The sequence below is a fragment of the Pleurodeles waltl genome, chromosome 6 (assembly GCF_031143425.1).
Source record: "Pleurodeles waltl isolate 20211129_DDA chromosome 6, aPleWal1.hap1.20221129, whole genome shotgun sequence".
NCBI classification, from domain to species: Eukaryota; Metazoa; Chordata; class Amphibia; order Caudata; family Salamandridae; genus Pleurodeles; species Pleurodeles waltl.
In genome coordinates, this window is record NC_090445.1 from 413067797 (window position 1) to 413128744 (window position 60948).

The 60948-nt window shown below is 47.6% G+C and overlaps 1 protein-coding gene across 3 annotated transcripts; it reads right to left on the reverse strand.

The window, feature by feature from the left end:
- Positions 1-3279: 3279 nt before the first annotated feature.
- GPR61 (G protein-coupled receptor 61) lies at positions 3280-55355 on the reverse strand. 3 transcript variants are annotated; one of them, XM_069238360.1, is made up of 2 exons: positions 53511-55355; positions 3280-5522 (listed from the first exon to the last, which is right to left on the reverse strand). In XM_069238360.1, exon 2 carries the CDS (start codon positions 5124-5126, stop codon positions 3756-3758), a length of 1371 nt encoding a protein of 456 aa, XP_069094461.1. In that variant the 5' UTR covers positions 5127-5522; positions 53511-55355; the 3' UTR covers positions 3280-3755. The 3 variants fall into 3 exon arrangements, with proteins under 3 accessions (XP_069094461.1, XP_069094462.1, XP_069094463.1); XM_069238361.1 differs by having other exon boundaries at positions 3641-5522; positions 54814-55332; XM_069238362.1 differs by lacking the exon at positions 53511-55355 and adding an exon at positions 30348-31359 and having other exon boundaries at positions 3641-5522.
- Between the last annotated feature and the right edge of the window lie 5593 nt (positions 55356-60948).

Here is a 60948-nt window from a genome sequence, read left to right on the forward strand (position 1 = left end):
GTTGCTCCACCTTCACCGCCACGCCAACAGAACACCGCCCACCGAATCACGTCCTGTGATTCGGCGTGGCGTTGTTCTGTTGGCGGTGTGGTGTCGGCGGAGCAGCCCCCATGGCTCCCGTCCCCTCCTGGAGGATCGATGGAACAGGTAAGTCGATCGTCCGTTAGGGGAGGGGTTTGGGGGCGGTGTTGTGTGGGTGCATGTGGGTGTGCATCTGTGTATGTAGAGGGGGTGTGTGAGTGCGTGTATGCTTGCGGGGGTGTTGCCTGTTTTGGGAATGAGTGCGTGTATGTCTGTGGGTATGTCTGTATGGATGGGTGCGTGTATGTTTGTATGTGGGTGTGCGTGTCTGACTGTGTGTGTGGATGTAGGCATGTATGTCGGTGTGTGTGCGTGTGTGTGTTGGTGGTGCCTGCGTGTGTGTCGTGTGTGTGTGAGTTCTGTGATGTTGGGGGTCGGGGTGGGGTGGCAGGGGTGGTGGGGGGTGTAGGGGAGGGAGTCGGGTGGGGGTGGGAGGTGGGGGAGACCCTATCAGTGCCAGGGAAGGAGTTCCCTGGCACTGATAGTACTTACTGCCATGGATTTCATGGCGGTTCCAACCGCAGGAAATCCACGGCGGTAAGCCGGGTCAAAATACCGCCGGCGGTATATTGACGGCCGCCGGGCTGGAGACCCAGGTCTTCAGCCCGGCGGGCGGAACGGAGAACCGGCGGATGACCATGGCGGTAACCGCCATGGTCATAATACAAAAAAAAAGACCGCCAGCCTGTTGGCGGTCTTACCGCCACTTCTCCGCCTTCTGCCAGGGTCATAATGACCCCCTTAATGTTTTTTTCCTCCTTTCCTTGGATGTTATCCCTCACTGGGTACCTTTCTTCTTCTCCCAGGATGCTGGCTCTTACCGAGTGCCTTCCCTTAATCTCCAGGGATACTAGTCCACAAAAGGGTGCTTGATCTCTGTCTGTCACTGTCATCTTCTCCCTGTCTCTCTCTCCCAGAATTCTGGCCTACCATTGCCATAACCTCCTTTGATTTTTCTAGGATGCTGGCCCTCAGAACGTGCCTTTTCTGTCTCTTAGAGGAGGCTGACTTACTCTCACGAGAAACTTCTCTGACTTTTCTAGGATGCTATATCTTTTGTCCTTTTCTTTCTTCCTCTAGGAAACTAATCCTCCCCAGGTAAGGATTCTCCTACTATGCTAGTCCTTAGTAAGGTGCTTCCTTTGCCTCCCTTGATACTAACCTTCACTACATACCTTTTTGCCTCTACTAGAATGCTGTCACTGACCAGGTGCTTTTTCAATGACTCCCAGAGGCATGAGAGGGGTTGTCTCTGTCTCACTCTCTCTCAAAATGCTGACCTACCATCACCATAACCTTCGACCTTTTAGGATGCTGGCCCTGAGTGAGTGCCTGTTCTGCTTTACCCACAATATCACTTACCAGGTGCCTTTTCTGATTTCCCTACAAGGCTGGCTATCACCAAGTGCTTTTTCCATCTCTCTCAGGATACTAGCCTTCACTGGGTGCCCTTTCTGATTCTCCTGTGAGCCGGACTCCCATACATGTCTTTTCCACCTCTTTGAGGACTCTAGCACTTTCTGGGTGCCTTTCATGCCTCTCCCCGCAAACGGTCCTTCGCTAGGTTCCTGTTCATCATGCTGTGGGCCCTATTTGCAGGGGCGTAACAGAGGTCCCCACAGCCCCAGTGGTGCGGGGGCCCCCAAAGTTCCTTGTTTTGGAGGGCACCACCTCCCCCTCTAAGCCATGCCATTGCATACCTTGCAAAATGTGTGTAGTGGCATGGAATAAGAAATAGTTAAACACTCAGGAAAGCTACTCCGTTTCCTCAAGCAGTCCCCTGTAATGTAGGGAGAGGGGGCCACCATTCAGATGGCCCCTATTTAGCCCAAGACCAATGAATATCTGTGCAGTCTGGGAGATGCTGGGGTCCCTCATCACTTTCTGCTGGGGGGGCCTATCATTTTGTGTTATGCCACTGCCTCATTGGCTGCCTTCCATGCCTTTTTCAGAATGCTAGCCTTCACCAAGATTCTTTACGGCCTCTTTTAGATTGCTTCCATTGAGGGCGTCCCCTATTTTTACAAGTATGCCCATCACATCAACGAGCATACTATCTCTCTCAGAAGACTGGACTGCCATCTGCCTCATCTTTCCCCTCCAATGATAACACATGATACAATACTTGAGTATTTCTTGCCTGTGTCAGAATGTTGGTCACCTCAGGAAGCTCACCGAGCACCTTATATGTTTCTTTCAAGTCCACATCAAGTATCTTACTGCCCTCTTCAAAAATGGTAGGCTACTCAGAGGGTGTTCCCATCTTTACTCAAGAGGCTAGACATCACAAAGGATACTCCATAACTCTTTCCGGACTAGGGACCTCATTAAGAAATTTCCTATCTTTTTATAGATATTGCCTTTTCTTAGAGTCCTCCCTGCTTCTCTCAGGAGACTGTCCCACATGAAGTCCTTCCTGAGCCTTCTTATGAGATTGGACCACACCCAATGCTCGCTCTCGCCAAGGTAATTTCTAGCATGTCTTCGAACATTTATGTCACTAGGCCCCTCATGACTTACCGCATTGCTACAAGAAAGGTTATGAAATGTAATCATCTATTCATCAATCCCACAATGTTTGATCTCATCCACATTCTTTGTGTCCTCTCTAGGTATGCTGGGCCTTGCTACGAGTCTTCCTTGCTACTCCTGGGATAACATTCCTGACAAAGAGCAATCCTGCATCTCCCAGGCAGTGGTCCACAATAAGATTCTTACTGAAATGTTGCAGGAGTTTGGTCTTAATGATGGCTTTCCCTGACACTTCTAGAAGGTTGTCTCTATGTCCCTGACTTTCTTTAAGTTTTGCCTTTGTGGATTTTCCTCCAAGGTTTGCTGTTAAAAATGGACTTCCTTGATTCTCCAAGCAGTGTATCCACCACTGTGATATTCTCTGACTTTCTTAGGAGTTTGGAACTGAGTGAGGGCCTTCCATGACTCTGTCCTTGCCTGACTGTTGTAGGATGCCATCACTCATAGACGACATCCTAGGCCTCCCCAAACAAACTCATTCATATTTACCCTTCCCTTACTTGACCATGATGCCAGTCATCACTGAGGCTCTTCCAAGCCTTCCTCATAAAGACTGTCTCTCTGATGAGGGTAGCCTCACCCCTGATCTTTCTCCCTTCTCCAAAGATGCTAGGCCTCACCAATTGCCTTTTGTTTACTCTCCTTGGATGTTAGGCACTAAGCAGGGCATTTTTAAATTCTTCCTAGTCTCTAGCCCACCTTCACAGAACACTTTCTTTGATTGTCCCAGAAGGCTGGCCTTCGCCTGGGCCTCTCTAATCTCTCCCCTCAAGAACTTCTCAAACTTCCTCGGAAGGTTGACTTTTACCTAAGGCTCTTTCAGTCTCTCACATGGTAATATCCCCCCTCAAAACCGTCTCAACCTCTTCTAGGATGCTGAACCTCACTCAGAGACTTCCCACTATCTCCCAGGACATTAACCATTATTTCTTCAGAATGTCAAACCTCTAAAGCATCAGAGACATAATTTTTCTAAACAAACCTGTGGAACAGAGAATAAGAAAGAGATTTTTCCTCCATTTGTGGGACAAATACTGTATTATGTTCAAGAAAGAGATTCCTAAGGAAAGAGTTGGACAGCGTAACTGCCACCTTCTGCATTATCACACATCAGTCTATGAGATTGTCGAGTGCAAGGATTGTCACCGTTCTGTTTTTGGGGAGCGCACTGTCCGTACGAAGTTCTGGGAGGCAGTTATGTTGTTATTCATCTGGTGATCAAGAAACTCAGAGGTTTCTTCTGCAATCTGCCCAGGGATTCGGAAGTCAATGGTAGGGTGATCCCTCTTCGGGCTGGGGTTGGTGTGAACATTCCTGGTGTCACTGTCACAGCCCGTACCTTGGAGGAACTGAAGGAAGTTCTCTTCGATGGAGCCATCCCGGCTAGGCAACCGTAGGTCTTCCTCCGGTGTCCTCTTGAAGAAGCAGCTTAGGTGCTTGCTAAGTTCTCCACGAATTTGTCGGTTTAAGCACCCATAGAAGAAAGGGTTGGAAGTGAAGCACAGATACCCAATCCACGTCACCACCACCTCCACCTGTCCTCCATGAAAGGACTGAGAGCTCAGTGCAGAGTAAAGATGGAATGAAAAATATGGCATCCAGCAAAAGAGGAATTGCCCACCCACAGCTACAAGGATGACGGCTGCTTTCCCACCACCAAACATCCTCTGAGGAGTAGTCCTCGGAGCCCCTGAGCTGGTCACCATAGTAGACCTGCTACTCAGAGACTCAGACCTACGGCGTGGGGTGTCCATCCACGTTGGGAGTGGCCCGTGATGTAGGGCAGCCACTCTAGCTACTTTAAACATGTTGCAGTAGACGACAAATATGATCATGATGGGAAGAATGAAGTAGAAGACAGAGAAGAAAATGATGAAGCTCTTGCGTGAGGTGCTCCTGCTCCACTGCAGTGAACAGTGGTGGCGGCCCTCATGCTCAGCTGAGGCAATGAGGAGTTCTTGGGAACTTAAAGTCAGAATGGGGATCAGAGACATGACAACAGATTTAATCCACACCCCGACTAAGACAGACACCACTAGTCCCACTGTCATCTTTACCTCGTACCTCATTGGATGGACCACATAGTAGTATCGCTCAATGTTAATAGCTGAAATAGACAGTATGGACATGCTGATGAAGCAAACACTCAGGAAGAGATACACCCTGCACATGGCATCCCCAAGTATGGTGTTGTCAAAAAGATTGCAGGTGGATAGCATGGCAAGCGGCATAAGGGTCAAGGCAGCCAACAGGTCCACCAAACATAGATGGAAAACAAAAACAAACTTCCGCAGTGCTGGGGTCCGGATGATGACTGCCATAACTGCTATGTTGCCAGCAATGGCCACCAAGTCAACCAGGAGCATGAAGAAGAGGCCAACAAACTCAGATGCCACATCCCTTTCCCCGGCCCCCAGGGTGGAGTTGGAGTGCATAGAACTTGAAGACTTTTGGTAAGACCTTGCAGGTCTAGAGGAGTTCCACATCCCTTGGGTGGGAAGTGAGGGCTCCATAGAAGCTTGATTGAGAACCCCACAGCTCGTCTCTTCACAGGCCCATCACCCATCCTATTCAGGTTCACAGAGGAGACTCAGAGAGAATTGTACAAACTATGAAGTAGAACAAGAGGTAAAGGAATTGGAATCGTAATCACTTTCATCACATCCTTTTAGCCAGGTCTGCCCCTCCAGTTACTTTTCAACAGGTTCTGTGTCAGCTCCTCCATGGTCACTTCTGCTAGTCTTTCTTGCTTTTGCTTTGGACTTCTGAGAAAGCATCCAGAGTGTTGTAAGAGATGTGCATTTGCTTGTGTTATTTTCATGTGTAGAAGACAAACTCTTAGTAGGTTGTCCTTTATTAGCAGCTAAAGATTTTCACGTGTTCACATATTCCAGATGAGGTATAGAACTCTAAAAAAAGAAAAGTGTGGTAGTTGTTAATCAGAGCATAGCCAAAGCCCTACATAACATTAACATGCTAATAGTTAGAGTCATTTATCACCCTTCAACCACCCACATAAATAACTAATCACTATCTATGTACTGCCAACATGTCAGATTCACTGGGAACACCTGTAGATGCAAGATACTTTTCCTGGAAGATCTATTGTAAATTATGTCATGAATGGGATCTGAAAACAAATCTCTGCCTGGTCTGAGTAGTTTTGGTTTTATACAGAGTCATTTAGCTGCTTAAGACCATACTAACACTCAGCAATGTGATGGAGCAACATAGACTCTGTATTCACTTAACCCCTTTCTGATGAGAAAACTATAGTCATCTTTAAAAAAATTGTAAAGGTTTGTTCACTTGCTTTCTTCACAGAGCATGTGCCAACTACCCTTCAGTATTCAAGCGAGATGACAGCAGGATCTCACTGAAATACTGCTTCATCGACTCCATCATTACCTCCATCTCTTTTCCTTAAGACCATAGAAAGTGGCCAAAGAAAGGCTTTCGCCAGAGGATCTGTTCTATGGGAAGAGAGGCACCCAGAGATGGGCATCCATCAGTTGCCAGTGATCCTTTGATCTCTTGATTTAAAGCTTGCTCAGAGTACAGATTCTTCCCCAACTCTAATGTGCCCCTCTTCAATCCTGATTTCATGGCGATTGTCGGCCTTTAATTCTTTTAGCGAGAGACAAAGGCCAGACAAAAGAGGGCAGGTATTGAGATCTGACCTAAGGCATTTATAGAGTTTATGATTTCTTGATTTCTTGTAAATGTGGCACTCAATCATGTACAAGTGAGTGTGACCAGCAAAGATATAATAACCCACGGCCCTTGATTTTTTGGTTCTGTGGATTTGTCAAAGTTTGACCCAGGTGATGTGTCTCCATCAGGAGTGCAGTGACAGAGCATAGGGAGATAATTTACATAGAAACACTTCCATCACCAAAGGACTATGTGTGACAACTGAGAGGACAGCATTGACCATAAAATGTAGATTAATGCATTGGTTCGAATGTGTAAAGCTATCCATACTTTTAGTTTATAATCTTACTTGTAATGACGTGAGACTATGTGAGCTAGGACTCTCGTGGCTCTAGGCAGACTCGATAGAAGAATTACGTAACTCGCTAGGAGGTGTTAAGGTGTGGATATTAACAGTTATGACGTAATGAGAAGGCAGTGTGTGATCATATGTTGAGGAATAAAGACATCTACTACAAGTCTCCGTGTGTGGCATGGTTCATTGCATGCTCCTGAGCTGGGGAGGATGCTACATTACTGTAAATTTAGATAACTAAAAATGGGGTATAAACATCACAAAAGGAGGTGATTTAAATGCACATTATTGTAGCAACTGAATGCTGAGGGCGGAAAAGATTCACATTTTTTCCAAGTAGCAGCAAAGTCACTGTGAAAACCTGAATCTTCAACTGACATTGACATGAGTGTGGAATAAAGTGCTTGGCATAACATATTCCCCCTGCTTTGAGCCTTTAAAATGATGTCAGCCATCCAGGTACTTTTTGGGTAATTATTAACAACACAAGCTCTAACTACAGACAGTTCAACACACAAACCCCCTAAGCAAGAAATGTATTTAATCAAAGTAAGCACCTGGGGCCAGATGTAGAAAGGGTTTTACGTGTCGCAAACAGCGAAAATTGCTGTTTACGATGTGCAAAACCCACACCGCGATGCCCATACCCAGTTTGCGGGTCGGTAACCTGGTTACTGACTCGCAAAATGGGACTGCGATTCACAAATAGGACATGGTGTTCCCCTTCCTATTTGCGAGTCGCAGCACGATGCAGGATTGCTTTGTGACAGCGAATGCGGTCGCAAAGCAATCGCAGTTACCACCAGTGTCACACTGGTGGTAACCCATTCGCAAAAGGGAAGGGGTCCCAAAGAGACCCCTTCCCCTTTGTGAATGGCCTTGAAAATATTTTTTCAGAGCAGGCAGTGGTCATTTTCTCTGAAAAAATGAAACTGACACGTTTCATTTTTTCATTTTGTAATGCATCTTGTTTTCCTTTAAGGAAAATGGGCTGCATTACAAAAAAACAAAACTGCTTTATTTAAAAGCAGTCACAGACATGGTGGTCTGCTGTCTCCAGCAGGCCGCCATCCCTGTGAGTGCTGCGACTCGCAAGGGGGTAGCAAATTGCGACCCACCTCATTAATAATAATGAGGTGGGCCTTTGCAACCCCCTTGCGACTCGCAGATGGTGTCAGGGACACCATCCTGCATTGCAACTCGCAAATTGCGAGTCGCAATGCAGGATTTTCTTACATCTGGCCCTTGGAATTCTCACAAGCGTAACAGGATTCTTCAGAGTTGACCACCGACCAACAACTTTATTTAAATTGTGGCTTTTCCTGAGGAAATCTCTAGCTTCCCTGGGGCACTTCTTCAGTCTATAAACCTCACAAATGAGAGCGTGACCAGCAAGCAGGGCCACTGGAATTATGTAATTGTGTGGCCACAACAATTTTTGCCTAATTACAGATTTGCCACATTTGCTACATAATTAATCAAATGATGTGAAATCTGAAGATTTTAACAAAAAAATCATTTTGTTTTTAGTACAAATGGTTCAAAAGTCACAAAAAATGCGGTGACTCGTGTTGCCGCACAGTGGAAGGCCCTTTGCAGAACTGGACTAATCACCTTTCTGTTGCTTCAATGCTGTATTTGGGTACTAAACTGGTACTAATTAGGTGCAACCAATGCCCAAGCCATGTTACTAAGTTTAAAAATGATGAAATAATAAAGTAACACTGTTAGGAATTGGGTCTCTAGTTGGCAGAGGTATACACTCTTGTCCAAGTGGGGACCACAATCCTAGTCAGGGTAGGTCACAACACAATCCAAATTATCCTGTGCCCGCCCTCTGGTAGCTTGGCACTGAGCAGTCAGGCTTAAAGTAGAAGGCAATGTGTAAAGTATTTGTGCAATAAATCATACAGTAACACAGTGAAAACACCACAAAAATACATCACACAGGTTTAGAAAAATAGGTAATATTTATCTGAATAAAATAAGGTCAAAACGACAAAGATCCAATAAGCACAAGTTAAAATATTACTTCTTTTTAAAAGGATTAAAAGAGTCTCAATCCTTAGAAATTAACAGTTGCTTCTTTGTTACACACAGTACCTGGGATGCGTCAAAAATAACGACGAACAGGGACCGCAGAGGACGACATGTATGGAAGAATAAGGTGTTATGTAGGATTTTTGGCACAGCACAGATGATGCATCATTTCTTTCCATGCTGCAAGGGGTTGCGTCATTTTTCAGGCATGCAGTCATGGTTCCTCACTGCAATGTAGTGTTATTTTGAAGCCCTGGGAACATGCTTTGAAAATCCTTGGAGCGCTGGTTGAAGGAGCAGGCGCTGTGCCTATCCGGTAGGCAGTGCATCAAATTTTCCAGCGTAAGGCAGGTGCTGCATCAATTCTCCGTTGGCAAGTTGGTGTGGCATCATTCTAGACAGCGTTGCAGCAATTTCCCAGTCGTGATGCAAGCTTTGTTTCGATTTCTGCAAGCGTTGCATCGATTTGTTGATGCACAAGAAGTTTCTTGAAGGGGTGAAGTGTTTGTTGACCCTGAGACTTCAGAAACAGGAGGCAAGCTCAATCCAAGCCCTTGAAGAGCACTTCAGGAGGAAGGCAGAGTCCTTCAAGCAGTCAGAGGCCAGCAGGGCAACAAGCAGGGCAGCAGTCCTTCTTAGAAAAGCAGCCCAAATGGGCAGCCAGGCAGTTCCTCTGACAGAGTGCAGGTGTAGGTCCAGAAGTGACTGATTTGGTGGGGTCAGAGACTCAGTTTATATACCCAAAATGCCTTTGGAGTGGGGAGAACTTCAAAGAGGGGTTTTGAAGTGCACAGGTTGCCCTTTCAGCCCGGTCCTGTCTGCCAGGATCGCTGTGGGGGGTTATCAATCCTTTGTGTGAGGGCAGGCCACTGGCCTTTGAAATGTAAGTGTGAGCCCCTCCACCACACCCTTCCTGCCCAGGAAGACCCACTCAGTATGCAGATTAATGTTGATGTGTCTGAGTATCCTGTGTTTGTGGTTGTCTGGGTGGATTGCACAAGGGAAGCTGTCAACCAGCACAGACCAGACGCAGTTTGGAGTCAGGCTGTAAGGTACAGATGGCAGTAAGTGCATAGAAATGCCTACTTTCTAAAAGTGGGATTTAAAAAATAGTAATATTAAATCCAATTTCACCAGTAAACAGGATTTTCTATTACCATTCTGGCAATACCAAACAAGACATGGATACTCCTTCCAGATCAGAATCTACCACTTAAGAGTATATGAAGGCAGATAACTAATGCTAGTCTATGAGAGGAAAGTAGTGGAAAATGAATTTCTGAGTTTTTCACTACCAGGACATGTAATACACATAAATACATGTCCCACCTTTCACCTATACAGCACCCTGCCCTATGGGTTACCCAGGGCCTACCGTAGGGGTGACTTATATGTGTAAAAAGAAGATTTTAAGGGTTGGCAAGTAGTTTTAAATGCCAAGTCGAAGTGGCAGTGAAACTGCATACACAGGCCTTGCAATAGCAGGCCTGAGATACGGTTAAGGGGCAATGCATGTGGGTGGCACAATCAGTGCTGCAGGCCCACTAGTACCATTTAATTGACAGGCCCTGGGCACATGTAGTGCAGTTTGGGAGAGAGCATATGGACTCTAGCACTGGACAGCAGTGGTAAAACCAGCAAAAACAGTGTCAGAAAAATGGAGGGAGGCAGGCAAAAAGTTGGGGGATGACCACCATAAGGCTGTAATGTTTAACAAATACTATTGCAAAATGTGTGGCATTGTGCCGCATAATTTGCCTTTCCTGGCTGCAAATTTCTTCAACCCTGCCACATGATTTGGTCCCCTCCTGCTTCATAATTCCAGTGGCCCTGCTAGCAAGCCTAGGAACCAGTGACACAAAAGCTTGATTCTGCACAACCCTTTGTGGGACTCTTAGCCACTCATTACACAGTCACCCAAAGAAGGAGAATAGGGAACTACCACTCATCCAAAATGTACTCGGGCCCCTTAACTGCTTGCTTCTGAGAAATAATCTCTCCCTGTCCCACTGTAACATGTGAGTATGGCAGGGTAGGGGTGCATTAGAAACGCTATGCATCATGATGGTTAGGAGCTGGCAGGGCAGATCTTGTCTTATAATGGATCATTGGAAATATTGCTGGCTGGTCTTTGCACTTTGTTACTTCCACCAAGGCACTATTGCCTAAATACTACCTGACATTTCACTGAAGTGTTTCAATAAGGAGCAGGACATGAGGTCTGGGGATCTCCTGGACTGGCAGTGATTGTATTCCCAAAAGAATTAAAAGCCAAGTGTTGGAATCACTTAACCTGCAATACCTTAAACCACATTCTCTCAAAGCAACTTCTTTGGGGAAATATATCCTGTTTCTCTGAAACCTATGCTTCTATTCAAAGACATATATACAGGGAAATGGAGAGAAAGCACAAGAGAGGCAAATACATATATGCCTCTTACCAGTATAAATAGGTCATGGAGGATAAGGGCCACACAGTTTTTCCCACATCCTGATTTACAATGTGATTCAGGAATCAGGGCCTTTGCTCTGGTTCCCTGTGTTCAGCAACCCTAAATTAGCTTCTATATCCTTATGTCTAAGGGTCAATACACTCCACCTGTTTCTCTGCGCTGGTAACAAGGGTCAGCAACCATCCACCAGCCCAAGTACTCTGATAACCAAGAGCCAATGATTTGTCAACAGCTCTATTGTGCTTCCCCCAACCCTACTCATGAGCAACACTCCCCAGAACCTTCTGCTGTTCAGCCACCAGGCCATCTGTCTATAACATTGGTTAGACTCTCCATCTTGGCCTGGGAAGATGCCATATCTTGCATCACTTTTCATATTGAACTGGACAGCTATGGATCTCTCGCTGGCTGGTTGCTGGAGTTCTGATGGGATTAGCAATGTTCTTCTGTGACTGCAACGTGCCACAGCTTTTTTGTGGGGTGGCCTGGCAGGAAGGCCTTTTCCTGGGTCACATGACCGGGTGTAGTTGACAGTTGGGGTTTCTGTATTCCTCCTACAGAACCACACACAATAGAGAGCTTGGGTGTACCTGAATGGGCCATCACTGGCAGGACGGAAGGGTGGACCTGGGCATAGCCCTATTTACACTTAAATAGGCTGCATCCTGCCTCCACACAAAGGGCTGCATATCCCATGTAGTTCGTCTGGAGCCAGGGCAAGGAATGCTGTGGACTTCAAAGGGAAACCTCTAGAAAATGCTCCCACTTAAAAGGCGGAACCAGGTATAAATATTGGACCTCAGATACCAACTCTTCAGTACACTTCTCGAACTGTAAATATTCTGACAGAAAGAAGGACTCCTGGGCTGCTGAAAGGACAGTCACTTTTCCTAGACTGCTGCCCTGTGGGACTGCGCTTTGCTGGACTGTTACCTTGCTGCGCTGACCTCCTGCCTGCTGCCTTCTTGCCTGGGTGACAATCACTGGGCCTGCATCTGTTGAACCCAGGACTCCAAAGTGACTCCAAGGGCTAGTTGGTTGGCCTCCTAACCATAGCCTCAGGGACAGAAGGCTCCAACTACCTTGAACCCAACATCTGGACTCTGCCATCTGTGAGTCCCACTCTGCCAAATGCTACCACCCCAGTCGTGGACCCTGTACTGCCATTTGATAAAGTTTGTTTTGACCAATGACTTTGTGTTTCACCACTGCGCATATTAGTTGCTCAATGTTCACCAGTAGCACATGGTATGTTTTGTTCAGTTGAGCCGCCTATGGGCTTTGACATGGCATTAGCCATTACTTTCTGTATTCAGTTTAGCCGCCTATGGGCTTTGACATTGCATTAGTCCTATTGGCTTTGACATAGCATTAGCCATTACTTTCTGTATTCAGTTGAGCCGCCTATGGGCTTTGACATTGCATTAGCCATTACATTCTGTATTCTGCCTATTGGCTTTGACATGCTGTATCCAGTCTAGCCGCCTATTGGCTTTGACATTGCATTCCTATTGGCTTTGACATGATGTATTCAATTTAGCTGCCTATTGACTTTGACATGCTATTAGATATTCTGCCTATTGGCTTTGACATGATATCATATATTACATTTTATATTCAGCTCCGCTGCCTATTGGCTTTGACATGATATTACATTTTGTATTCAGCTCCGCTGCCTATTGGCTTTGACATGATATTCAGCTCCGCTGCCTAATGGCTTTGACATGATATTATACGTTGCATTTTATATTCAGCTCAGCTGCCTATGGGCTTTGACATGACATAAGACATTGCATTTTGTATTCAGCTTAGATGCTTATTGGCTTTGACATGACACTAGACATTGCATTTGATATTTAGGTTAGCTGCCTATTGCCTTTAACATGACATTGTATTTGATATTTAGGTTAGCTGCCCATTGCCTTTAACGTGGAGTTAGACATTGCAGTTGAGAATCCAAGCTGTATTTTTCCAAGCTGTGTTTTTGCACCAGAGAACCAAGATGTTTTTCTCACAGTAGACTAGACATGATAAGAGAGAGTACATGGGTGTTGTTTTTTCCTCGCTTGAGCTTGGGAACAGGAGTAGTCTTGGAGACCTGGCCAGTCTCCAAAAGGCTTGCTCAGTTTCCCAGGTCTGAGAGGAGGGGGCACACCTTTGTAACGAATGTAACAGGCTGCAGAGAGTCAGATTCGAATCTGCCGGACCTCGTGCTGGAGCTTGGCGCCAGCTGCCAGCATCCCGTGTGGGTAGATGAAACTCTTTCTCGCGGCTGACAGGGGTCATCAGCTTGCAGACCTTAGAAAGATGTAGCTGTAAATAGTTCCTACACGGTGAAGTATTTGTTTTGCTTTGCATTCAATATCTTATAAATATAACCTGCTGTGTATATTGCAAACTGATATATTTTGTTTGATTAACGCGGACTTGAAAGCTACTAATTCGTCATTCATATAACAACAATAAAAGTCTTCTTTGACCTCAGAAGTGCATTTCTGTTGTGTTATGTTAGTGCTTAGAAACTAGATAAGAGGAAAGCACTACAGACCCTTGGAAGTGGGCCTTAAGGTGCTCTTCCAGTCCTTCAGCGGACCCCGCAGAACTTATGCATCTACTCTGTTGCATGACACCATCCTGAGCAAAATAGAAGCATCATGCCCCCTGTACGGGTTCTTCAACTCAAGGACTCTGCCTCGACCTCGCAGCCCACATACGAACCGCCGCCTGGGTGAAGCTTAGCTGGCGCAGGTCCTTGCATCACAAATTACTTGTCAACTGCAGCCTCAACAGCAATGCAGGTTCTTGCTTCCCAGACTCACAGGTCCTCAGAACTCACACATTTTCTCAACTGTGCAATGTATCCTGGACGACAAACTTCGCATCGGAAGCCCTTGCTGACTGGATCCTTGACAACAACACAGAACTCACATCGCAGCTCACTGGAACTGACACATCACCTCAGCTGCTCCGACGCATCCTCTGCGTGGGACGTCGCAAAGCTCTGCACCCATGATTTAAGGTACTCTTCTTTAGTGGTCCCTACTAAGTCCCTGTAGCTGGTTTGTACTTCATCACAGTCAGCCTGAACTTGTGATTTGTCCAAGTCCGGCACGACCAGATATCCACAGTTGATGCTTTTTAGTTTTTGGTGCTATTTCCACAAAATCTTTAAACCTGCATATCTCTGGTTCTACTGATTGGATCTGATTTGTTTTGGTCTTATTTTATTCATTAAACATGAATCTATTTCTCTAAACTGGTGTGTGATCCTTTTGTGGCATGTCTTCACTATGTCCCTGTGTGAAGTGGTGCACAAATACTTTACACATTGCCTCTGAGTTAAGTCAGACTGCTCTGTGCTAAACTACCCGAGGGTTGAGCACAGGTTAATTTAGCATTTGCTTATAACTTCAACATGAAAAGGAATGTGGTTTCTGTTTGAGAAATGTTTCAACCCATCTCAACCTGTAATCCAATTTCTTACTTCCTGCTAAACAAGCATTAATAACTCCTAATTACTTTATGTGTTTTAATTGCGCTAGTGCTAATGACTCTCCTCTTGTCCCTATATCCTGACTGATAGCATTAGGGATCCTCCAGTAGTGTCTGCATCTCAATAACCTTTGGCCAATGATTTTCCATGAGCCCATGTGTTTTGATGTGCCAAGGGCAAATGGCAGCACAGCAGCCCTTTTGATCCGATAGTTTTGGCCACTGATTTGCCAGACATTTCTGCACAGAAATAAACCGGAGTATGTTTCCTTTTCACCAGCCTTTGCATCATGATAAGCACAAAGCTTAAACTCCCCAGCAATCACTTTATCCACGTGAATAAGGCCTATTCTCCTCCTTCGGCCTTGGTGTTAAGGTTGCCCTTAAGCGGTTCTCGTGGCCTGAGAACCTGTTGTGCTGAGAACGTGTGGCCAGTGACAATTCACAGGCCTCTCTTTCATGAAAACCAGGGCATCCGACCCTTTACCAGTACCTGCCCTGATCAGCAGCCTGTCTGTCCTATTAACCGGTCTATCACTTTCAACCAGCCCCTTTGTTCTTTGTTCTTTGTTTTGATAGCCATGACCAAGTAATCAGTTAATAGTCTTGGCTTCATGATAAATGAAGCACATCACCCTCCTTCACTCTCTGTGTTACAATAAAAAGGAGCAAACCCCCTCCACTGTTTGCTGTGGTATGATAAACTGGACATATGTATGTCCACTAGCCCTTATACTTGATAACTTACATAAGACAATAGTTAGACAATAGTTCATTATTTAATTATGTCCTGACAACCTAGAGCCAGTCAGATTTACCTACTATTCTCGCCTAATAGTCTGTTTAGTTATAGAGGGATGAATCTATGCCAGCCTCCCCATCTTGGTACCATAGCAAAACCGATCTTCCTCAGATCTCTGTCACGATGCCACGTGGCCATGAATCTCCACCAGCTCTGTGTTCTGATAACCGGAACCATTGACTCTCCAACAGCCCATGTCTATGTATAGTTCAAAATTCAACAGTTCTTTCCTAGTTACAGTCAGAGCCAAAGGCCGTCTTCCAGGTTGTGTCATGAAACCTCATAGTAGATGATCCTTTACTATCCCAAACAGCCTGATAAACTAACACAGATGACTGGATTATGGCAATGCTCTTTATGCAGGGATCGAAGCTCACCTCCAATGATGGCTACAGACCATGCAAAACGCAGCAGCCTGACTCGTTCTAGAAGTCCATAGACTAACGCATATCACCCTCTTCCTCGGGGAACTCCACTAGCTCCCTGTACAAAAAATATGCTACTTCAAGCTCCTGACCCATGCATACAAGACCCTACACAACTGTGGACCTGCCTACTTGAACCACCGCTTGAACTTCCATCAGCCCACCATACACCTCCGCTCTGCTTCCCTTTCTCTTACCCTCACCCCCCCACCTCCGGCATAGTGGATAGAGAGGTCGCTCCTTCTCCTACGTAGCAGTGAAGACATGGACTGAGCTACCATTTCATCTCCTGATCCCCCATCTCTTACAGAGTTCTGAAAGTCCCTGAAGACCTGGCTATTCAGCAAATCAACTGGACCCTGGCAGCTACTGGATACCCTCATAGGTGACATGAAGTGCTCTACAAATCTACTGATTGATTGATTGACTGAGCACACATAAACCTCCAGCAGTCAATGGCAAATTAATCTTTACAAACCCAAATATCTCTGTGAGCCATGAAAGATTACCTCCATCAAACCACTGTCTTTATACCAGAGCATGAAGGATGCTCCACCGGCTGTGTGTTTTAATAACCAGGGGTAAGAAAAGGTCTGTTTTGTCATGGTTAGCTCCCACTTTTTGCCTGGTATTTGATGTGATGTCAAAGTTGTTAGTGCGTAGGGCCCCTGCTAACCAGGTTCCCTGGGCCAGATCTCTTTCCCACAACTATTCTGATACATTGGCACAATTGGCAACATCTTTAGCTACCACTATAAGTCCCTAGGAAATGGCTATTAGGTACCCAGGGCAAGGGGTACTAAGGGTAGGCCCTTGAGGACAGCAGCACAGATTGTGCCACTCTCATGGGCTATGTGTCCAGATGCACCCAGCACTGCCATTGCAGGATGAGTGTCCTGGTGCCACCCTAAAATGCAAATTTGACATGGCCCACAGTCTGTGTACCCTGTCCACTACACACTGCATGTAATATAGTTAGGTCACCCCTGTGGCAGACCTTCCTGCTTTAAGGCAGGGTGCACAATACTGTGTGTGTGTTTGTGTGTGTGTGTGTGTGTGTGTGCATAGATGCATAAACAATATGTCCCTATTGTGTCCTTGCCAAACCTGGTGTAGGGAAGTACTCTCTTTTTGACATGGCTACCCCCACGTTTTGCCTGATGTCAGTATGTTTTGACAGTGTTCACTGGGATCCTGCTAACCAGGCCCTAGTGACTGTCCTCTCTCCCTCTAAATTTGGTTTACTGGTTCCCCAATATAAGTCCCTAGTATATGGTACCCAAGTACCCACGGCATTGGTACACCAGGGGTTCTCCATGGGCTGCAGCATGCATTATGCCACCCATGGGAACCAATGTAAAATATGTTTGCAGGCCTGCCTTTGCAGCCTGCGTGAAAAGGTGTATGGACCCCTTCACTTCAGGTCACTGCACCAGGTCACTTAAGTCACCCCTATGGTAGGTCTTCCGAGCCCAGAGGGCAGGGTGTAGGTACCTGTGTGTGAGGGCACCCCTCAAGCTTCATTTTCCCGGACTTCGCGAGTGTGGGAATGCCACTTTACAAGAGTAGTAGACATAGGTCACTACCTAAGTTCAGACACATAATGGTAATGCAGAACCTTTGGTATCAAACTGTTGCCAGTATTGGTTTGTATGATTCCATGCACTCTGCGGGCTACCAGCTTTCTGGGGTTTTCCGGGCAGCACACTCTGCTGTCACCCTTCAGACCGGTTTATGCACTCCTGCTACTTGACCAGCTCAAGCCCAGGAAGGCAGAACAAGGGATTTCCTTTGGGATAGGGGGTAACATCCTATCCCTTTGGAAATAGGTGTTACGTGGCTTGGGAGGGGTAGCCTCCCCAAGCCACTGGTATGCTTTGAAGGGCACATTTGGTGCCCTCCTTGCATAAACCAGTCTGCACCAGTTCAGGGACCTTCAGCCCCTGCTCTGGCATGAAACTGGGCGATGGAAAGGGGAGTTACTACTCCCCTGTCCATCACCACCACGGGGGTGGTGCCCAGACCTCCTCCAGGTGGCCACTTGATTCTGCCATCTTGAATCCAAGGTGGGCAGAGGTCTCTGTGAGCATCTGAGTGGCGAGGTCAGGCAGGTGACATCACAGCCCCCTCCTGATAGGTCGTCATTGTGCTAGGTGAACAATACCCCTCCCTGGGCTGTCCCTCTTGGGTGGGTTCTCAGGTTCTACATGCAAGACTCCAGCAGGACTCCTGTGCAATGTTTACTTCAACTTCTGGCCACTGGAACCGCAACTGGACTCCACAGGAACCTACAATCTGCAGCTACAGCAACGACTCTGCTCTGCAACACTGTATACCCGGCTCCTTTAAGCAACTGCAACATTTCCCTGGCTGTGCATCCACTGAGGGTAGCAAGACTTCAGCCTGCACCGAGAAGCAATAAGGAATCTCCCTTGGAGTGAAGGAGTCACTCCCCTGCATCTGCAGGCACCAACTGCAACAATGACCGGCTACGTGGATCTCCCCTCCTCCAGAGCTGCGTGGATCCTGCATCATGGGGGATGCTCTGGAGTGTTCCACTTGGTCCCCTTAACCAGCTATCCAACTTGGGAGATGGTAAGCCCTTGCCTCTTCATGCAGGATAGTAACCCCATGCACCACGTCTCTCACAACTACCAAGGCTTGTTGGCATTTGCTTCAAGGGATCTTCAGGCTCCATGTAGCCCCAGCCCTCAGCACTCTTCCCTGTGATGCACAGCCCTCTGCATGCTTCTCCTGCAATGTGGGACTCTTCTCTAGGTGTGCTGTGTGAGCCTCTGCACGACTCCTGTGCTTGGTGCCTGTGGGTCATTTGTGGGGGCTGCCTCACTTTTTCTGACTGTCCTGGTTGCTGAGGGTCACCCAGGAATCCCTTTCATGGGTTGAGTCCCCCTGGACCTTGCTGGTCCCCGGCAGCTGTACCTTTGTTCATTTACAACATTTGCCTGTGCCAAGGCTTGTTGGTAGTTTTTCCACACCACAGACTGACTGCAATTCTTCATCCAGCGTGGAAAGTCAACTGCATCACTCAGGAACTCTTAAGCTGCTCCAAGGCTGCATTGCTGACCATCTTCGTCTCACAGTCGACAAGATTCTGCATCCACAGATGGGTGGGTAGTGGCTCCTGCCACAACTGGACACTCCAACGTGAACTGGACTTCGTCCCCTTCTTTTCCAGGTCTTCCTCTTCCAGGATAAACCTTTGGTTTCTTGCAGTCTTGTCTGGGTCTTCAAATATCCATCTCTGAAGTCCTTCTGATGGGTTTGGGGAGAACCACTTACTTACCTCTTTTTTCCTAGTCACTGGGGGGCACTCTGGTATTTACCTTGTGGGTTTCCTAGTTCCTCCAGCTCTCCTCTACTGATTCCACTTCCTTGGGTGGGGCCCGACTTTCGCATTCCACTTTCTTAGTATATGGTTTGCCCCCCCCAGGCTTTTAGTATTGTCTATTGCTTTCACTGTTTTCTATTGCATCTTATGCTATTTCCTGACTGCTCCTGTACATATAATAGCGTGTTTTACTTACCTCAAGTTGGGGTATTGCCTATATAGTATTTGTGTCACCAAAATAAAGTACCTTTATATTTGTTACACTGTGTGGTTCTTTCATGTGTGTAAGTGCTGTGTGACTACAGTGGTATTGCATAAGCTTTGCAAGTCTCCTACAGACGTCTTGGCTGCTCATCCACAGCTACCTCTAGAGAGTCTGGCATCCTAGACACTGACTGCATCTCACTAATAGGGGATACCTGGTATAAGGTGATAATACCCAATAATACGCACCACACACCAGGCCAGCTACCTACAGCTGGGACATAGTAAGTAAACAGAGGAGTCATTTTAAATGCATGTGCTGGACACTGATCAGTATGAGTTTCACAGCTACACAATAGCTACTCTGAACCCTGGGTTGTTTGGTATCAATCAACTCAGAATGATATATCCAATCTGGTACCAGCATTGGATTTATTGCAAAGTATAGCCAGGGGCCACCTTAGAGTTGACCCCTGCAAAGCTAACACTGGCATGGTTGCTGGCAGGTCACAACCAGCCTACCACCACCAGACAAGATTCTGGAACCCTGGGGTGAGAGCTTCTGCTCGCTAGGTCCCAGAACAAAGCTTTCCTGGGTAGAGGTGTCACACCTACCTCCTCCAGGAACGTGCACTACCCTGCTAGCGAGCTTCGAAGGGCTTACCGCCTTTGAAACTCGATCCCCAAGTCTTCTGCAGACAGCTGATTGCCGCCCCCATTGCAAACGCCCACTTTTGCCGGGAGCAACGGTGGGAAAACACCCAAAGAACAAGAGGAGTGGTCGGCCCCAACTTACACCACTCCCAAGGTGTTGCATGCAAGGTGACCCCTCCCTTTCATTTTCCTCCATCTTGCATGGAAGGAAACTAGCCAATCGGGTTCAGGGAAGTGACCTCTGCCCTCAGGAAGTGGTCACTTAGTGGGTGTAGGCACCCTCTGTTAGATGACCCATTGTACAACTCCAAAATCAGCCTCTGTCCTACAACTCCTGCGATGTGGGACTTCTGATTTGTGGTGCTGGTGAGGCCTCCTTGTGACTCCCTGTGTCCATTGCCTGTGGGTCACTTGTGGGGGCTCCAATGACTTCTAATGATCTTCCAGTGAGGGGAGCAGCCCTGACTCCCCCTCAAGGGTAGAAACTCCTGGACCTTGCTGGTCCCTAAAACTCTGCAAATACCTCTTCTGCTCCTGCTGTCATTTGTCAGTGTTTGTTGGTAACCTGGCTGATCACTGACCCTCCTGCAATCCGGCAACCATTGAGTGACATCTTGTAGGTGATTCCTGGGATCTTCTGCAGCTCCTTGACCCTGCAGCAGGACTTCTCCCTCCACCGACTGGCAGGAACTTCACATCTAGGAGGGTGGGCATTGCTACCTGCACCACCTGGGCACCTCAAAGGGTGCTTCCTTTTCAGGTCCTCACCATAGAGAATCCATCCCTGGGTTCCGCCTGCCTGGTCCATGGGTCATGACAGCAGATGGAAAACCTAAGGCTTCCACTGATTTCATATAGCGTCCCTTCTCCCCTCTGCATCTGGGTCCCTTGGTGTAGGTACTCCTGTCTTCTGGGTATCTTTGGTTGGGGGCACTCTCCAACCTTCATCTTGTCTGTTGGTTTCCTTTGGGTCCACTGGGAAGGGTCCAGAAACACACAAACTCCAACCACTACTCCTTGTGTTAACCTATGGGTTGACTGGTGGGTAACTACTGTGCACCTGGTCGCTAGGGACACTAACAGTACTTACCTCTGGTATTTTCATCTATCTCGAGTCCCTAGCTAACTACCACACTTACCTTGGTTGGGTTCACTATTTCACATTCCACTTTCTTAGTATATGGTTTGGCCCTCCCATGGGGCCATGTGTATTTTATGCTATTTCTGTTGGTTATTTTGTGTTAATATTACTATAACTCCAAAAGGAGATATACCCATGCTATCCTAGTAGTAGTGCTGTAATAATGTATCCTTTATTTTTGCAACACCTGTGTGGTTCTTTCTTCTGAGTGACTTACTAACTGACTTCTGTGGTATTGCAAGTGCCTTACATTCCTCCTGGATGAGCTTCAGCTGCTTGCCTCAGCTACCCCTAGAGAGCTTTTGCTATCTGGACACCTATTCACTTTCACTAAGGGTTGCCTGAACTCGATATAAAGTGCCACACCGTAGGTGTACACCATAAACTAAGCCAGCCTCCGACAGATGCAGACAAAGTCCAAGAATCAATGGGACTGAGGTAAAGGCTCTGAGGGATACAGGTGCCAGTGTCACCATGATGACAGCCAAACTGGTTTCCCCAGACCAAATGATCCCTGGTACCAGTCACCCGATTACCAACGCCTGACAGTGAGACTAAGCTTCATCCAATGGCTTTGGTGAACGTAGAGTGGGGAGGAGTTACTGGCCCAAAGAAAGTGGTTGTGTCTCCTGCCATACGAGTGGGGTATCTGTTAGGCAACGACCTGGAGACTTCCGCATGTGCAGAAGTAGAAAAGAGAGCTTATGCAGAGATGGTAGGTCTCACTGGGTGGGTAAAGAGGAAGAGCTTGCAACTATGGCCAAGCACTTTAACCCTTTCCCTGCCAAGGACATAACGGTTAAATCCATGGTTACAGCGCTCAGACGGCAAGGATGTAACCGTTATGTCCTGGGACTGGCTAATGGTGGATGAGCCTCTCATCCACCCCCAGGGCAGGGATGGAAGGGGAATCGCTTCCCCTTCCACCCCTCCCCTAGTGATGTCTGATGATGTCAGTGCATGATTGTGCGCTGACCTCATCAGAGGCCTCCCCCATGAGCTTCCAGCACGATCAGAAAAGCAAAGCTTGCATTTCTCGTCCAATCGGGGATGGGGGAAGGAAGAGAGGCATCAAAGGAAATGCCCACTAACACCAAGGATTTGTGTTTACATAAAGTAAACAATAAAGGGAAGCGGCCCCCTTGGCAAGAGTCACTCCCCTGAGGGGGCATTTTTTAAAGGCTTTTTCTGCCCCCGGGGGGGGGGGGCAGAAACCTCTAGACACCAAGGATCTTTTTTTTTTATTGTTTACACGTGGGGAGTGACCTCTTAGGCAAGGATCACTCCTCTGAGGGGAGAAATTGCTTTTAGGCCATTTCTGCCCCCTTTGGGGGCAGATCGGCCTATTTTTATTAGGCCAATCTGCCCAAACCACTAGACACCAGGGATTCTTTTTTATGTCACTTACGCGCAAGGGGGGTGACCTCTGAGGCAAGGGTTGCTCCCCTGGGGGACAAATTTATTTTAGGCCATTTCTGCTCCCCTTGGGGGCAGATCGGCCTATTTTAATTAGGCCGATCTGACCCCAATAGGGGCAGAAACCACTAGGCACCAGGGATTTGTTTTTTTTTACAAATGGGGACCGACCCCTCAAAGGGGGCAGAAAGCCCAGCAGAGACCAGGGAAGATTTTTTTTAATAGGGTGAGGATATGGCCATACCCCCACCCCAAATAAATGAGGACAAAGTTATTCTGCCCACCGGTGGGCAGATGGAGTAATTACCCCTGATCCACTTCCCGAGGGCGGAAAGCCTAATAGATGCCAGGGAATTTAAAACAAATAAAAAATAGTGGAGTGGTGGCTACCAACCAGTATAGGCATGGCTATGCCCCCACCCTAATTGAAAGGGGTAACAGTTTTTCACCGCTCCCCCACACACTAAAAGATGTTATCCCAATGGTAAGCAAGAGGACATTTCATTATTTTGGATTTTGGTTTTACATTTGGGCCATGAGAGCTTGTCTAACTCTCAAAATTGTCCCACTTGGAATGGTGAGGGCTGCACTTTTTGGACTTTGGGACACAGCCATGTTAAAAAAATCTACGAGGCCTAGACACATCTGAAAACTAAACATCTGGGTGAGTCCAGGGTGGTGTGCTTCATATGCAACTCACACCATTTTCCTACCCACAATGCCCTGCAAACCTCCAACTTCGTTGAAATCACACATTTTCCCCACATTTTTGTGATGGAACCTTCCGTAATCTAAAGGAATCCACAGACTTCCTACCACCCAGCATTGTTGCATCTATACCGATAAAACGTCTGCCCCACTTGTCGGCCTAAAAACTTTTTTTTCCAAACTGCCCTTAAAATCCGCTTTGGTTCCCTCTTAATTTCAACATGTTTTTTGGCTCTTTCCTATCAAGGGCACTTGGCCCACCTACACAAGTGAGGTATCATTTTTATCAGAACACTGAGGGGAACGTTGGATGGGAGGAAATGTGTGCCTTGCGATGATCCAGTGTGGGAAAAATTTGATTTTTGTAGCTAAATTGGCGGTTTTCTGAGGATTCTGGGTAAGAAAACACTGGGGGATCCACACAAGTCTCACTTCCCTGGACTCCCTCGGATGTCTAGTTTTCAGAAATGTCTGGGTTGGTAGGTTTCCCTAGATGTCTGCCGAGCCCAGGACCACAAATGCAGGTGCTCCCCCCACAAAAACAGGTAGTTTTGTATTTGATAATTTTGATGTGTCCATGTAGTGTTTTGGCCTACCCACATAAGTGAGGTACCATTTATATTAGGAGACCTGAGGGAACGCTGAGTGGAAGGAAGTTGGTGGCTCACCTCAGATTCCAGAACTTTGCAGCTAGAGGCCAAAATCCACAGCTAGGCACTTTCCAAAAAACATGTCTGTTGTCAATGTAAAAATTCCTGTGACGGGCACCAGGCCTACCAACACCAGTGAGGTACCATTTTTATCGGGGGTCTTGGGGGAGTGCTGGGTGGAAGGAAATTTGTGTCTTCTCTCAAATTCCAGAACCTTCTATCACCGAAAATGAGGAAAAGGTGTTTTTTTGCCAAATTTTGAGGTTTGAAAATTGCTATGGGTAACCTGGTGAGCGCCCCACAAGTCACCCTATGCTGGATTCCCATAGGTGTCTAGTTTTCAAAAATGCACAGGTTTGGTTAGTTTCCCTAGGTGCCGGCTGAGCTAGAGGATAAAATCCACAGCTAGGCACTTTCCAAAAAACACGTCAGATTTCAATGTATAAATGTGATGTATCCATGTTGCGTTTCCTGCTGCGGGCATTAGGCCTACCCACACAAGTGAGGTACCATTTTTATCGGGAGACCTGGGGGAACACAGAATAGAAGAACAAGTGTTATTGCTCCTTGTCTTTCTCTACATTTTTTCCTTCCAAATCGAAGAGTGTAAAAAAGATGTCGATTTGAGAAATGCCCTGTAATTTACATGTAATATGGGGACCCTGGAATTCAGAGATGTGCAAATAACCACTGCTTCTCAACACCTTATCTTGTGCCTATTTTGGAAATACAAAGGTTTCCTTGATACCTATTTTTCACTCTTTATATATCACCAAAGAATTGCTGTAAACCTGGTATACAATGAAAACCCATTGCAAGGTGCAGCTTCTTTATTGGCTCTGGGTACCTAGGGTTCTTGATGAACCTATAAGCTCCATATATATCTCTATAACCAGAAGAGTCCAGCAGCCAAAATGGTATATTGCTTTCGAAAATCTGCAATAGCTGGAAAAAGTTATAGAAGAGAACATGGACAGAAATGGCTCATTTTCTCACCTTAATTTCAATATTTTTCAATAATATTTTAATTTTAGCTGTTACTTTCTGTAGGAAAACCTTGAAGTATTTAAACAAATGAGCCTTTGCTGAATTTAGAATTTTTTCTACTTTTCTGAAATGTTTAGCTGTCCGGCATCCATTATTGGTTTCACCCCCATTTCTGTCACTAAGTGGAAGGAGGCTGAAAGTACACAAAATAGTAAAAATGGGGTATGTCTCAGTAAAATGCCAAAATTGTGTTGAAAAATGTGGTTTTCTGATTCAAGCCTACCTGTTCCTGAAAGCTGGTAAGATCGTGATTTTAGCACTGCTAACCCTTTGTTGATGCCATTTTAATGTGAAAAACCAGAAGCGTTCTTCTGCAGCCCTTTTTTCCCATTTTTTTTAATGACATTTTTGCTGTATTTTGGCTAATTTCTTGGTCTCCTCCAAAATAAGCCACAAACCCTGGGTACCTGTAGAATCCCTGGGATGTTGGAAAAAAATTATGCAAATTTGGCGTGGGTAGCTTATGTGGACAAAACGTTATGAGGACGTAAGCGCGAACTGCAGCAAATAGCCAAAAAAAAGACCTGGCAGCGAAGAGGTTAAGAACAAGAGAAAGGACTAGAGGACTGCTGACCAAGCCTCTAAGATTAATCATCCCAGAGTGAGGTCCTGCTGCCTGAGGAAGGAACTGTCCCTGAAGAAACGTGGCCTAACCTAGTAGAACTTCCCAGTGCAGGGGGTCCCTCTAGAGGAGAACTGTGCCAGGATCCAAAAACATGCCCTACTCCTGAAAGCCTCGGGCAGCAAGCTGCCAGGCAAGAAGAGGGAATTGTCAGTGGCACTCATAGGGTTACTGGGAGGATGGCTTACTGTACACTGAAGCCAGGATCCCTCACCAGATACAGCCAGGAGAGTGGTGGTCCCTCAAGTATACAGGGAGTTCATTCTAACATTGGCCCATGATATCCCCCTTGCTGGACACCTGGGACAGTCCAGGACTTGTGACCGGTTAGTTGTCCATTTTTATTGGCCCCAGATGTCTGCGAGTGAAGAAGTTTTGTTGCTCCTGTGTCACTTGTCAGGCCAGTGGCAAGACAGGTATACAACCAAAGGCTCCCACCAGTACCCGCGGTTGGGACTCCCTTTCAGAGATTAGGAGTCAACATACTTGGTCCCCTTGACCCACCTACTGCATCTGGGAACAGATTTATCCTAGTAGTAGTGGACAATGCTACTAGCTAACCAGAAGCAAACCTTTGTAGGACTGCAAGTGCTCCTGCAGTAGCAAAGTCCCTCCTTAGTATCTTTACCAGAGAGGGGTTATCTTAGGAAGTGGTCTCTGATAAACAGACAAATTTCATATCTGCATGCCTGAAGTCTATGTGGGATGAATGTGGTGTGACTTACAAGTTCACCACCCTCCATCACCCCCATACTAATGGCTTGGTGGAGAGATTCAACAAGACCATTAAGGGTAGATCATGGGTCTATCAAACTAAGAAGGAGACGGAATGTCCTACTACCATGCCACCTGTTTGCATGCAGGGAAGTTCCTCAGAAGGGGGTTGACTTCAGCTCCTTTGAACTTCTGTTTGGACACCGTGTAAGGGGTCCTCTTAGTCTAGCTAGGGAAGGATGGGAGAAGCGTCTCAAACAGCCCAAGCAGGACATAGTGGACTATGTGTTTGGCCTTTGCTCACATACGGCTGAGTACATGAAAAAGGCAAACAAGAATTTGAAGGCTATCCAGGAGCTCATCAAGCACTGGTATGTCCAAAAGGCAGATGTGGTTGTGTAGCAACCTGGTCAACTGGTATGGGTGGTGGAGCCAGTGGCTACCAGGGCCCTTCAGGAAAGGGGAAGCTACCTATTTAGTTGACCTAGGCAGTCCCAGGAATCCTTACAGAGGGATTCATGTAAATCGCCTAAAACCACACCAGGGCAGGGTTGACAGAACCATGCTTATGGTCACAGATGGAGGGCAGATAGAGGAGAGTGAGACTCTGCCTGATCTCCTGTCAACCAATCCCAAAGATGGTACAGTGGAGGTGTGGAGCTTTCTGACTCCCTCAAGGCACCGCAGCAGGCTGACCCCAGACAGGTTCTTAGTCAGTTTGCAGACCTCTTTTCTTTGACCCGTGGTAAGGCAACTTGGTGTACCCGTGATGTGGACACAGATGACTGCCTCCCTGTCAAAAGCAAACTTTATAGACTGACTGGCCAAGCTAAAGAATGCATCAAGACTGAAGTCAGGTAGATGCTAGATCTACGGGTGATTGAACCCTCTGACAGACCCTGGGCCAGACTAGTGGTGCTGGTCCCCAAAACTCACTCAAATGGTGGGAAACCTGAGATGAGGTTTTTTGTGGATTATAGGGAGTTGAATGCAGTCACTATGACAGATGCACACCCCATACCCAGAGCAGATGAGCTTATTGATAAGCTAGGGGCGGCCAAGTATCTTAGTACCTTTGATTTGACATCAGGGTACTGGCAAATTGGTCTGACCTGGGGGAAAAGGAGAGATCTGCATTCTCCACCCCAGAGAGCCACTTTGGTGATGCCCTTTGGCCTAAAGAATGCACCTGTCACTTTTAAAAGTTTAACAGAGTTCCTTCATGTCTGGAAGGCTTCAGTGCAGCATATCTAGCTGTCTTTAACTCCACCTAGGCCTAGGGGGATCATCTGGTCCACCTGAAAGATGTTTTGCAGGCCCTTCAGCAGGCATGCCTCATTATCAAGGCCAGTAAGTGCCAGATAGGGAAGAGTACTGTAGTTTGCGTGGGCCACTCGGTAAATGCTGGCCAATTAAAACCTCTCCAGGCAAAAATCCAGACCATTCTGGATTGGGAGCCTCCCAAGACCCAGACCCAAGTCAGGGCCTTTCTTGGCCTAACAGGGTACTATAGGAAGTTTGTGAAGGGGCATGGTACCATTGTGGCCCCTTTCACTGACTTAACCTCAAAGAAGCTACCCAAAAAGGTAATTTGGACAGAAGCTTGCTAAAATGTCTTTGACACTCTGAAAGCAGCCATGTGCTCAGCACCTGTCCTTAAAGCACTAGACTTTGGGAAACAGTTAATTGTCCACACAGATGCTTCTGAACATGGGATTGGGGCAGTGTTGTCACAGAACAACAATGAGGGCCAGGATCAGCCAGTTGCTTACATTAGCAGGCACTTCTCCTTAGGGAGCAGCATTGGAGTGCCATTGAGAGGGAAGCTTTTGCTGTGGTTTGGTCCTTGAAGAAGCTGAGCCCCTACCTGTTTGGAACTCACTTCAAGGTTCAAACTGACAAAATGCCTCTCATGTTGTTGATGCAGATGAGAGGATAGACCCTCAAATTGTTGCAGTGGTCCATTACCCTACAGGGGATGGATTTTGTAGTAGAACACAGACTAAGGACTGACCATGCCAATGCAGATGCTCTTTCCAGGTTCTTCCACTTCCACTTAGAGGGTGAGCAATGTGAAAAAAGGCCTCTTTTGTCATGGTTAGCCCCCTTTTTGTGCCTCGTATTTGATGTGGTCTCAAAGTTCTTAGTTCCCAGAGCCCCCTGCTAACCAGGGTCCCTAGGCCAGATCTCTCTCCCGAAACTCTTGCAATGCATTGACACAATTGGCAACACCTTTAGCTGCCTGTATAAGTCCCTAGTAAATGGTACTTAGGTACTCAGGGCATGGTGCACTAAGGGTAAGCCCCAGAGGGCAGCAGCGCAAATTGTGACACCCTCTAGGGCCATGCATCCAGGTACACCCAGCACTGCCATTGCAGGCTGAGGGTCCTGGTGCAATCTTAAAATGCAAGCTTGACATGGCACACAGCTTGTCTGCCCTGTCCACTACACACAGCATGTAATATATGTAAGTCACCCCTCTGGAAGGCCTTCTAGCCCTAAGGCAGGGTGCACTGTAATGTATGTTAGGGAATAGTTGCATGAGCAATATGCCCCAACTCTGTCCTTGCCAAACCTGGGACATAGTAGGTGAACAGAGCAGCCATTTTAAATGCATGTGCTGGACACTGGTCAGTACGAATTTCTGAGCTACATGATGGTCATCTGAATCCTGGGTTGTTTGGTATCAAACAACTCTGAATGATAAATCCAAGGGTGATTCAAAGTATTTATTGAAAAATGTTCCCAGGGGACACCTTAGAGGTGACCCCTGCAAAGCCAACCAACACTGGCATGGTTGCTGGCAAGTCACAACCAGCCTGCCACCACCAGACAAGATTCAGGAACCCTGGGGGGGAGGGATCCTGCTCTCTGGGCCCCAGAACAGGGCCCTTCCTGGGTGGAGGTGTCACACCTCCCTCCTCAGGAATGTGCACTGTCATGCTAGCGAGCTTCAAAGAGCTTACTGCCCTTGAAACTCACCCCCTAAGCCTGCTGCTAGCAGCAGATGGCTGCCCCTCTTGCGTACCCCCTCGTTTGGCTGAAGCACCGTCGGGAAAACACACAAAGTAGAGGAGGAGTGGTCAGCCCCAGCTTGCACCATCCTTAAGGTGGTGCATGCAAGGTGACCCTTCCATTTCATTTTCCTCCATCTTGCATGGAAGGGAAATAGCCAATCAGGTGAAGGGACGTGGCCTTTGCCCACAGGAAGAGGTCACTTAGGGGGTGTAGCCACCCTAAGGTAGATGCCCCATTGGTCACTGCTAGGTACTCCCCTAAATGCCCTTTGAATGCAGTATTTACTGGGCACCCCTGGACCAGAGAGTCAGATTCCAAGGACTCAAGAAGACCAGCAACAAAGAAGACCCAAGGCTTGAGAACTGAAGTCCTGCTGCACCAAGAAGAAGGCCCTGAACCCTACCTGCTGCAACCAGGACTTGACAATGGCTGCTGAGGGGTTGCTTGGACATCAGATGGACTCTGCAAACCCTCAGAGGACCTCCACAATTCTGAAAATCACCGAAGATCTCCCTTCAGAGTAAAGGCATCTCTCTCCTGCAACAAAGACCAAAAGATCAGTGAAGTCCAGTTCACTGACCGCTGCTGACCAAGGAACCAGAGACTGCAGCTGGACCAAATTTCACCTGAGGGACCACGAGGATGAAACCTACTAAGTTTGGTGGCACTGTGACCTTCAGTGGCTGAACCGTGCAGTAGCCGCAGATATTGGTCACTCCTCATCGAACACCCAGAAGAACATTCCACTCCTGACTGAAAAAGGACCAGGAGGAAGCCCCACTTGAGAGACTTCAGAAAACACCAGGACCTCCCACCAGAGTGCCCCTGTTGACTTGCAAGCGACCCTCAAAGTGACCTACCTCCTACTTCCAAGGGCAGCTTTGTGCACAGCTCCTGGCTCACCAATGTGCTCTGCACCCATCCATTTGTGTTCTAAAGGTCCCCCACGCCTTTTGACCTCGACACTCCCAGGAGACCTACCGGACTCACCTTGAAGTCCACCTGTGCAGTGCTTTTCCAAGTGGTCCCCCGCAGTGGCCATGCACCAGCTTCAATGACTTTCTTTAGCTGCTCCCACTGAAACCGGGAGCCGCCTGAACTTCTCCAGCTGGTCCACAGGGCCCACCAACAGCCTTGATGTATCTGCAAAAAGAGACATTGGTAAACACATTCATGATTTTATATGCATTTTTCAAAGTATTTCCCCATGGATTCCTATGATGCATAATTACATACCGAACTAAGACATTTTCTAAACTTTAAAAATTCATAACTTAAAAAGTACTCATCTGATTTTGATGATCTTGGTATTTAAAATTTTATAAAAAATTGAAGCATGATTGTAAATTGGTCTTGAGTTATTCTCCTGAGTGTGTCTCTTGCTTTATTGTAACTGTGAGTACAACAAATGCTTTACACTTTTTAACGATTAGCCTGACTTCTCGACCAAGCTACTGTAAAATTTAGAGAAATAGGTGGTCTAGTTTTAACCTCTGTAAACCAACGTGTGGTTACCCAGACCCTCTACCCAGTGTGCACACTACATAGAGGGCCAGCCTCCTACATTTTGTTGTCTCCGCGGTGGGATAAAGACTTTCCATTTGCTGGTACCACTTTGTCAATTTGTGAGCGCATGAATAACTCTTCAAATTGTCTTTAGCTTTATTGCATTTTTCTCAATTGGCTAGAATTTTTGCATTTTTTTTAAATTACTGCTAGGGCCCTGGTTAGGTCCCTACAGCAATAGTTAAACGTTTAAAAGTCCTTAATTTAGTTGGCCTTACCCAAAAAGGGGTTCCAAATTTATTTTAAAAGGTCATAGCTTTAGTAAACATGTCAGATGCAGACAACCATACTCAGAGCTCGACCTGACCCCTTCCCAGGCATATACCTATGCCAAGTTAAGGAAGCTCTGCAAGCTGTACAAAATTCCTACAGGAAAACATGCTGAAGTTGACCATATTAGATTCCTGGTAGCTCAGCATGAGAAAACCCACTCCACAGAAGAAGTAGATTGTGAAGTTGCTGATGGAGAGAAATATGCTATGGACAATGGGGATGAGGATAGCTCCTGTTCCCCTACCATAAGTGCACCCACAGAGGAAGACCAGATTTTACTGAAGCTGACCAAAAGACTCGCCTTCGAGAGTCAGCTTCTGGAAATTGAAACAAAGAGACACGAGTAGGGCCTAAGACCAATTTCTGGTGGCAGCATCCAAGTATTGGAAGACAGACCTTTCAATCTTAAACTCCCAAAAGGAATTGTCCCTCCCTTCACAGAAAGGGATGATATAGTGAAATGGTTTTCTGTCTTTGAAAGAGCCTGCATTGGGTGGAAAAGTGGGCAAAAACCCTGGGGCACATCGTTGTGGGAGTTATTCTCAGGAAAGTGCAGGGATAGGCTCCTGACACTGAATGAGGCAGATTCTAAATCCTACGACCTTATGAAGGGTACACTAATTGAGGGCTTTGGATTTACAACTGAAGAGTACCACATAAAGGTCAGGGAGGCTTGAAAAACACAGAGCTGAACTTGGGAAGAGTTTGTGGACTATTCAGTAAAAATGCTGGGTGGTTGGTTAGCTGGTAACAAGGTACAATATTATGATGGGCTGTATAACCTATTCATGAAAGAGCATCTGCTGAGTGATTGTGATAAAGAGAGGCTATATTAATACCTGGTAGACCAAGGTACACTTTCCCCTCAAGAGTTGGAGAAGGAGGCAGACCACTGGGTCAAAACAGGGGTGACCAAAACTGCCACTGGTGGGGAAGACCAAAAGAAAGAGGACAAAAAGCTCTCCCAAGGGAAAGATGGGAGCCAAAACAAAAATGAAGAGTCTTCTCAAGGCCCCCAAACATCTGCACAGGAAGGTGGGCCGAGAGACTCCTCACAGTCTAAGGGTGGGTACAAAGGAAAGAACTTTGATCCCAACAAGACTTGGCGCTATGACTGCAAGAACAGAGTGCACCAAACTGGAGACCCTAGCTGTAAAAACAAAAAGAATGCCTCTAGCCAACCTGCAGTAAATGCAGTAGCTAATCTCAAGATAGGATCTGAGTTGTGGCCTGACCATGTCAGTGAACCCACAGAGGGAGGGGTGGAATTATCCTGTACTGCCTGGTCAGAAAGAAGTGGTGGTGTCCTCATCCATACCAGTAGATTGGCTGCTTGGAAATTACCTGAAGCATTCCCCCTGGGCTGAAGCAGAACTGAAGATCTATGCAGCCATGTTTGGGATCCCAGAACGGGCCTGTGTCAAGACTAGGGTACAGAGTGAACTTCAGAGAGAAAAAAGAGAGTTGTGTCCTGAAATAGTGGATCAGCCTCCGAAGAAAGGGCAGGAAGATTGGGGAACCAGCTTCCAATCAGATCACAAGTCAGAACCCCTCTTCCCAGGAAGAGGATTTTCCATACCCAGATGGAACTGAGCCTGCAGAGCATGGGCCTTACCAGCCAGAGCTCTTGGGCCCAGGGGGACCCTCTAGGGAGGATCTGTGCTAGCGGCAGAGAATGTATCCCACTCTTGAAGGCCTGCGGCAGCAAGCTGCACAGGAAGAAAAGGGTAGTGTCAGTGGTACCCACAAGGTTTATTGGGAGGATGGGCTCCTGTACACTGAGGCCAGAGACCTCAAGCCTGGTGCAACCAGGAGGGAGGTAGTACCTCAGCAGTTCAGAGAGTTTCTTCTCACTCTAGCCCATGAAATTCCCCTAGCTGTGCATTTGGGCCAAAATAAAACTTGGAGTAGGTTGGTAAACCACTTTACTGGCCTGGGATGTCCCAGAACATGAGGGACTTTTGTCAGTCCTGCACTACCTGACAAGCTAGTGGATGGGCAGGTGGAAACTTAAAGGCCCCCTTAATGCCACTACTTGTGGTTGGGGTTTCCTTTGAAAGGGTAGGGGTTGACATTATTGCCCCCCTTGACCCTCAAACAGCATCAGGACATAGATACATTCTGGTCATAGTGGATCATGCAAAAGCCCTCCTGGGTATTTTTACCAGAGTAGGGCTCCCTAAGGAGGTAGTATCAGCCAGAGGTTCTAGTTTCATGTCTGCATACCTAAAACACATGTGGGAGGAATGTGATGTGACTTATCAGTTCACAACCCCACACCAACCACAAACAAATGGGTTGGTTGAAAGATTTAACCAGATGCTAAAATACATGATTGGAGGACTCCCTACAAAACTCAGAAGGAGATGGGATGTCATAATTCAGTGTCTGCTGTTTGCCTCCAGGGATGTGCCACAAAACAAGTAGGATTCTTTCCATTTGATCTTCTGTTTGAGCATCCTGTTAGGGGACCATTGGGTCTTGTAAGGGAAGGCTGTGAGAGACCTCTCAAAGAGCCAAAGCAAGGCATAGTGGACTATTTACTTGGCCTACATTCTACGATGGCAGAGTACATGGAAAAAGCTAGCCAAAATCTTCAGGCCAACCAGGACCTGCAAAAGCTCTGGTATGACCAAAACGCTGCTGTGGTGAAGTTCCAACTATGGCAGAAAGTTTGGGTGTTGGAGCCAGTTGCTCCAAGGGCTCTCCAAGACAAATATCCTGGACCCTATCCCATTCATCCCATTCTTGAAAAGAAAGCGGAAGTCACTGATTTGATAGACTTAGGCAGTTACAAAAATCCCAAAATAATTATACGTCAGCCGCCTAAAACCCTAATATGACAAAGCTCATGTGACTATGCTCATGGTTCTAGATGAGGGATAGGAAGAAGAGAGTGAGCCTCTCCCTGATCTCCTCTCCAGCAACCCACAAGATGGTTCTGTGGATGGAGTGGTCTTATCAGACACCCTATCACAGCAACAGCATTCTGTTTGCATGCAAGTCCTCAACCAGTATGCTGAATTATTCTCTTTGACTCCTGGGTAGACTGAATGGTGTACACATGATGTGGACGCCTGTGACAGCTTGCCTGTCAAAAACAAAAATTACAGACAGTCAGACCATGTCAGGGACAGTATACAAGCAGAAGTCAAAACAATGTTGGACTTGGGTGTCATTGAACCCTCGGAGGGTCCTTGTGCTAGCCCAATAGCTTTAGACCCCAAAATTCACTCTAAAGGAGAGAAAAAGGAATTCTGTAACCAAAACTGATGCACACCAATCCGAAGAGCTGATGAGCTTATAGACAGACTTGGGGCAGCCAAATATCTGAGTACTTTTTATTTAGCCTTAGGGTACTGGCAGATTGGCCTGACCCCAAGAGCAAAAGGGAGGTCAGCATTCTCCACTCCTAGTGGGCATTATCAGTTCACTGTTATGCCTTTTGGATTAAAGAATGCACCTGCCACCTTCCAAAGGTTGGTGAACTAAGTCCTTGCTGGGCTGGAATCCTTTAGTGCAGCTTATCTGGATGACATAGCTGGCTATCGCTTTACCTGGCAGGATCACCTGATCCCCGTAGGGAAGGTCCTTGAGGCTCTGCAGAAGGCAGGCCTCGCTATCAGGGCCGGTAAGTGCCAGAGAGGGCAGGGTAAAGTTTTTTACTTTTGCTGCCTGGTTGGTGGAGGCAAAGTTCAACCATTCCAACCCAAGATTCAGACCATTTGGGCTTGGGAAGTTCCCACAAATTAGACTCAGATTAGGGCATTCATTGGCTTCGCTGGATATTACAGGAGATTTTTGAAGGATTATGGCACCGTAGTTGCCCCTCTCACAGAATTAACCTCCAAGAATATGCCCAAAAGGTTAACTGGACAGTGAGTTGTCAAAAGGCCTTTGTCTCGCTGAAGAATGCTATGTGCTCTGCTCCATTCCTACAAGCTCCAGACTACTCCAGGCAGTTTATTGTCCAAACGGATGCCTCAGAACTGGGGTTAGGAGTGGTCCTAGCCCAGAAAAATGATGAACGACATGACTAGCCTGTTGCTTTTATAAGCAGAAGACTATTCCCTAGGGAACAAAAATGGAGTGCCATAGAGAGGGAAGTCTATGCTGTGGTGTGGGCCCTGAAGAAGCTGTTTGGCTCCCACTTCGTAGTTCAGACTGACCACAGGCCTCTTACATGGCTGCAACAGATGAAAGGTGAAAACCCCAAATTGCTTAGGTGGTCTATTTCCCTATAGGGAATGGACTTTAAAGTAGAACACAGACCTGGGACAGCCCATGCCAATGCAGATGGCCTTTCCAGGTTTTTCCACTTGAATGATAAAGACTCACTAGGGACAGGCTAGTCTCAACCTCTTTCATTTGAGGGGGTGATGTGAGAAAAGGCCTCTTTTGTCATGGTTAGCCCCAACTTTTTGCCTGGTATTTGATGTGATCTCAAAGTTGTTAGTGCCCAAGGCCCCTGCTAACTAGATTCCCTGGGCCAGATTTATTTTCCAAAACTGTTGTGTTGCATTGGCACAATTGGTAACACTCTTAGCTGCCACTATAAATCCATAGTAAATGGTACTTAGGTACCCAGGGCATGGGGTACTAAGAGTAAGCCCCTGAGGGCAGCAGCACAGGTTGTGCCACCCTCCAGGGCCATGCATCCAGGTACACCCAGCACGGCCATTGCAGGCTGAGTGTCCTGGTGCAATGTATCTTAAAATGCAAGCTTGACATGGCACATAGCCTGTGTGCCCTGTCCAATACACACTGCATGCACTATAGGTAAGTCCCCCCTCTGTTAGACTTTCTAGCCCTAAGGTAGGGTGCACAATACTGTATGTGAGGGCATAGTTGCATGAGCAATGTGCCCCTACTGTGTCCTTGCCAAACCTGGGACATGGTAAGTGAACAGAGTAGTCATTTTAAATGCATGTGCTGGGTATTGGTGAGTACGGGTTTCCCAGCTACATTGTGGCCACTTAGAACCCTGGGTTGTTTGGTATCAAACAACTAAGAATAATAAATCCAAACTGGTACCAGTAATGGACTTCTTGCAAAATGTACCCAGGGACCACCTTAGAGGTGATCCCTGCAAAGCTAACTAACAATGGAGTGTTTGGTGGACAGTCACAAACAGCCTGCCACTACCGGACAAGATTCTGGAACCCTGGGGTGAGAGCTCCTGCTCTCTAGGTCCCAGAACAAAGCCCTTCCTGGGTTGAGGTATCACACCTCTTTCCTCAGGAATGTGCACTGCCCTGCTAGCGAGATTCAAAGGGCTTACTGCCCTTGAAACTCAACCTACAAGCCTGCTGATAGCAGCAGATGGCTGCCCCCATTGCAAACCCCCACTTTTGGGGGAGCAACGGCGGGAAAACACAGAAAGGACAGGAGGAGTGGTCAGCCCCAGCTTGCACCATCCCTAAAGTGTTGCATGAGAGATGACCCCTCCCGTTCATTTTCCTCCATCTTGAATGGAAGTAAAATAGCTAATCAGGTGTGGGGAAGTGACCTATGCCCACAGGAAGTGGTCACTTAGTGGCTGTAGCCACCCTAAGGTAGATGACCCATTGGTCACTATTATGCACTCTCCTAAATGCCCACTAAATACGGTATTTAGTGGGCACCCCTAAACCAGACATTCAGATTCCGAGGACACAAGAAGACCAGCAACAAAGAAGACCGAAGGGTTGAGAACTGAAGTCCTGCAGCACCAAGAAAAAGGCGTCAAACCCTGCCTGCTGCACCCAGGACTCGACAATTGCCACTGATGAGTTGGTCAGACATCGGACGGACTCTACAACTACCCAGCTCACCTGCAAATGACCCTCATGGCGACCTACCACTTGCTTCCAAAGGCACCTTTGCGCACAGCTCCTGGCTCACCAATTCGCTCTGCACCCGGCTGTCCTGGGCCGTGCATGGAAGATCGAGCTGTGTTCTATGGGTTACCCACCCCTTGCCTCATGATTCCAAGGGGACTCACCTTGAAGTCCACCTGTGCAGTGTTTTTCCAAATGGTCCCCAGCAGCGGCCTTACACCAGCTCTGATGACTTTCTGCAGCTGCTCCCGACAAAACCAGGAGACGCCAAAACTTCTCCAGCTGGTCCACAGGGCCCACCAATGACCTCGACCTATCTGCAAAAGGAGACATTGGTAAACGCATTGCCTGGTTTTATATGCATTTTTTAATTATTTCTCATTTGATTTCTATGGTGCGTAATTGAGCACAGAACTCAGACATTTTCCAAACTTTAAAAAATCATAACTTACAAACTGCTTACCCGACTTTGATGATCTTGGTCTTAAAAATGTTATAACATCCTGACATATTTTTGTAAATTGGGCTTGAGTTATTCTTTTGAGTGTGTGTCTTGCTTTCTTGACAGTATGAGTACAAAAAATGCTTTGCACTTCTCCGAGATTAGCCTAACTGCTTGACCAAGCTACCATAAAATTTAGAGCATTAGGTGGTCTAGTTTTTACCTCTGAAAACTAACGTGTGGTTGCCCAGACTCTCTGCACAGTGTGCCTAGCTTTGCACACTACATAGAGAGCCAGCCTCCCACACCAGGACTGATGACTGATGCGTTGGACTGATGACTCTCCAGTAGCCATGTGTCCTTATACCCCAAAATTCCACAACACCTTCCTCCTCACAGTGAGATCCAATGACCCTCAAATAGCCCCTACATCGTGATAACCCAAAGCCAGTGGCTCTCCACAAGACCTGTGTTGTGATATTCATGGTAAATCAGCCTCCATCAGATCCCACACCTTCTAGACCTGTGGCAGTGACACTCAGCTAACCCATGTATCCGGATACAACCAGTGCCATTGACTCTCTCACAGTTGTGGCCTGTTAATCCAAAGGCAAAAATCTTTCTCTAAACTCTGTATCATAATAACTTGCGGCTAATGACTCTCCACCAGGTCTGTATACTGAGGACCTTGGCCTCTGAGTCTCCACTAAGCCAAGTGTCCTAATAATATCAGTTATTAACTTCCCAAAAGCTTTCTAATTGTTTAGTAGCAATAGGTGTTTTGCAGCATGGTCATTAATCTTTCATCAGCCATTGTTTGCTGTCAACAAAGGGATAGACGCCCTCAAGTAACCTCTCTGTCCTGATAGCCCAGATGCAATTGTCTTTCACCAGTTAACCTAAAGATCATGATTAATGACTCCTGACCCCACGGGCCTTTTGTCCTCAATCCAGGAAGCTAACAGACAAGCCCACCTTCAGACCATGTGCCCTGAAATTTCTGAGTCAATGGCTCTCCACCATTCCCTGCACCCTGATTGTCTAGGGACAGTGAGCCTCTATCAGATCCAGTTATGATACCACATGGCCAATGATCCTCCACTAACCCTCTGCTCTGATGACCTCGGGCAATGTCCCTCCGTCCATGTTGTCTCACTGCAGGTTTGATGACCCTCCACCAGTCCACATCCTCTGTAATCCACTGACAATGGCCATCAGCCGGCATCTGTTGCCAGAAAACCCAAAAGCATTTACCTTAATTAGTCCGCATCTTGACCATCCAGCAAGTCCTTGTGTCCAGTGCTTTAAATGGGCTGGTACTGTCCGGTACAGAGTACCGGCACTTTTTTATTTTGAGAGGGAGAGTACCTGCACTTCTAGAGAAAAACGTAATACTTTTAATAGGAGAGTACCAGCACTTCTCAGAAACAAGCAGGTACTCTGCTACAGAGTACCTGCACTTCTATTTTACTATTTCAAGCACTGCATTGTGTCCTGATACTTTAGTGCAGTGACTCTATACATCTCTGTGCCCCGATAGCCACATACGGCTCTCTTCAAACCTCTGTGTCCTGATTGCTAAGGCCAAACATTGCTCTTACATCCTGACAACAAAGGAAAGCAAGCATTTGCAATACAATAGGTCTCGCGTTTGCTCAAGTTCGAGCTATTAGCGTTGTAAGTTTCTAACTGGAACTTTCTTGCCACACAAACTGAAAATAAAAAGTAAAACAATTGACATCAGCGAGCTAATTGAAAGCGCCGCCTTGAGCACGAGACAAAAAGAAAAAGAAGTTCGCTCACAGTCAAAGGTATCGGCAAAAGTGCAATTATCCATGTAACAGGATCGATGGCCAAGGGGTAAAAAAAATGCCCTAAGGAAGGACAAACGTAAAGCAGTTACCAACGAATACAAAGGATTTTTGAAAGATATGCCCATGAATGAGTGATAGTGATAGGTGTTCGGCGGGCGTGGTTAAAAGCACAGACACATATCAACAGGTCATTGCACGCTGCAATGCTCGACCTAAAAAATGATACTCCAGGGTTTCCTTGCAAGCAATCCCAAATGACATACCATGGCTCCATCTGTGTTCAGACAGCCTCAGCCATATGCTCTCCACATCCCTGTGCCCTGGTAGGTACATGTGTCTCTCTTCAAACCCCTGTGGCCTGATAGATAATGCGTCCATTACTTACGTCAATGGCATTACTCCTAGTCCTACTCCCTCGCCTTCCTTTAGACCAATGAGGCTCCCTTCCTCCCCATAGACCCTCCCTTCCCCTTAAAGCCCCCCCACCCCCACCACCTCCTGTACAAAAACAAGCCCAAGCAGCAACTCAGGCGGTCCGTACCAGGATGGCGGGAGGGAACGGAAAGGAAGGCGAGGGAGTAGGACTAGGAGTAATGCCATTAACGTAAGTAATGGACGCATTACCTCCCGTCCCTCCCTCGCCTTCCTTTAGACCAATGAGACATAGCAAGAGAAAACAGGAGATGGACACTGAGTTGCAACAAGTTTAATCACTACCAATAAAGACCACAGAGTCCCCACCCCCCTATTACATTATAGAGGACAAGACACAGTGAGCCAATACCGACTCTAAATTGCCCAAGTCCGACAGCCTGTAATGACGAACAAAGGTCGAAGGTGAGGCCCAAGTTGCGGCCCTGCAAATTTCCACCACAGAAGCGCCCTGAAGCTCTGCCACCGTAGCAGCCATACCCCTGGTAGAACGGCCCTGAATCCCTTGGGGTGGAACCTCCCCCTTCAAAGAAAAAGGCATCAGTATCAGCGAGCGAACCCACCGACTCAAAGAAGCCGTGGAAGGCTTCTCACCTTTCCGAGCCGGACCGAAATTCACAAAAAGAGAATCACCCTTACGGAAAGGAGCAACTACCCGTAGATATTCCAACAAGGCCCGACGCACATCTAAAGAATGCAACCGAACCTCCTCATCCGAGGAAGGATCCAGACAAAAAGAAGGAAGGATGACCTCCTGGCGAGCATGGAAAGACGAATTCACCTTAGGAACAAATGAAGGAACCGGAACAAGCACCACATGATCCGGAAAAACCTTACAAAAAGGAAACGAGCAGGCCAAGGCCCCCAATTCCCCTAAACGGCAGGCCGAAGTAATGGCCACCAGAAAAAAAGTTTTCAAAGAAAGATGACGCAAGTCACAGTCCCCCAGAGGTTCAAAGGGAGCAACAGTCAAAGCATCCAATACCAATGAAAGATCCCAGGAAGGAAAGGAACGCACCGGGCGAGGAAACAAGTTAAGAAGACCCTGGAAAAATCGAGGCATCAAATGACCCTCATCAGACAGATTACGCCATGGACCCCTAAAAGCCTGAATCGCCGCCCACTGCACCCGTAGAGAAGCCACTGACAAACTCAACTGGGCACCATCCTGTAAAAACTGCATCACATCTGATATAAAGACGAAGTCTGAAGAGTTTTCAGATGAGACTTTATTCCATCTCCCATGCTTCAACTGCCTATTCTCTTCACAGGTCTTCTCTCCAACCGTTCACCTCCCTTCACAGCCTACTCTTCACCTCTCTCCCAACATTCCGATCAACCCAAAATATAACACAGGGGGAAAGGGTACAAGGGAAATACCATTCCTATACGTTGTTTACTCTAACACATATTTGCATTAATATACTACTATAAATATGTAATAACATAATACTATACTATTGTGATAAACTAATACTACACTAACTAACTACATCACAACACATCTTCCCCTTTAACTAATTTGATATAAGACATTGACTTTTGTCACTAATAAGGTTATATGATAATAAATGACAGGTTGACCAATAATTGGCAACAGATTTAAATTATTTAGTCAAAATTATAACCATATTTATATTCATATATGAACTAATAAAATATAATTTCCAAATTACATCAGACCGTGATCGTTTATGTTATATTGGAGGTCACTTCATAGTCCTTGTGCCATATTGGAGGATTGATTTGTCGAAGTCCCAACCTCCTTTGGCACTTGCTTTCCAGATAGTTTTCTGCCAATCCCTCCACCACAGATTCTTCCACCCCGTTTCCATTCGCTTCTTCACTAGATGCCGATAACTTGACAAGTCTGTCCATGCTCCAGCATTGACCATTATCTAGTATTACCACATTTTTCTTAACTTTATTAATGCGGAAAGGGCCCATGAATCTGGTGTCCTTCATGCCTGCCCGTACCCCACTATTAGGTTTCTTAACATACACTTGAGCATTGATATTCCAATCCTGTTTTTTTGCCCCTTGTGTGAATTCATACCTACTTTTATATTTATTTTGATGTTTGGAGATTCTAATATTACTACACCGGGTAGAGTAATTACATTTATCCCCACCCCCTAACCAGACCGGGAAGAATTTGGTACAAGGCTTTCTGCCTTTCAAAGCTGTAAATGGGGAAACATTTGTGATAGAATTGGGAGTGGTGTGATATGCCCACAACATATCCCTGATAGCATTCTCTACATTCAAGTGATTGATACTCGCTAGTTGAATGCAATCTTTGATCATACGATTCATCCTCTCTACTAGACCATTAGCTCTTGGACAATAAAGAGCTGTAGTAAGGTGTTTTACTCCAATGGATTCAAGGAAGTTCTTCATTGCCAAGGATGTCAATTGAACTCCATTATCCGTAATGAGACATTCCGGAATACCCTCTGCCGCAAAGGAGTCCTTGAGAAAATTAATAACCGCATCGTATTTATTTGATTGACTAATTTGGTAGTTATCCAATGTGATCGGTAATCGACCAAAACTAAGCCAAATCTTTTACTAACCCCTGAAAGATTGATAGGGCCGATAATATCAAAGGCTACCTTAGCCCAGGGTTTATCAGGTACTTCAACAGGAGAAATCGGAATTTTGTGAACTATTTTACTTTTGTCACTAAGTGCACAAATTGAGCAAGTTTTAACTTCACGCTCAACCATAGGATCCATGTTGGGAAACCAAAACCTTTCCCTCAATCTAGCTTTGGTAAGGCTCCTACCTAAATGACCTTCATGAGCTAACTTAATGATCTTGAGTCTCAAATCTTGTGGTGGGATAATTTTGTCATTCCTGAATATTAGATTATTATGCTCATTGATTTCGTGCCTCACCTCCCAGTAATTGCTGATGATTTCCTCAACATTCTTCTTTGATGTTGGCCACCCATCCTTTGCTTTGTCCTAAGTAAAGTTAATGACTCGTCCAGTTCTGACGCTGATATCCATTCCTCCCTACTGATTGAAGGAATGTTGATCATCATAACAGGGAATTCTTCAACTTCAAAGTCCTCTTTAATGTCTAATGGGACTCTGGATAAGAAATCAGCAGCTGTATTTTCGTTGCCGGGAAGGTATTCCATTTTAAAATAAAAAAATTCTAAACCTAAAATCCATCGAGCAATTCTAGGTGTGCTGTTGGGAAAACCTTTGGACGAGAAAATATAGATCAATGGTTTGTGATCAGTTCTCAAGTCAAATTGAATGCCCCATAAGAAAAATTTAAAATGTTTGATGGCCCAATAACATGCTAAAGCCTCCTTCTCTATGACAGAGTAGTTAGTTTCTGCTTTACTCAGAGCCCTGGACGCAAAAGCTACAATCCTTTCATTGCCATCCACAATCTGAGACAAAGTAGCACCTAATCCCCGTTTGCTAGCATCCGTGGTGAGGATTGTTTTCCTTTTATGGTCAAAAGTGCATAGGCAAGGAGCATTAGATATGGCTAATTTAATTTCTTTGAAAGCATTTTCATGGTGTTCAGACCAGTCGTATGAAACATGACTTTTGAGTAATTCTCTGAGACTAAATGATATCAAAGAAAAATTCTTCACATACTTTGCCATAAATTCAGCTAGTCCCAGAAAAGATCTTAATTCATCTTTATTTTTGGGAGCTTCCGCCTTTATCACTGCATCCACCAATGAAGACTTGGGTTTGAATCCATCCTTGGAAATGATGTGGCCTAAATACTCTACAGAATTAACTCCTATACGACACTTGTCTTTCTTCAAAGTAAGACCTGCTGCTTTCAACTTATTCAACACATTCATCCGATTATTCTTGTGCTCTTCCTCATTATTTCCATAAACTGGGATGTCGTCTTGGAAACAGAGAGTGCATTTAGCATCCCCAATAATGTGTTGCATGATTTTTTGAAATACTGCTGCTGCTGAGGCCAGCCCAAAGGGCATCCTATTAAACATAAATGAGCCGAAAGGAGTGGTAAAAGCAGTAAGTATTTTGGATTCAGGATGCAATTGTACTTGGTGATATGCACTCGAAAGATCGAGTACCGAAAAGTAACCAGCTTCACCCATTGTGCTTAACAATTCATTAAATCTTGGAAGGGGATGCCTTTCTATCCAGATGTTCTTGTTCAAATCTCTAAGGTCCACACATAATCTAATGTCATTGCAATTGTTTTTCTTAGCTACGACTATGGGAGCTAACCACTCTGAGCATTCAATAGGTTGGATAATTTCTAAAGACTGCAGTCTTTCAAGTTCCCTTTTGACTGCATCTTTCAATAGATGAGGAATAGGTCTGGTTTTGTGAACTATAGGTTTATCATTAGGTTTCAGTTTGATTTTGTGCTGAAAATTTTTAAGAAGGCCTAATTCTTCACGAAAAATTTCGGGAAATTTCTGAAAAATTTGATCATCAGCAGTAGAGGTGTCTACAACTAAAACTTGTTCGGGATCATTAGGATCTAACTTTATTCCAAGTTCCCTTTGATGTTGCCATCCTAGCAAACTAGACCCTTCCTCTACCATGTAAATTTTCCCGACTGTAGAGCGACCCTTAAAAGAAATGATTGCTTTGAACATGCCCCTGAGTAGAATAGGATCCTTATTGTAACCCTTAGGGTTGACATCCGGTTTAGTTAACTCAATCTCACTGTCATTCGTCACATACTTGAAATCATCAGCATTTACTATGGTGTACGGTGAACACGAATCAGCAAAGACCCTTATGTTTTTGTCATTAACCGATATAGTGCATTCAGGATATTGCGAAAAAGCAGCACCTTCACCTTTGACTTGAAGCACAATCTTTTTAATTGTTTGGGAGTTATTGTCGCCAGTGATATAAAGACGAAGTCTGAAGAGTTTTCAGATGAGACTTTATTCCATCTCCAATGCTTCAACTGCCTATTCTCTTCACAGGTCTTCTCTCCAACCGTTCACCTCCCTTCACAGCCTACTCTTCACCTCTCTCCCAACATTCCGATCAACCCAAAATATAACACAGGGGGAAAGGGTACAAGGGAAATACCATTCCTATTTGTTGTTTACTCTAACACATATTTGCATTAATATACTACTATAAATATGTAATAACATAATACTATACTATTGTGATAAACTAATACTACACTAACTAACTACATCACAACAACATCCAAAAGAGAAGCAGACTTAGGATCCAACTTATACCGGAAACACCAAGAAGAAAAAACTTTCCACTGCCGACCATAAGACAGCAAAGAGGAACGCTGTCGGGAAGCCAGTAAAGTAGAACTCAAAGCTACCGGAACTCCCAAACCCGTCAACCCTCGCCGTTCAACTTCCAGGCCGTCAAGTGCAACCGCCTCAATGACCCCATCGAGAGGCAAGGAAACTCCAGAGGCGACGGACAGAGAGGAAGAGTCCACACGTGATCCGACGCCATCAACTGAAGCAACGGAAACCAATTTGCCCTCGGCCAATGGGGCGCAATCAAGAGAACCCTGGCTTTCAAAAGACGTACCCTCCATAGAAACGCCTGGAGCAACTGAAAGGGCGGGAAAGCGTACAAAAGACCCTGAGGCCAAGGACACGACATCCCGTCCACCGCCCAAGCCTGAGGACAACGAAACCGGGATCAAAAGCGACTGAGTTTCGCATTCTCTGGAGACGCAAACACATCTACCACCGGAAGACCCCATAGGTGAACCAGATGATGAAACAGAGACCACCGGAGTGAGAAAAGCTGAGAGGAAGGAATCACCCTGCTCAGAAGATCCACCCGAACATTGACCACCCCCCGAATGTAGGTGGCACGCAGGGAAAGAACCCATTCCTGAGCCCAAACAAAAATCTTCCTGGCAAGGCGGAACAGAGCCCATGACCTGGTCCCCCCCTGCCGGTTCACATAAGCTTTGGTCACCAAGTTGTCCGTCCGAATAAGAACCGCAACACCTTTCAGGGAGTCCTGAAAATGAATCAGAGCTAGAAGCACCGCCTTCGACTCCCGCCAATTTGAGGAGCGTCTGGCTTCCAGAGGTGACCAAAACCCCTGGATCTGAGCCGACCCCATCCAAGCCCCCCAACCGGAGAGGCTGGCATCGGTCGTCACTACCACCGGGAGAGGAGGAGATAAAGACACCCCTACCCAAAGATGAGCGGGCACCAGCCACCAACCCAACTCCCTGCGAACCAACCCCGACACCGGAATCCGCGCCAGAAGAGAACTTGACCCCGGAGACCAATGAACCAGGAACCAGTTCATCAGGCAAAGAAGATGGAACCGTGCCCAGGGAACCAGAAAAATCACCGACACCAAATGACCCTGCAGACGCAACCACTGAAGGGCCCTGGGAGCAGGCTGCGACAAGATCGACCTCACCAGAGACTGGAGGACCAACAACCGCTTCTCCAACACAGTCACCAAGCCTTGAAGAGTCCGAAACCGAGCCCCGAGAAAAAACAGATCTTGGGAAGGAACCAAATCTGACTTCCCCCAGTTGACCAAAAACCCATGGTTTTGGAGGACCACCAGAACCCGGGCAACATGCCTCTGCAACAGCTCCTGAGAGGACGCTTGGATTAGAATATCGTCCAGATAAGGATGAATAAACACCCCTTCTGAATGTAGAAGAGCCATCAGAGGGGCCAGCACCTTGGTGAAAATGCGGGGAGAGGACTTGAGGCCGAATGGTAGAACACAAAACTGATAATGGTCCAGGCCTACTGCAAAACGTAGGAATCGCTGAGAAGACCTAGCCACTGGAACATGCAGGTAAGCATCCTGCAGATCCAGAGATGCCAGGAAATCCCCCGGACTGACCAGAGGAAATATAGTCTGAATGGACAGCATATGGAAATGTACAGTCCTGATCCAGGAATTCACGCCTTTCAGATTGAGGACAGGCCGAAAACCCCCTGACACCTTCTGAACCAGAAACAAGACTGAATAAGTGCCCAGACCTCTCTCCCCCGCAGGAACCTGGGAGATTTCCCCCTTGAGAAACAAGTCCCGGACCCCATCCAACAACGCCTGTCTCTGGGCCTCGACTGTAGGCAGAGGAGTGGACGCACCCCGGAATCTGGAGGCACCACTTCGAAATCTATGGCGTAGCCATTGTCCACAATGTCCAGCACCCAACGATCGCTGACACTCTTCTGCCACACTGAAAGAAAGTGCCTCAGCTGTCCCCCAACCTGCCCTGTGCCAGGCCCACAATGATTGTCAGGTCCCCTTCTTGAACCCACCCCGGTTCAAAGAGGCAGACTTCTTAGGAGAAAAACGGGACTGAAAACAACATTTCCTGAAAGAAAAAGATTTGGAATCCATCTTGGGAGATGAGCTCGAAAGCTTCCTCCACCCCTTGCCAGAAGAAGAACCACCTTTGTAAGGCAAGGCGTGTTTCCTCTCCTTAAATGCCTTGGAAAGCATGGAAGGCAACTGATCACCAAAGAAATTACGCCCCTCAAAAGGTAGTCTCAGGAGAGCAGATTTCTCCCCAGGATGTGCCTTCCACAACCTCAACCAGAGGGACCTACGAGCCCCAATCAAAGCTCCCGATGCCAGAGCCGAAGTACGGACCACATCAGAAGACATGTCCGCCAGCAACCTGGCCTGTTGCTCCATAACAGCCAGAAGTTCCGAGCACTCCGAACCTTCCTGAACAGCCACCGCCAGCTTGTCAAAATCCTGCACCAAAGATTGTGCAGAATAAGCAGAAAATATACCCGCTCTGAGGGCCAAATTCTCTGCCGCAAAAGCCCTCTTAAGACCAGAATCCACCTTACGGTCAGTGGCATCCGTAGGCACACAATCCTCCGGATTGACCGCCGTCTTGCCAATCAGGGTCGCCAGAATGGAATCCAGTTTAATTGAGGGAGGTAACACATCCTCCCCTTCCAGCAAGAACAGTTTTTGAAGGAACCGTGGCACCTGAGACTTATCCACATCTTTCCATTCCCGGAGTACCATCTCCTTCACAAGGCCCTGAAAAGGCATGGCAAACCTAGAAGGTGTTTGATACTGAGGGAACAAATGCGAATCCGTCCCTGTAGGCTGAAACACAGGAAAACCTAAATTGTCCCAAACATGCGACATCACCTCCCACATCTCTTCCCTGGAGACATATTTCCCACCAGAAGAAGTAGATGGAGCGTCATCATTATCATCCCCAGAAGAGGACCTCTCCGCAGTCGCAGGAGGACGGGCCGCCGGAGAACGACCAGGCCTGGCCACCCCTGCCTGGAGAGCCCGAGAGACAGCCACCTCAATCATGTCCTGAACCTCTTCTCTGGACAAGAGTGGCGCAGAAGCCCCCACCGGAACGTGGCGACCCCTAGGCATGGAGAGGGGAACCTCACCATCCTCCCACGCTGAAGAGGAAGAGGAAACAATCCTATGTCTTTTGGCAGGTACCTTCTGCATGATACAAACAAGAAATGCCAGCCATAGGACCCCAACCCTTTAAATAAAAGAGAAAGGTCCTCCCCCTAAAAAAGTAACAGCAAATGGCAATGCATAAACAATTAGCCAAAACCTTTTTAAAATGCGGGCAGAACGCCCGTCCTACCGCCCAAAATGCCGAAAATCCAAATCAGCACATCAGCTCGTCCGTGCGAGCCGAAGATCCGGAAGTTGTAGCCCCAGCCGCAAAGAGCCGACCGACCTCGTCAGCCGACTCCCAGAACGTGTCTCCTAGGCAGCCACGCCCGCCTCTTGAAGATGCGACCGCCAGGAACTCTCCCCGAGGAGCTCTGCGCCTCGAGGAGAGCAAAGCCGAAGACCCCCAGGCCCCGCCGTGGAGGACGAAGAAGAAGGTAAGTCTAGCGGGGCTAGACAAAAGAGAACAGGAGGTGGTGGAGGTGGGGGGGTTTAAAAGGAAGGGAGGGTCTATGGGGAGGCAGGGAGCCTCATTGGTCTAAAGGAAGGCGAGGGAGGGACGGGAGGTAATGCCAAACATTTCTCTTACATCCTGACAAAAGATACATGATAATTAAGTGCCTCCTTGCAGACATCCCAGGATGCCATCTGTGTTTGGAAAGTCCCAGCCATATGCTCCATCTATCCTCTTCCTCCTTAATATTTGGAGCCCATTGGCCCTCTGACAGCCCCTGTGTCCTCAAAGCTCAGAGCAAATAGCCCTCTACATCCCCCTGGTCTCGATAAACCAGTGCCTGGCAGTAAACGTCCACCATCCCGTGTGTCCTGACAATCTGAAAACAGTGGACCTACAGCAGCTCCTATGTGCTAAAGGTACCGGCCAATAGCCATGTGCCAGCCCCTGTGTGATGATAACACAGCCCAATTACTCTGCACCAAAACCTGGGCCCTCAGACACCAGCCCCGTGTCCTGCAGCACCACAGCCATTACCTCTCCACCACCACTATCCAGCTCTTGATATAGGGGACCCCCGGCATCCACTGGTGTTTTATGAGCCCCGAGGGACAGTGATTTTTCACTGGCCTCTTCACAACCAAAACAAATGTCTGTTCACGGTGCTCTGACAAGCACTGCCAACGAATTTCCACAAACGCTTTGGTCCTGATCCTTCTACATCCCTGCCACAACCCTATGCCCTAATACTTGGGGCAAAGGACAATCCATCCACCGCTCATTGCTAATAACTGTGGCCATTAATGCTTAACCAGGGCCTTGCATCCTGATGTCAGGGTTAGTGAACAGCCGTCCCTCTCTTATTAGCACAGGCTCAGAGCTCTTCCGTCTCAGACAAGGCTGATTACCCTACACCTGCCATTTATCCTCGTGACCAGCATCAATACCCCGATACCAGCTCTAGTGCTCCGACAATACTAAAGGTGCGCCCTCCACTACCCCAGGGTCCTGATAACTGGATGCAACGGCTATGCACAGCGCATTTGTATCCTTAATATGGAGCCAAAATCAGCCTCTATAGCTAAGATTGTGATAATTTAGGACGATTACATGAGCTAATGTCCTAATTAACCGGGGGCAATTAGCCTTCCTCGTCCCATATGTCCTTGAGAACCCCGAACACTGACTTTGCAACAGTTCCTCTCGCCTAACATTCCATCACCAAGTTTGCAAAACCAGTTCCAACCCTTCTAAATCACAGCCACTGGTGCCGGTTCCACCCCAATACTCCTTCTGCAAAACAAGCCTGATAAAACTGTGGCCAGTGATGACCACCCGAACAACCCCTCCCCCGTCGTGACCTGTGTGCTGATATCCCAGTGGTATGTATCCATCCCTGGGCCCAGTGCACTTATAGACAGTACCAATCTCCCTCCAACGCTTCTGTGTCCTTTTAACTAGTACAAGTGACCTTCCAGCACCCCCTGCCTCTCGCTCTCGCTCGCCTATAGTCACGCACCTTCCACCATCCTCTGTTTTCTGTTAACCTTGAGCCAATGATGCTCCACTCTCCTGCACCTGGGAATGCTGGTCCATGACCTTGCACCGCATCACGCATCCTAATTCTATAAGGGTAGCGACATTCCTAATAACATGGCCCTCCACCAGCTATTGAGGCCTGATCTTTCAGGGACAGACCACCTACCAGCTACTGCCCTGAACCCAGGACGAATGACGCTCTACAGGTCGTGTGTCCTAGTTACTGGGCCCAGTGATACGCAACAGATGTTGTGATAAACCGTGGCCTCCGATCCACCATTCTGTGTTGATGCTACGGCCAGTGACCCTGCGCTTGTCTTTGTCTTCTGGCATGGCAAGACTCCTAATCCCCCACCTGTCGCAGGACCAGGAACACCAAGACCAATCTACCTGTGGCCTGATAATCTAGGGCCAATGCCCTCTCCCGGCCTGATAATAGAGGACAAATTGTGCCCCCTTTAACGCACGGCCCCACGCTAGTCCTGGCATCCTGATTGTCCAGAAATAGTGACCTTCGGCCAGACCCGAAGGTCAATAGCTTCCCCAGTCCGTGTGTCCTGATAGCCATGGCCAATGACCCTTCTCAAACCCCTGTGTCTTGGTTTCTGGAACCAATGACCGTCCACAAAGCCATGTGTCCTGAAGGTGCAGCGAGTGACATTGACCCAGCCCCTCTATCACTATAGCACAAAGCTGATCGCCTCCAATAGCCCCTATGTCCTGATACCCTTTGACTCCTATCAAGACTCCGTGTCCTAACGTCCCAGCACCAATAAACCTTCCTACTGCAAGTCCCTATTACCTGATATTTGGGGTCAGTGACTAGCACCTGTTCTGTCTGTCGTATTAAACAAGAACCAGCGACCACGTACAGCACGTGACGTCATCAGACTCCACTGGACACTGGATGCTAGTGTTGCCTCACTTAATAATTATTTACCAACATCAGGACAGTGGCAGCAGAACACTAAATATTAGCAACGAGTGTTCTGCTCACTGAGCCGCAGGGCCAACACAGTTTCACATGCTAATAATCCATCTCTGGCGTGTTTTCTTTTAATCCTCATTTCTGCGGCCTTAATACTGAGCAGTGATCCTCCACCAGCCCTTGCGTTTCTCCAACCTAGAGACCCTTCCTTGGTCCCTGTGCCCTATTACCTGAGGACAGGGAATCTCTTCGAGGTCCTCTGATGTGATGATCCCTGCATAATGACGCCACACAAGCCACAGTGTTCTAACACCTGGTCCCGGGACCAGCCACTTGAAACTGGACCCTAATACCGCAGGGCTAATAACTCTCCACCAGCTGTGAACCGCTTGCTCTCCGGAAATCCCCGTGGCTGGTTATCTAGGCCAGTTACCAATAATCAGCTTCAATGTACTGATAATCTGTGGTCAATAGGTCCGTAGCAGGCCAGGTGTCAAGAGCACCCATGGACAAGGACCCGCCATCAGTCCGTGCGCCCTGAAGCTCTTGTGCCTAAAAGACTTCCCACTGCCTTTGTTGCCCCAAGGCCCCAGCCCTGCCCCAGTGTGGGAAGGAACCGAAGACATGCGTCTTTAAAGAGCCCTAGCTCACGACGCAGTGACAGTCAAGGTCCCCAGTCAGCACCCTGTACTCCTCCAATCTCTTGCTGACTGTTTCTTTGCCTAACACGATGTACAGCGCCTCCCCGCCTTTTGGGTACTTTTGACCTAGTGTCACATACAAGGCCAATGACTCCCACCAGTCCGTCTTGCCTGCTAACCAAGGGCATGTTCTACCTCATTCTGTGTCCTAATAACTCTGCACCAGTGGCCGGCCCTACGTCATTCTCTGTTTTGTGAAATCCGGTGTCAGTTCCCTCCCTCCAGTCCCCGTGGCCTGCCTATTAAAAGCTAGCACTCTACACTAGCCCCCTTGCTAGGGTGACCAGACGTCCCGGATTTCCCCGGACAGTCCCGGTTTTTAGAGGACTGTCCCGGTGTCCGGACGCTTCTCTTAATTTTAAACAAATGTCCCGGTTTTTGGGACAAAGGTCAGATTATCTAGGGAAGCACAAGTTAAAGGTAAGCTCTCCTTTAACACACGCCTACAGAGTATGCAACAAGTAAGGTAATTTATCTGTTACTGTCAGTCCCATATCTGCTCCCAGCAGAGAGACGGAGTGGGGAGCAGAAAGAGGTGGGTGGGGGCGGGTTGGGGGTGCAGGGTGGGAGGTCAAGCCATAGCTAGTTTTATAAGTGTAGTCTTGTGTGTGTGTGTGTGTGTGTATGTGTAAACGTACACATGTATAGGCACACATTCACAAAGCTATGCAAAAAACGGGACATTCCAGATAAAAAAGTGAGTGTAAAGTCCTTAGTCCTTCTTTTATGTCTGACCTGTCCCGGTTTTTCCTCCTCAAAATCTGGTAACCCTACCCCTTGCCCTGCTCGCTAAAAGCCACTACTCTCCACCAGTCCCGTATCCTGATCACTAGGATCCAGTACCCTCCACCAGTCCCCTTCTCACTAAGAGCTAATACCCTATACCAGGTCCCTGTGTCCTGCCCACTAGGAGCCAGTACCCGCCACCAGTCCCCGTGCCTTGCTCACTAGGAGCCAGTACCCGCCACCAGTCCCAGTGTCTTGCTCACTAAAAGCCAACAGTCTCCACTAGTCCCCGTATACTGCTCGATAAGAGCTAGTGCCTTCCACCAGTTCCCATGTCCTTCTCGTCTGCTCGCTATGTCAGTACCCTCCACCAGTCCCCGAGTCCCGCTCAGTTAGAGTCAGTGCCCTCCGTCGGACCTCGTGAGCTGCTCACTAAGAACCAGTACCGTCAACCAGTCCCTGTGTCCTGCTCACTAAAAACCAGTATCCTCCACCAGTCCCCGTACCCTGCTCACCAAAATCCAGTACCCTCCACCACTCTCCGTGTCCTGCTCACTAAGGGCCATATGTAGGAACACTTTTTCCCACAAACACAGAATGGTTAAAAACCTTTGCTACATCTGGCCGTAAGAGCCATTACCCCGCACCAGTCCTCATATCCTGCTCACTAAGAACCAGTACCTTCCACCCCGGCTCACTAAGAGCCAGTACCCTCCACCGGTCCCCGTTTCCTGCTCAATAAGAGCCAGCACTTTCCACTAGTCCTCGTGTCCTGCTCACTAAGAGCCAGTACCCCCATCAGTCCCCGTATCCAGCTCTCTAAGAGCCAGTACCCTTCACCGGTCCCTGTGTCCTGCTCACTAAGAGCCGGTACCCTCCACCGGTGCCCGCGTCCTGCTCACTAAGAGCAGTGCCCCCCAGGATAGTGTATTGGTGCCCATCACTGCACCGTCACCGACCCTTTCTGTTGGACCTGTCCTCCCCGCCAGCTCTCTGGCTCTTTTCCCTCTCAAGTACCACCACCTCAATGGGGTCAGACTCCAGTCGTACCTAGGCTTCCACTTACCCCGGTACCGCAGCATGGATGCTCACAGGTCCTGTGTCTGGTTCCCTGGACGATCGCAGGGCCCTTGGCATCGCTTGCAGATGATGGCTGGGCCCTGAGTACGGCTCAATGGATGCACGCAGGGCCCAGAGCGCGATTCACGGATGCTGTTGCTGCTCCGTACTCGGGGTATTCTTGCTGAGCGTGGGTTGCATTAGCGGATGCTGCAAGGGCACTGAGCATTTCTGTTGCATGCTAGGTTGCTTGGATGCAGATGTGGGTGCTATAATACCTGCATGTTATGATACCCTCTTAGGATCAAGTTGCCACTTTAACTTGATGTCTGGGCTTTGGGTAACACTCGCTGATGCTGAGAACCTTCAGTGCCTGAAATAGGCGGATGCTGGAGTGGGCAGACGAGGGTGTGCTGGGCCCTCTGCTCGTGTCACGGACGCTGATGCTGCGTTACCGGGTTATCTGCTTGGCCCTTGGTACCGTTCTCAGTGCTGGGTTACTGGAATGCCTGATGCTCTCTGGGTTTAGTTTATGGCTGCAGATGCTGGCTTGTGAGACGCTTGGATGGATCCTTTGTACCACTCCTGAACGCGGACACTGGGTTCAACAGACCGTTCAGAGGTACTGATGCGCGGTTGCCAGATGCACCAGTGCTCTTGGGCCCTATGTGGAGCTGATGTATGCAAATGTGAGGTAGATAGAAAACGTAGGCGCTTGTTGGGCTCTGGGTGCTCACCACGGAGTGAGTTGAAGGAACACTTATGTGTCTGAACGTTCGCTGGCCCTGGGTGTGGTTTCCAGGTGCAGGTCTGCTGAGGTCCTTGCTAGGCCCTGCAGATGTCGGGAGTAACCATGATAGTAAAATCTGGTCTGCTAGAAAGCTTGCGGTGTTTGCTAGGCCGTAGATACCGTTCACGGTCATGGATACTGGGTTGCCATGCTGCTTAAATGGTGCCGGTTCTTGGGTACCACTCCCAGTTACAGATATTGGGCCCTGGGTAAAATGGACAGATGTGGATGCTTGGATACCAGAATGCAGTTTGTCACGAATGTGGGTGCTTGGTTATTTATATGCCTGATGCTTAGATGCTAGGTGGATTATGACCGAGAGCACGGACGGTGGCAAATTTAGAGCTACATAGATGCTTAGATGGACACTTGCTCTCCTTACCAATCGCAGATGTTAATGCTGAGATACACGGTTGTCAGGATACATGGTTGCCAAGATGCGAGGTTACCGGTATGCTGACAAGGTCGTGGGTTCTGTCGCCTGACATAGAAATAAATGGTTGCCGAGATACACTCTTACATGGAAGCTGGGCTGCTAGCTGGGTACCGGCCCAGGATGCGGATGATGGGTTCTTGGTACCCCATGAGGATGGTGATGCTGGGGTGGTGGTTGCCGGGAGGATGGTTTCCTTCGATGCAGCTACTCGACCCTGGATAGCCCTCCTCAATGCTGGGATGTATGGATTCCGGAATGTACGACTATAGGGGGGCTGATTGGGTCCGGGGTATCACTCGCCAATAGTGGGGTGCCCAGTTGTCGGGATGCTGGTCTGCGTGGATGTTTGTCGGATCTCGGGTACCGCTCCGGGATACGGATGCTGGGCCTTCGATAGCACTCGGAGAAGCTGGAATGCTCGGTGGCCGGGATGCAGGAATTCCAGGATGGAGCCTTTTCGGGTTACATGGATGTTTGGCCGGTGCCGCTCGCTGATGCTGGGCTGCCCGGTTGCTAGGATGGTGGTATGCCGGCTGGACCATGGGTGTCGCTCGTGGATATTGAAAGGCTCCTCCAGGGTAGGATGAACTGAGCCACTGCAGTGATGGAGCGAGGAGGCAGGAGCTGAGAAAGCAGGTGCACTGCTGGGTCCTAACGCCCGTATCCTGGGCTTGGCCTTTTGCTCTCGTCGCTATCCTTATAACAAAAAAATAAACATGCACAACACCCACCCCAGCATGGTGGCAGCATTACTACCCAGAATGACAATTCATTTAGAGGGGTTGTTGATGTACAGGTGACAAGGTGTTGTAGGTCCCGGTCTCGGGGGTTCCAGAAGGGCTTCAGGTCAGGACAGTGTCCTCGGGGGGAAGCACGACCCGAATACAGCACATAAAAGACTCAAAGGTGCATTGTGGCCAACTTGCCTCATGCAAAGAGGCTGCTTTTCAGAAACTCATTTTTTAAAATAAACCTTATAGTACCATACTCATGACTAGACTGAGGTGACTGAAATTCCATCATCTTTTTTGTGTGGCTTTGACTGAAAACTAGGACTGAGTGAAAGTCAAAGAATAAGCAGACAGCCCAAACCATTATGGTGGACATGAACATTGACAGGGCAACTACAAACCTTAGAATGCCAAATTATGCTAACAGGTTATCCAAATTATGCACAAAATAATGGAAATGATGCAGCATTTTCTCTGTCAGAGGTAGAAAAACACTTCAAAGAAACCTGCAAATTATGCGGCAAATGCTGTAAATCCATAACGATGGAAAGCGCTAGCCCTCACCCAATGACTTACTTACAAATTATTCAAGAAAGGTAAACAAAGCCTAAACAATTAGTGCCCATTAGTACATTCACTTTGAATCCAGTATTTCAAACTAACTACCCCAAAATAAACATGTAATATTAAAACTGCATAATGGGTACTATGTAGAATAAGTTCCTGCAGTGCCATCCGGGTATATGGTGACATTTGGGAACCACTCGGACGTGTGCGTGCGTGCGTGCGTGCGTGACTACGAGACATGGAATACTACCTGTAAGCAGTGCTCTGGAAGTGCGCCTTCTTGCACTGGCCTCAGGGCCGGCTTTAGGGTGGTGCCAGCGGTGAAGTCACACCAGGTGCTGACCTGAATTAGGGGGCGCTGACTTCAGGGGGGCGCTGTGTTTAGCAATAACTTAGACACTTGTGATTTAAAAGCACCTGATGACAAGTTCCTTGTGCATCCAGCCTTCGGGAAGCAATTAAAATGTCAAGAAACTTCTTGTGAATAATGTTCCTGCTAGGGAGAGAGATGAACCTGTTGTCTAGGGACAGCTTTGACTCGCCATAAAGTAGTGTAGGGGGTTAATATGCCTGCTGCAAAGAATAGAGCTGCATTTTAAATGGGCAGCTGAGTGGATTAGTAAAGCCAGTCTTTACAAGCGCCTTCAAACAAATTAATGTATGTGAAAGGAGCTCTATGGAGAGATGAGGGGCACATTTACTGGGTGGCAGTGAAGGGATCCGAGGAGGTTGTCATGAGGTGGGGGGCACCAAAAGAGACAGTTGCACAGGGCGCCACAGGGGCTATAGCCTGCCCTGACAACTCACAGCATGCATGGAGGTGTGACCTGTCACAATGAACCCAGCCAACTTCCCCGGCCAGTGAGGCATAAGAAGTGCCATTAGCAGTAGGGTGACCAGAGGTCCCGGGTTTCCCGGACAGTTTTTGACCCATTTTTAGAGGACTGTCCCGGTGTCCCGACGGTTCTCTTAATTTTAGGTAAATGTTGCGGTTTTTGGGGACAAATGTCAGATCATTAAATAAATGTCCCGGGTTTTGGGACAAAGGTCAGATCATCTAGGGAAGCATATGTTAAAGGTATGTTCCGCTTTAACAGACGCCTACAAAGTATGAGATTATTAAAGTAATTTATCTGTTACTGTCAGGAAACACAGTCCCCTCGTCAGAGAGACAGTGCCTGGGGGGTGCAGGTCAAGCCATAGCTAATTTGATATATGAAGTCTTGTAAATGTGTGTGTATATATATATAAACACACACATGCATAGGCACTCATTCACAAAGCTACGCAAAAAAATGGGACAGGCCAGATATAAAAGTGAGAGTAAATTATGTAGTCCTTCTTTTATGTCTGAGCTGACCCGGTTTTTTCTCCTCAAAATCTGGGATCCCGAAGTATGGACTCTCCCTGTTCTGTCCTAGCCCCTCGCCCCCTACCCAGGACAGGACTGAAACAGTGATCAGGATCGTACCCTGGAAAATGTGAATCTCCCACCATACGCCCGCAGTGACCTGGCAGTTTGAACCACGCTACCACTCAGCAGTGTTTTGCACAATGTGGCACAGTGACCCAAGTGCCCTGGCAATGTGCCGCCACCCCGTAGTGACCTGGATTGTTGTCAACCCCACACCTAAAACGCGCCCTGGCAGTGTATCGATAACGTCCCCCCCCCCCCTCCCTTGGCCATACCCCCCCTCAACATTGCCCTGCCGGGGAGCACCCAGACATATTCTGACAGTGCGCACCACGGCGGTGACCTCCTCCCACTACCAGTACATTGTGCGATGTCGTCCCCAACTGGATCGTGCAAGGGCAGCGTGCTTCTACGTCACACCACTCCTCACCGCCAGCATTGTCCTGGCACTGTGACCCCCAACTCACAAACTGTACCCCTGTAAGTGTAACTACAACACTACCCGGATGTCAGGGTCCGAGTGACTTCTGCTCCCTACAGCAGCCCCAAAGTACCGGGAGCATCGTGTACCTGCGCCCTCAGCAGTGCCGTGGGCACTGTGACCATCACTCCACCCCACCCGAGGAATCCCAGTACTGGCTGGAATGATGCATATTCATGCTGGAGCGGCTGCCTGTCACCTGATTCCGTCGCTAGGCGACAAGAACCCAAAAATAAATCCTTTGAAAGCGGAAACAGAATCTGGAGTGAACTGGGGTAAGAAGGAGAATCCTGCAGGAGAAGCATCTGCAGGAGTGAGGTGGTTGGGGTGGGGAGGGGGTGGGGGGAGAGGCGGGGAGGATCGGTGCACCCCTGCTTGCAGGACCACCATCGCCCGCAGGATTCCCATCGCAGCATACTGCAGGGACCTCAACACCACACACTGCAGGAGCCTCAACAAAACATACTGCAGGAACTGCCATTCACCACATCGCACGGAGCTTCAAACAAGAACCGCAGGAACCTGCACCTCACGAATTTTCACTCTAGAGTGCGGTAACCAAACACTTAAGCCGACACTGCAGGAACCTCATGCCACACACTGCAGGGACCTACACATCACACACTGCATTAACACTGACATACTGCAGGAATGACCCAGCCATGTCCTGCAGGTACCTACAAGTGACATCCTGCACGAACCTTCACATCTCGCGTGACAGGAGCCTCTGTAGCACAATGATGGGCCTGCTCGACATCTGACTCTGCTCCAGTGCTGCCTCAAGCAAACATGGGCCAGACCAGGGCAGCAGCGCTCAGTGGCAGCAGCACCAGTGGTCGAAGTGCATTAAAACAAGTATGGGAACTGTGATTCTGTTTGCAATTGGAGGCGGAGTCAAAGACGTGGCTAAAAAAACCCAAATATATTCTGTAACTTTTTTTGGTCTTTCATTTTAAGGTAACCACATATAAAATAAAGCACAGCTTGAATGGAAAATGAATGCAAGTTAATTGAATCAGTGGGAATTGTACTGCCTTTCATTATGAAACCTCTATTAGTTATTGCACTGCAGTATATGGGCCTGTAAACAGAAAGAGACAGAATTGAACCTGGGTTGGTGCTGTGGATTTGTGTATGTTTAGTGTTAGAAGGTACCCCCATCCGCCAGCTCCACTCCTCTAACCTTGCCCTGTCTGCCGTCCCCCGCATCCAGCGAAAGACCTCCGGTGGCAGATCCTTCACCTACCTCGCAGCCAAGACCTGGAACTCCCTCCCCACCAACCTACGCCAGACCCAAGACCTACTCGCATTCAGAAGACTCCTCAAAACTTAGCAGTCCCCCTACCCCTCCCCCAGCTCCTTGAAACCCTCACGGGTACGTAGCGCGCTTTATAAATTCTATGATTGATTGATTGATTGATTGATTACTAGTCTGTGGCATAAAGCACTATGAATGTGTATGTTGTTAATTTCAATCTGCATTGCACACTGTACATGGTACGCTGCTATAAAATGCGCAAAAAGGTTTAAGATAAAAAAGGGCTTCCAAAATATAGATGTTAAAAATACCCAGTTTGTGCGTAGTGAAATTATATTTGTACCTGCTCACACTTCACAGCTCAGTTGGTTACTCCCTTGCAATACTTTACACTTCAGTCAAAGAATTCCAACTCTCAGAATTAACCACCCTCAGTCGGTTCCCTTTTCACAAAAGGTGGGGGAACTGTTTATCTTACATTTAAAAAGTATGGGCACGTCGTGCCCCTCAGATCCCTCCCACTTCAAGCACTGAGTGGCTCACAGCCCTGGTTTGCGCCCGTGCCTTCCCTTACTTGAGAAAGAGTACTAGTCTAGCATGCATGCCAGCTCAGCACATTAGTGCTTGCACTGGAAACAGCACAGAGGAGAACGGAGCAGTGGTTCGGCTCAAGCTCCTAGGTGATTGCCAACTCCACCTGTGAGGGGCTGGAAGTGTCCGAGTGTTTGGCTCACCCTCACCCACACCCCCACTGGCACCCCGAGAGAAGCCCTCAATGCCTGGGTACATGGAACCACGTCACAAAACTTCACAGGGATCTTACTGTGCCTTCATTTGAAAGGTGGGAAGGGGTCCCATTCACCCAAAGAGGTACAGGCTGTTGGGAGGTCCCTAGACCCTACTTTGACTCTCCCCAAAGGGCACCCAACACTCTTCCACAATGGCGTCCGGGTGGGTGTGCTAAGGGAGCACCGCCTTGGGCAAACTTGGCACATCCCTTCTTGACATTTTTTTGTCTGTGTGCTTGCATCTGTACGGTGGCACAAGTCCATGGGCAAACACATTCCTTCATATGCATTAGATGCTGTCAAGCCGGCAAGTCAACAGGGTGAGCCGACCAAGAGCCAAGGGCCAGGCGTGGCTCTTAGAGCCGTGCTTTTCAGTGAAGAGCTCCCACTTTGGATGTTTGCTTTTGAAAAACAAAACACTTTGCTGAGCAGCTGCATTGAGCATGGTGGCCGCTCAGCAAAGCTTCAGTGCCTTCAACAGAGCCACTGAGAATCTCCGGCTGCCTGGCAGAGATCTCTACACATGGCAGCAGACTACATGACCCCGCTGCTCTGGAGGACCGACAGACTGGCTGCCATACTCACAGGTCCATTGCTATGTTCGGCGTTGGATGCCCCGAGAGGAGAACACTCTTGTTGGTGAGCAGGCGCTTTGGTAATCTATGTGTTTGTTAATCCTGTTTGGTAGCGTTAAATCTCACCACTAAGCACTGTGGCGAAGAAGAGTAGAACATGGTGTAATGGAGACGACCAGTAAGTTATCTGGGTTATCTGGGCATTCACACTATTGATAGCACATCTTCAGAGGCCACCTCACCATGTAATGTACTGCTGCTAGAAGGTGAAATTGGGGAAGGAGGAAACACATGGCCAACCCCTTCACAAACCTCATAACAGTTTAGAATGAAATAACTAATGCTGATCCAATCCACAAAGAAAATACAAAAGGGCCAAAATATAATCTTTAAGAGTGCCCAAAC

Excerpts from the sequence above, each read along its gene's own strand:
- GPR61 (XM_069238360.1), bottom strand. The coding sequence starts at position 5,126 with ATGGAGCCCTCACTTCCCACCCAAGGGATGTGGAACTCCTCTAGACCT.